The following is a 72,089-nucleotide window of genomic DNA, read 5'->3' as shown; positions in this document are numbered from 1 at the left end:
GAATGATCAAACCGTTTAGAAATTGGACAGGATCGGCTGTCGTTGATTTGGATGGGCGGATCATCAGTCTAAATGATCGAGCCGTTGAGCATTGGACAGGACCGGCTGTCGTTGATTTGGACGGGCGGATCATCAGTCTAAATGATCGAGCCATTGAGCATTGGACAGGATTGACTGTCGTTGATTTAGATGGGCAGATCATTAGTCTAAATGATCGAGCCATTGAGCATTGGACAGGACCGGCTGTCGTTGATTTGGATGGGCGGATCATCAGTCTAAATGATCGAGCCATTGTGGATTGGGTTGAATTTTGATCCCCCAAAGTGCATTCTAAGTGCCAGCAAAGTAGGACAGCGAGGCTGTGTGCTTGATGATTACCATGGCAAACGAAATAAGGAAAGTGGCGTGTGGCATTCCCCCCATACTTGCATTATCCCACAGAAGCGATTCCGGCATAGAATTTTCCTGCTTTAAATATTTGATATACAATATGCAAAAGATGTTTGCTAACAAAAGGCACAAATTGATAATGTAGATGCAAGCTAAGTGTGACTCCTAGGAGGACAACAATGCTTAAGGACTATCACTGAGCCCTTGTACTTTACTGTCTTTTGCCTTAGAGATGCACACCCAGACAGATAGACGCTTGAGCGGAACGACGTGCCCAATTGATATAGTAACGACATTGGGTCTGTGCGTCCTTTCTTCGATGCTTAGGCAGACGTGCCCCAGAGATATGCTTTGCTTAGCCTTCGGCCAACATGCTCTTGCCCTTAACGAGTTTCCAAAGCTTGTGGAATACATAAACTAGGGTAGCAATGTAAAAGCTGCATTTTTCAGTTTATTGACATGTACCATCCGCTAATATCTAATTTGCATTGACAATTGAACTGAGTCGATACATAGATATGCGCACATGCACAAACTCTCCTAGCTCGAACGAAAAGGAAGAAGAGCCCCCGGATACGACACGGACTCTTTAGACACATGGAAAAATAATGAAATTTTGGGCATTAATGAGCTGAAACTCAAATATCCCCAAACAGATGAAACTGACACTTACAAGGTCAAATAGATGTACATTGACCTGTACGAACTGACAAAACTGGGAAAAGCATCCCAAAACGATAATGGAATGAAAACCTGGAAAAATGCCACAAACACGGACGTAAGACACAAATGAAGACACATATAGACCCAGATTGAAACCGACACCCCCGTGCAGTCACATTAAGTCTACATGACTTGCACAGCATGACAAAACTTGGCAAAAATCCCCTTGAATGACATTCGAAGGCAGTAGCTAACTGTTATTGATTGTTGCTCGAATTGAAGCAACGCGCGCAGGTTTTAGACCAACGCTCATCATATTGAACGAGCGCGCATGAGTATTGAACTAGTGCGCATGACTACAAAGCTGTTGCAGCTGCTCAAACTAGACTTCGCTGAACTTAGAACAAACTGTGAGCCATTAGGCCTCGCTAGCATTTCTACTCTGGGCAGCATGCCTGGAAAAATAGGGCGGATCGATGAGCACGCTTTTCTAGCAGACGAGTGCTCAATTCAGAGTCGGCACTTGGGTTTGAAGGTCCGACACCCAAGGAACCGAACTTGAAATGTTCGCTGTGTTGTTTGATTTGAAAAAGATGAAGGCACCAGTCCGTCATAACCATATCTGGATTCGGGAGCCAGGTTACGAGAGGGGAAGGGTTTTAAGGCACCTCTCTTGCCCAATCCGGAGATCGGTCTCTACTTAGGCATTTTGTGAAAACGTTTGCGATTCTGTTCCATTAATCAAATTCTTTAGCATCTTCATATGCATCTATGTGGGATAAGGCTCGTTGGATCGTTTTGGCAATCCGGCACGGTTTACCGGAGCCCAGAGACCTCGAATGACCAACAACCTTCGACGATGATGAGTCATTCTAGCGTTTGACTGTTGCTCTGCGATTACGCGGGCAACGAGAGGTATATCTTGGCTTTAGTCCGAGGAACCTGTTACAAGCCAAAACCAGCCTTTGCATATACAAAGCACTAGAACTCTCCAAATTAGGACAGGTACCTGCAGGGTAAGATTTACTTGCATCTAACCCCATATACTGTCTACGTGTTACTGCTTTTCCTTTCGTATGCACTGTACATACATACCGTTTTGCGTAGGCGCATGTTTAGGGCGGCTTCTAGGTTGTCTCTCTTTCGAGTCTGTCTTATACTTATTAGGACGCTGCCATGGCCCGATGAAGAGTCGTGCATCTTGATGGTGCACGTTGCTAATTTTCAAAGTCCTTAGATCAGTGAGACTTTTGGAAATCAAACCTTTTTAAGTCCTTGGCTCATGCCCGATTGAAGTTTCAACTGAAAATAAGGAACCACAAAGTATAGATGTCATGACACTGCCACTACCCAGGTTGAAGTGCGAAGTCACTATACACCACGGCGTTCAAAGTTAAGGTGCCATGTCATCAATACCGAGTTGTTCCGAATTCCAAGTGGAAACTTCAAGAACGGAATAGACAAAGGCTTAGTTTGTTTTGACATCTCTTAGGATCAGTCGATCTATTCAAAGGATACACCCTCGAAAAGATTTTCGAGGATTCTGGTAGCGTCCGAACATCATGAGACAAACTCGTCTTTAATTGTAGAGTATAGGAGGACACCGACGATGATGGCAATATGTGCATTACATTCTAATTGCTCCAGGAACCTCACTGAGTTCTCGTTTACTTTGCTGTCCAAAGCTCTAGGCCATCTCACTGAAGGGAAGAGCCAAACCTACACGGAAACGTGTGCCGGGGCTATTTCATTGTCACTTTCGAATCTGAAATGGCGGCACAAATTGAGCTGGCTGAGTTGAAAAAGGCTGTAGAAGAAATGGGTCACAAACTGGACAGGCAGATGACTCTCGTCCAAGGGCTGGTTAACCTCTTTACCACTATAGCCCCACAACCGGATATGGGGCTAGCCAAAGAATCTTCTCAAGCCTACCACCCTCCAGCGGTTGGAATCAAGATGCTCGGCAAACATGTTCAAACACCTAACTGAATTTCATGAGGCTGGAACTCACCCGAAAGAGGATGCTGGATCCTTTTTCAAAGCAAATGCCGAAGAGGGAGACATCCATGGTGATGAAATCAACCTCAAAGGCAAAAGAGTGCATTCTTTTCGATGGTGTAACGCAATGCAGTTGTAAATCAAGCAAATGTTCCGCTGACCTTCGTCCCAGTCGTAAAACCCGCCAAAACCAACCTCGGAGTTTCTCTGTCTTCGAGGCACCTCTATCCGCAGTGATGGAAAACCTCGTCAAATCTGGGCATCTCAAGCCTTTGACCCCAACCTCCTTACCAAAAGTCCTATCTGTTGGCTACAACCCTAACGCCTATTGTGCTTTCCACCAAATGCCTGGCCATCTCACCAATGCCTGTTTTCGCTTGCGACATGAGATTCAAGATCTCATTGACAATGGCACGGTTCAAGTTCCACCAAAGCCCAACGTTATTTCTAACTCCTTGCCTCAACACAACTCTAACCCTTTGGTTGGTTAGATATCTATCATCTCCACTCAAATCAACCCCAACTCCACGATATTCAACCCTAGCCACTATATCGTCCTAGAAAGTCAACCCAAACCAATCGTATCCATCTCGTCCAAACCAGAGATTAACATGATGGCTGTAGGTTGGGCAACTGGGGTCTTCACTGCCAACACCTGGATTGATAGTAATGAGGAGCTTACAAAGGAGCGGACTGACGGGCTGAGATCCATTGTTCATGGGAGCACCAAGTAGGTTTGGTTGAAGAAGCTAAGGAAGCCGAACTGTTGTTGCTTGGGCTTGACGTCCTCAGGATTCTACCTCTCTGTGAGGAAGCCAAGGGTAACTATAAGAGTTGCATTTTCAAATCGCATCTATTTTGCATTGACACTTTTGAGTCTGAGTCTGACACAGTGTCTGTCAAATTGTCCAAGTCTAGTTCTGAGTCGGAGTTTGTGCCTCTTGGCCCTTCATGTCATAGCTTCTATTTTTAATTCGAGTCTTTTGCTGTGCTTGGCAACCCCGAGGGGCTTTCTTTTTTATATGCATTATCTTGCTTCTAAGTACTTCGATGACTCTTGAATAAACTGTGTCGACCCTAATGACGAAGGGATAGATTTCAATGGGATCATTCCCAAGGAAATGTGTTCCCTTGCCGAAAGGGAAGACGAAAGGCATGCTCAGCCTATTAATTGAAATAGTAGATTCAAATAAACTTGAAAGATGAGGTAGACCCTCGAATAGTTCAAATTGGTTCAACACTATCCCCAAAGGAGCATTGCGCCCGATCAGACAGACTTGAAGAATTCATCGACATCTTGGCATGGTCTCGCACGCCTAGTGTTGATCTTGAGATAAAAAAGCATTGAATCCTTTTGCTACCGGATGCCAAACCATGTAAAGCAAAGTTCAGAAGGTCCAGCGCCACATACTATGTTTGCAGGAACAGCGTTCCGCCAAGCACAAGTTAGAACGTTCAAAATTGGCCTAGAGCCAGGCGTGTCAACTGAAGCAATCTGGACCCTGTGCTATCAACGCCATTTCATTTGGGGCTACGGCCAAAGATCATCGACCTCAATGGCAACAATTCAAGACATTGGTCAGCATGGATCAATTCAAAAGCCTTTTCCCTGAGAGAAGCTCGTTGGGCTGAAAACCCCAAAGGTGGGCAGTTCCAAGCAAAAGTTAGAGAAAGCTTGCTAGACCGAGAACCTATGAAGGCGGTCTAGGCAAAAGTACATAGGCAATATTTGAAAGCTCGCTAGACCGAAAACCCGAATGGGCGGTTCTAGGCAAAAGTACATAGGCAATATTTGAAAGCTCGCTAGACCGAAAACCCGAATGGGCGGTTCTAGGCAAAAGTTAGAGCGAAAAGGAGAGGTAAAACACACGAGTGAACCTTGGCCTGAACTGCGTTTTGACCTGATTCCCAAATGGGATACGTAGGCAGTCTCTCTTTGAGACTCGGTCACAATCTATCAATTTGATCCAAGATTTTGGTACGTCACCGTGGTCAAGAAGAAGACAAGCTTCATCTGTACAGAAGGGGGGGAAAACCTTTCATCTTTCAATTTTGTTTCAAACTACTACTTCAATTTCAAAGCTGAGCAAAAGCCGTAAAAGATTTTAAGTATAAAAAATAGAACGAAATGCTAGCGAGGCCTAACGGCTCATAGTTTGTTCTAAGTTCAGCGAAGTCTAGTTTGAGCAGCTGCAACAGCTTTGTAGTCATGCGCGCTAGTTCGATACACACGCGCGCTCGTTCAATATGATGCGCGTTGGTCTCAAACCTGCGCGCGTTGCTTCAATTCGAGCAACAATCAATAGCAGTCAGCTGCTGCCTTCAAATGTCATTCAAGGGGCTTTTTGCCAAGTTTTGTCATGTTGTGCAGGTCATGTAGACTTAATGTGACTGCACGGGGGTGTCGATTTCAGTCCGGGCCTATATGTGTCTTCATTTGTGTCTTATGTCCGTTTTTGTGGCATTTTTTTAATTTTTCAATCTATTGTCGTTTTGGGATGGTTTTCCCAATTTCGTCAGTTCATACAGGTCGATGTACATCTATTTGACCTTGCAAGTGTCAGTTTCACCTATTTGGGGATATTTGAGTTTTGGCTCATTAATGCTCAAAATTTCATTATTTTTCCATGTGTCTAAAGAGTTCTTGTCGTATCCGGGGGCTCTTCTTCCTTTTCGTTTGAGCTAGGCGAGTGTAGGGAGGTATTCCCGAGAAGATACATTTAGTTGCCGAACACGTGATATTCGGGAGCACGTGGTAAGTATGACAGGACTTACCGCCGGACAGTTCGGTGAACAGCGATATGGACCAGTGATATGGGAAGTCATTGATCCATGCAATCTATTCGGCAAAATTAAGGGCCAATGATATGAGAAGTTATGGCTATAAATTGACTGTTCGGCAGTTAGAGACATTCCGATTACATTGGCCCAAGTTACATGTGAAGTAATTGGTCCAAGCAGACTGTTCGGTTATGATACAGCCGAACAGATGATGTAAAGAACCTAGCACGTGATACGAGTGATCACAGGTTTAAAGCAATGCAATCGATATCCGAATAAATGGTACGTGGGACCATAGTTTGAATATAGACAGGACGGTCATCGTGCTAAACAAGTGTTCGGCAATATGGACCAGTGACATGAGAAGTCAACGGTCCAGGAAGGTTGTATGGGCTCAAGGACCAGTTACATGTGAAGTAACTGGTCCAAACCGTCTGTTCGGCCATGAGACGGCCGAACAAAGATGGAGCTCCAATCGAGAGTAGGAGCAGAGGGAATACTCTGGAAGATTCCAGAGTATTCATGTTCCGTAAAGGAATAAGATCCCAAGAATATAGGATCTGAGAAAGATACCCAACAAGTATGGGATGATCGGCTCTTAATGGAAAAGAATCCTAAAAGGACTCTTTTCCATAAACTGATAAAGGAAACGAGACTCCTTGATATCCTGGGTCTCCTATACGAGTTAGGAATCCTATGGCAACAAGGATGCTTGGACAGCAAGCATCCATAAATCTATAAATAAGAGGTAAACCTAGAGGTAAAAGGTACGCAATACATTGCATTATTATTGCTTTCCTACTGATAATTAGGGTTGAGTTTCCTAGTACGTGATACTAACAAAGGCATCGGAGGGCCTTTGCCACGAGAGGCAAAGGTGCACTCACCCCCTGTCTATTTTGCAGAATAGGGTTCAGACGTCGAGCTAGGGTTCCGGTGAAGAGGCACGAATAAGCCGTTGCGATCCAGTTGATTCATAGTACCAATTGTTTTCATCCCCCTACAGCGAGTTTGTGCATGTGCGCATATCTATGTATCGACTCAGTTCAATTGTCAATGCAAATTAGATATTAGCGGACGGTACATGTCAATAAACTGAAAAATGCAGTTTTTACATTGCTACCCTAGTTTCTGTATTCCACAAGCTGTGGAAACTCGTTAAGGGCAAGAGCATGTCGGCCCAAGGCTAAGCAAAGCATATCTCTGGGGCACGTCTGCCTAAGCATCGAAGAAAGGACGCACAGGCCCAATGTCGTTACTATGTCAATTGGGCACGCCGTTCCGTTCAAGCGTCTATCTGTCTGGGTGTGCATCTCCAAGGCAAAAGACAGTAAAGTACTGGGGCTTAGTGATAGTCCTTAAGCATTGTTGTCCTCCTAGGAGCCGCCCTTAGCTTGCATCTACATTGTCAATTTGTGCCTTTTGTTAGCATACATCTTTTGCATATTGTATATCAAATGTTTAAAGCAGGAAAATTCTATGCTGGAATCGCTTCTGTGGGATAATGCAAGTATGGGGGGAATGCCACACGCCACTTTCCTTATTTCGTTTGCCATGGTATTCATCAAGCACACAGCCTTGCTGTCCTACTTTGCTGGCATTTAGAATGCACTTTGGGGGATCAAAATTCAACTCAATCCACAACGGCTCGATCATTTAAACTGATGATCCGCCCATCCAAATCAAAGACAGCCGGTCCTGTCCAATGCTCAACGGCTCGATCATTTAAACTGATGATCTGCCCATCCAAATCAATGACAGCCGGTCCTGTCCAATGCTCAATAGCTCGATCATTTAGACTGATTCCGCCATTCCAACTCAACGACATCCGGTCCTGTCCAATGCTCAATGGCTTGATCATTTAGACTGATGATCCGCCCATCCAAATCAACGACAGCCGGTCCTGTCCAAGGCTCAATGGCTCGAACATTTAGACTGATGATCCGCCCATCCAAATCAACGACAGCCGGTCCTGTCCAATTTTTCTCAACGGTTTGATCATTCTGCACACTGATCTTCCCGTCTCCGAATCAACGACGGTCAGCCATATCGTCCGTTTCAATCATTCAACGATGGTCAGCCGTATCATCAACAACGGTCAGCCATATCATCCGTTTCAATCATTCAACGATGGTCAGCCATATCATCAACGACGGTCAGCCATATTGTCCACCTCAGTCATTCCCGATGGTCAGCCATATCATTAACGACGGTCGGTCATATCGTCCGATTCAGTCATTCCCGATGGTCAGCCATATCATCGACGGTCAGCCATATCGTCCGACTCAGTCATTCCCGATGGTCAGCCATATCGCCTGCCTCAGTCCATTCAGCTATGACAATCAACCACGTCGTCTGTCTCAGTCCATTCAGCGATGCCTCAGTCCATTTAGCGATGAAAATCAACCACGTCGTCTGTCTCAGTTCATTCAGTGATGCCTAAGTCCATTCAGCGATGACAATCAGCCACGTCATTTGTCTCAGTCTATTCAGCGATGTCTAAGTCATTCAGCGATATTCAGCCATATCATCAACGATGATCAGAATATGGTTCGATGGTCCACCCATCCGTAACTAGTTGTTCCCCAGGAGAGTCCGCCTCGACCTGCCCCAAACGACTACCTCTAGTTTGATCTAGCTTCACGTGCACCTTCCAGTAGCCTTATTGCTCTGTCTCGGATGGTCTTTGATAAGGAGATTGGCTCTGATTCCCAACAAAAGGAATTCAACCTGCCTAACACAACCTACCCTTGTTTGTTGGAATGCTTTGTGCCAAGGATAGCTTGATCCCCAACAATGACGGCCTATCTTGTCCAATTCAACGACAACCTGCCCCGTCAAAATCTGTAGCGATAGTCTGTCCTATCCAAATTCGATCAACAAGCGGCGATTCGCTCGTCCACTTCTACTTCCATCCCCGGCAATGGACCGCCCGTCCATTCCACCAATCAGGTTCCTTAAGTTTACTTGTCTACTTTGCTAGTATGCTTTGCTCTAGATTGCCTTGATGGGTGTCTAGAATTCTTTGATGTTACTTGTACCAAGTCGATGGTGCTTCAAGTGCCGTCAAAGAGGGGCTACTGTAGACACCCCAATCTGGGCTTCCAGATTAGTTTACTTACGGTATTTGATTTCCCGATGATGAATTGGATCAAGAACACCCCGGGAATGATAAGTGTTTGAGCTTTGAGTGTTTGCAAAACCCTTGAACCTAACCCTAGCTTGAGCCACCTCAAAAAAGTCAAAAACCCTATTGGCAAGTGTTGGTTGGTTTGACACTCGCACGACAATATGACACCAGCGCGCACTGGTCAAATTGCCAGGTGGTGGTCAACAGTCAAAGTTTGACCGTTGACCCTCGCGCCAGGGTGCAACCCTCGCGTGCCGGACTGACTCCATCGCGCGCCGGAGCACAATGACTGTTCCCACCAACTTTTCTTGAGGTCGAAACTTGGCCACCAATGCAACCTAAGCCAGCCTCGTGGACTGGCTGAATCCCTCTCTTTGCAGCCCATATCTACCTCCCTCTCTCCTTATAAATACCCCCATTTGTTCATCTTTTAAAGGGTTTAAAAAAAAATTAATACATGAAGGGTTAGAATATCCATACACCAAGGGTTCAAGTTTTTCAAAGGGTTACAAAATTCCAAGCTTCCAAAGGGTTACAAAAATTCAAAAGAGCAAGCACAAAGGCTCTAGTGCTTTTCATCCAATTTCACATTCCTCAAAATACTCGAACAAACACCACAAATCCTATTTTCAACCTCAAAGCTCAAACACCTTTCAAACTCAAAAATCAGAGGTATAGCATACCTACTATTTTCTGTTTTGATCCCTGAGGGGGGCTGGTAGGGCCAAGGCTGGTAATCAATACCAGTCCTGGTTCTAAAGCTGGCAAGGTTTCAAAAATTGTTGTGGTAGGAACCAGCGCACGACGGTCCCAATCTCGCGTGCGACACTTTGTAGCTGCGCGCACAAGATCGCGTGGGGATTGGTTTCTTACTATTTTATGTCTTTTTGTTTATATAGATCACTCTGCAAGCATGATAAAAACCAAGTTATTGCTTTCCTTAGATCAAAATGTTAGTTGTAGTTAATTTGCATTTCTGTTGTTATGGAGTACGCCTGGGATCATTCTGGACCTGTCCCAGAACCCAGAAACATGCAAACCAAGCACTGGTCTGGTTGCGCTAGGGTGCGACAATCGCGCGCCAGAGCGCCTCTGACCAGTGGCTGGCCTTGCACGAGTAGCTTGGCTTTAGGCCATTATTTTGTCCCCACACTATTTATGGGGTGTTTTGTTAAATTGTAGGGCATTTCAGCCTTTAAAGTGCTTAAAATTGTGTATATTAACTGCCTATAAACTTATTGGTTTGTCCTAGGTGTGCAGTGGTCCTTCCAGAGCCCAGAGGGTTTGAGAATAAGAGCTATGGGTTTGAGCTCACTGTCGCGTGTGCGTCTTAAAGTCGCGCGCGCAGGAATGAACATCATGCAGTGACTTGTTCGGTGCATGCTGGTTTCTTCCTACGCACGTCATTCCAAAACAGGGGATTCCCAGTTTGTTTAAACTCCCACAGCAGTCTATTCTCATCCTTTACTAATCGCTCATCTATGCTGTCATTCACATCTTGCAAACATGTTACAGCTTTAATCCCCATTAAACTGTTCCCCGTCCCCTAATTGGCTAAAGAATTGATTAATCAAACAGAATCGCAAACGTTTTCGCAAATACCTAAGTAGAGACCGATCTCTGGATTGGGCGAGAGGGGTGCCTTAAAACCCTTCCCCTCTCGTAACCTGGCTCCCGAACCCAGATATGGTTATGACGGACTAGTGCCTTCACCTTTTTCAAATCAAACAGCGCAACAAGCGTTTCAAGTTCGGTTCCTTGGGTGTCGGACCTTCAAACCTAAGTGGCGACTCTGAATTGAGCGCTCGTCTGGCCAAAAAAGTGCGCTCATCGATCCGCCCTTTTTTCTGGGCACGCTGCCCACAGTCCATTCAGCGATGACAATCAGCCACATCGTCTGTCTCAGTCCCTCAACGATGATAAGCCACATCATCAACGACGATAAGTCATATCGTCCGATTAATCCTCAACAGCGGTTAATCCCTCAACGATGATCAGCCACATCGCTGAATGACTAAGACATCGCTGGTCCACCCATCCGCGACTAATCGTTCCCCAGCAGAGTCGCCACTTGGGTTTGAAGGTCCGACACCCAAGGAACCGAACTTGAAACGCTCGCTGCGTTGTTTGATATGAAAAAGGTGAAGGCACCAGTACTCCGTCATAACCATATCTGGATTCGGGAGCCAAGTTACGTGAGGGGAAGGATTTTAAGGCACCTCTCTCGCCCAATCTGGAGATTGGTCTCTACTTAGGCATTTTGCGAAAACATTTGCGATTCTGTTTGATTAATCAATTCTTTAGCCAATTAGGGCGAGGGAACAGTTTAATGGGGATTAAAGCTGTAACATGTTTGCAGGATGTGAATGATAGCATGGATGAGCAGTTAGTATAGGATGAGAACAGACTGTTGTGGGAGTTTAAACAAACTAGAAGGCCCCTATTTTGGAATGACGTGCACAAGAAGAAATCAGTATGCACTGAACAAGTCATTGCATGCTGTTCACTCTTGCGCGCAACACTATAAGACACGCGCGCGACGGTGAGCTCAAACCCACAGCTCTTATTCTTAAACCTTCTGGGCTCTGGAAGGACCAGTGCACACCCAGGACAAACCAAGCAGTTATAAGCAGTACTAAGCAATTATAATATGCAGTTTAAAGGCTGAAAAAGCCTTACAAATTAACAAAACACCCCATGAACAGTGTGGGGACAAAATAATGGCCTAAAGCCAAGTTACCCGTGTAAGGCCACTCACTGGTTAGAGGCGGACCATCGCGCGATTGTGGCGCTCCGGCGTGCGATGGAATGCGCTCCGGCGCGCGACGGTTGCTGCCTAAAGCGCGAGGATCTGAACCACACCAGTGCTTGGGTACATGTTTCTAGGTTCTGGGACTGGGACAGGTCCAGAATAATCCCAGGGGTACTCTCCATTACAACAGAAACTCACATTGGACTAAGACTAGCAATTTATACTAAGGAAAGCAGTAAATTGATTTTTTTACCATGCTTAGTAGTGATCTATATGTAAATAAACATAAAAATAGCAAGATACCAATCCCCACGCCGTCCTGCGAGCACAACCACAGAGTGTCGCGCGCGAGAGTGGGACCGTCGCGCGCTGGTTCCCACCATGACGGTTTTTGAAACCTTGCCAGCTTTAGGACCAAGACAGGTATTGATTACCAGCCTTGGCCCTGCCAGCCCCCCTCAAAGATTAGAACAGAAAACAGTAGGTATGCTATACCTAGATTGAGTTTGGAAGAGGTTGAGCTTTGAGGTTTGAAGTTGATTGGGGTGCTTGTGTTGAGTATTTTGAGGAATGTGAATTTGGATGAAAAACACAAGAGCTTATGTGCTTACTCTTTTTGAATTTTTTGTAACCCTTTGGAAGCTTGGAATTTTGTAACCCTTTGAAAACTTAAACCCTTTAAATGGATGAACAAATGGGTTATTTATAGGGAGAGAGGGAGGTAGATATGGGCTGCAAAGTGAGGGATTCAGCCAGTCCACGAGGCTGGCTGAGGTTGCATTGATGGCCAAGTTTCCACCTCAAGAAAAGTTGGTGGGAACAAGCATTGCACTCTGGCTCGCGATGGAGTCAGTCCGGCGCGCGAGGGTTGCGCCCTGGCGCGATGGTCAATGGTCAAACTTTGACTGTTGACCACCACCTGACAGTTTGACTAGCGCGCATGGGAGTCAGTCTGGCGCGCGATGGTGCGCCCCAGTGCGCGTCAGCAGGGTTTTTGGCTTTTTTGAAGTGGCTTAAGATTAAGTTAGGTTTAAAAGGGTGTTAAACACTCAAAGCTCAAGCACTTATCATTCCCGAGGTGTTCTTGATCCAATTCATCATCGGAAAATCAAAAATCGAAAGTAAACTAATCTGGAAGCCTAGATTGGGGTGTCTACAAATGGATTGGAAAAGGACTGTCTTAGGGCATGAATATATGCATATGCGATGTTGTGCACATATTTTGAATTTTATTGTCGTTGAGGAGTTGAAAGATACGAGTGAATCTATTCTGCGTGTTCATGATGTTGTGAGGTATGTGAGATCTTCAACACAAAGAATGAATACTTTCAAGAAGTGTGTGGTTCTAGGAGAAAATTAAATCGAAACAAACTGTGTGTGTCTTGATGTATGTACTTGGTGGAATTCCACTTACTTGATATTAGAAGTAGCCATCAAGTTTGAGAAGTGTAGGTTGATTGGAAGAAATGTACGTTGTTTGTTACAATTTTGAAACTTTTCTATGATGCAAGCAAGAAATTTTCAGCTTCTCTTGGGGTAAATAAGTCATTTTACAGTTTTTTAGGACTATATCATCCACCCAACTTTATCCTTTCTCATCCAAATCAACTATTTTTTATCCATCATCCATAAAAGTCACATCAATACTCTCTATTTTCTTATCCACCCTCCATATTTAATCCACCTAAAACTTATTCCGCATCCAATCGGACCCTAAAATTAACAAACGTGATGGAATACATATTAATAGTATTTTTTGTGCTAAAAATGGTTATTTCTCAAAATACTAGGGTAAAAGTAAAAAAAATTTACTTCTCCGATTTTTCTCGTCGAGACTAATCAATAACCCAAAAAAGTTTGGTGCAAAACTAACAAATGTGAAAGAAATTCAAATAAGGACAAAATTTTTAAATTTAAGTTAAGCTGAAAAGAACGCAGCCTAAAGCTTCCATTCTCAAGCTCAAGGTCAGAGTCATTAGACATTCACTCTCTTTGTGTTATTAATACTCTTTTTTTACTCCTACTTTTTAGTGTTAAAAATGTATATTTTTGTTTGACCAAACAAAAAAGGGAGTGTGGATAAAAAAAAAAAGGAAGTGTGGATATCAATTCTAATAAAGGAAGTTAACATTTTTCAAGGATAAAAAAAAACAAACTATGTTAATTTATGATTTTTTTTCCTGGATAATATTGTGAGGTGAAGAAAGGCAGGAGAATTGCGACAATAGCATCCATGTGAGTTAAGTGTTGTTCTCTTGAACTTTTTGAGTTGGCTTTTTGGCATTTTTTGGTTTTGTTCTTAATACAATAATAGCAGTACTATTAATCTGTAATCTGTTGGATTGTAACACACATAGAAAATAAAGAATTAAGAAAGAAATACGTTTTGGAAGGAAGGAAAATATATATTTTTAATTTTATTCGACGTAAGGAAGTAGCGTTCTTGAGAGGAAAATTTTTTACATATATGGGTTCTCGATAAAATTCTAAGTGATCAAAAAACAATAGTTACGATTCTTGCAAACGTATCTTCTACATATTTGTGGTGTTCATTTATTTGCTGTTGATTTTGTTTAATATTTAGTTATTTTTATAACAAAAACCATTTTAAAATTTAAAGGACAGAAGAATGACAGAATTGATGGTTGGTCAGAACTGGCGGTGGCCCTGTTGAAGAATTATTGCATTTGGTTGGGTCTACAGTACAGTACACACAAGAGGTGTGGAATCTCTTTTCCTGTGAAATTATCAAAGGCCCCAGGGTGCCTTTGGGAGGAAACCACTTCGTCGTGAAGAGTGATTTTTTTTTAGTTTTTGAGAAACCAAAGCATAACCATTCCACCAAATAATTACAGATTTAGCCAGAGCATTCGCTGCTCCAACTACTGTTCAAGCAACCTTAGTAATTACCAATACTTCTACAATGCTCCCAAGTGATATGAGAGTATAATATTCTCTAGTGATATGGGAGTATGATGCTCCTATTAAATCTGGACCATTACATTGAAAAATAGGGTAATTACAGTCTTTAGATCAAAACCACTCACAAAAAGTAAGGTGAATTTGCTAAAAATGAGATGGTTTTAAGAATTTTTGAAAAAAAAATGTAGTATTACTTGCCACATAAACAAGTTTTATATACCATTTCTTAAAGCAACACTTACTATGTTGCATGACTACATTTCCTTAAGAAATACTTACTATACAGGTTGACAACACTTACTATGTTACTGACAATACTTACCATAAAATAAAGAAAAAACAACTTAGAAGCATAATACTTCCAAACCACTCGGGAGCATCATAGCCGGAGCCAGTAATTGCATATACAAAAGGAAACATACGAGATAGATATAGGATATCCAACAAAACAGATTCGCATACATATCAACGCCATTAAAATGCGATACATTGGAAATCAATTGAAGGCAATCAGTAAGGATTTCAACCCGTTTCCTGCACATACGAGATAGATATAGGATATCCAACAAAACAGATTCGCATACATATCAACGTCATTAAAATGCGATAGATTGGAAATCAATTGAAGACAATCAGTAAGGATTTCAACCCGTTTCCAGCCTTTGCACCTAGCCCACTCCAACGCCTTGAGAACAACAATAGCCTCGACCAGGAAAGCCGAACTCGCATTGACCTTGAGCCTTCCTTCTTCTCTACTAGCAAAACCATTAGCACCCAGCGTACACCAAGCAACCACACCTCTCCAAGTGTGTGTGTGTATATATCCTTGCGCCAAGCACCATCCACGACAATTCTACAAACTGGCTCCTCCATCTCAGTCACAGACCTCTCAATTATAGACCACCCCTATGACGCACACGAGAAGCCTGCCAAACAGTGAGTGCTAGAACACAACATTTCAGCACTTTCCTTCTTTAGATACCCCTTGTAACAAACTCGCCTCCTCAAGCACCTCTAAATAACAACATCCCACTTGCCCAATTCGGTAATCCAAGTTAATTTTCCATATCAGAAGTGAAATTACTTGTGCCAACAAGCGAAAACAAAACAAAACAAAACAAAATCCAAAGGATACCAAAACAGCTGCTATGTTTACCACCCAAACTCTATTTATGATCTCCTTCAATTAACTTTGAGCTCGCCTCTGTTGGGTCGTGACCCGACCCTCAAATCCGCACCCCAAGCTCAAGCACGCAAACAACCAACCAAGCACAAACATGAGAGATTCGAGGAAAAACTCCGTAATTGTATTATTCACAAATCAAATACAATATACATGAAAAAACCTCAACTGCACACCATAAACTAGCTGCCATCACTCCTCTCTCTCTCTCTCACTCCGGTGGCTCTCCGATATTTCTCTGGGCATCTCCGAGGAGCCCCGCTCCCCCAAAGGGAAGCCTCTCTGCTCACACTCTCTCCTGCCCCCTCTCTTTGTCTAAGCCACACCCACACTGCCTTTGGTAGTCCAAACATAAAAGGGGAGAAAAATGTTGGGTTCTGATCCGACCCTCAAAGCCAAACCTTTAAGCACAAGCACGAAATAACAAACCAAGCACAAACGAGAGATCTGAGGAAAAATTCCTTGTATATATTTACACAAATATACAATTGAAAAAACCTCATCGGGATAGCCACAAATTGGCTTCCCCACTCCCTCTCTCTCTCTCTCTCTCTCTCTCTCTCTCTCTCTCTCACTCTCTCTCACTTCCTTCACTTTGGTGGCTCCCTCGAGTCCCTTTCTCTACTACTCGTCCATTCTCGTCCAAATTCCTGGCTTCCAAGCATCTCCAAACCGATCTATTACTTATAGTCAGCGCATGTGTCAATTACCAGATGAGCAATCCAACACCCAAACTGGGATACTAAGCTTGAATGTAAAGTCTCCTTGTTTGCTAGCTCATAACAGATCACCACTGAACATCCTTACTGCTTCCAAGCCTCCACGCAACCCAAACCGCCTCCAAACACGCATTTTCTTGCTCCATTAAGTAACTACACTAGCCTAGGAGCCTCCAATCCAAAAATGGAGCATGGGGTTGGATCCGGAACATCGAACCCATCTCGGAACTAGCCCAAATCGGCCGTGAACTGAACCAAACCGGCTAAAAAACCTCTTTGAACCTTCTGGTACAAACTGACCTAACCCTATGCCGCCACTGTGCTGCTGATTGGATTGCCATGTCAGCATTGACCTACTGATGTGGACAGTTGACCACTGACGTGTCATCCGTCGTGGCACCTCCATGGGACCCCTCCTGCTGACGTGGCACTGCCATGTAGCGCTGACCTGGCAGCCCATGGCGGATGACTCATCTCCGACGTGGCTCCACGTGGCATTGACCTACCCAAGTGTCATTGACCACACACTTTCTCCACGTGCTGGCGTGTGCCCAGCCCCTGATCAGCGCGTGTTCCACATGCACGCTAGTAGATCTCACTCAGGTCCACGCCCTGCCTTTCTCTATTTTTGTAACACCCACCCCAACCCACCAATTTCTGGAAAATCTCATATGTAGTACAATAATACTCCATACTCAAACCGACCTCCACCTTTAAGGATATCAAAACCATACTAGAAGCCCAAAGCGTTCCCTTTTCTCTTTCCTACTCTTTTATGAACTCACTGACTTTTCCTAATAAGAAATTGCTTACACCATGGCATGGACATCTACCCACTCTTCTCTCCTTTTTTGTCACGCCCTCGATTTTCAACATAAATAATAATCATTTACAATAAATAAAATTATTACTGAAGTACCGATAATACCCAAAAGACATATCTTTTCCCGTTCTCAAGTCACATTCAAAAGTGACAATTTTGGCTCGAAGCCCAAGTTATACAAATGCCAAAATAATATTACAATTTTCATTAATCATTGTCCTCAATTACTATTTTCATTTCAAAAGCAAATTTAATTCCTCCTTTATACCTTCGAGCCATATGGTCAACAAGCACGAGATGCACGCCAAGCCAACTTCCATGCTTTTTACCTGAAAATGATAGGTTGAGCTACACTAGACCAATAGAAAAATCTATACTCACCTATATGTAAATGCGATGAAACATGCAATAGGAGAGAATGAGTTTCAATAAAAGGACATGAGATACAAGAGGGGTTACCAAAATGAACAGACGATTAGACTTTGGGATTTCGGACATCTTAGAGATAACCCTAACCATCAACACGTCGACTAGAAGCAGCAATAAAACTCACATCAACCAAACAAATAACAACAATAGTTCAACAATCTCATAACTTTTCGAATGAATGCCACAAACCACTTCCTCATTTCATACCATTCACCATAGAGCTTTATTTCATAAAACTTTCCTTTTTGATTTCCAAAACAATTTAGAGAAAACTCAAGACCATCATAGGTCAAGTTCCACTGATTCGAGCTTGAATGCTAGAGTCCGTTGATTTGTGCCCAAATACTGGATCCGTTGATTCGCTCAAGAATACTGGAGGATTTTTAGTAAAAATCCTCTTTTCAAAATTCAAAATCCTTTTTTTAATAAAACCTTGATAGAATCAACCGTTCATTCTCTTTTTCAACAGCCACGATCCCAAGCAACAAACAATCCAAACTTCAACATAAACTTTTAAAATTAATCAAAATTCTCTTCATCCGGGAGAGACATTCACTGTGTTACCACCCCTTGCGTGACAATGAATTCTTTCCACCTGGGTTTCCGCATTACCACACCTTGCGTTGCGGGCCCTCTAGAGTCCTCGCATTACCCCACCTTGCGTTACGGGCCCTCTATTCAAATTCTCAATTCAAGCACACACACACATATAAGCCATCATTCAATGTACAAGCGAGCAACATTTCCCAAATTCACATTGTAATGCAAACTCGTAAACATGTCACATCGTACATTGATAATTACCTTAAGTTCATGTTATTTCTCTAAGTGTATCACAACATCCTTCTCTACGTACCGAAACCACAATTGACTTCTCGACACACCATCCGCTGGGTTCTAAACGAGAATCTTATAGAACGAGTGCCAAAGGAACCTAGGGAACTAAACAAGACGAAGTACGAGGATATGAGTCACAATACTACCTATCGGATCACTAGACAAGCTCATGTCTACTCACAACACACACCACTTTATCCCTTATAGCCCACGGTACTCCCATCAACCTTACTATACATCTCCTAACTAACGTCGTTGATATTATACTCTAATGAGTGCCAAGAAACAAGGTCGAATGATGGTTCATTAGGACATAAGAAATCATTCTCAAGAGTGACTTAAACGTATTCTAATTATGTAGGGAATCATAACACGGAACGAGAACAACCTTAGGAATAATCACAGACATCGACAGACTGACACACCTCAACTCAAATGGTCATAACTTTCTGTGTACTACGAGGTTTAAGGTGATTCTGGTGGCAAATGAAAGCTGACTTCAAGACCTTCGAATCGATATAAAGTTTGCATGAATCGGACCTTGAAGGAGGAAGTTACAGCCGTTTGAAGTTGGGATGAAATCCAAAAAAGCGAGCAGAATTTTCCAGAGAGGGGAGGGATTGATCCCTCCTCTAATGGGGATCGATCCCCAAGGGCAAAAATCCAGATTAAGTCCAGATTTGAATGAGGGATCGATCCCTCATGCTTGGGGATCAATCCCTAGGCGATTTTGGGCGATTTTCTGCAGATTTCGACAGCTTTTCAAATGAACAAAGGAGGACGATCAAAGCTCGATTAAAGCATGAAATCAACTCATAAACACATAAAGTGAGTAAGAAATCGCTACCTCGAAGTGTAAACACGAAGATTCATCCCAAACAAGCGAGCCCTAGTTCCGAAAGCTTGAACGAGTCGAAATACGCCTCTCCACGTTTAACCCAGCGAGATACGAACTCAAAATCGCTAGAAGAAGGTGGATTGGAGGTTGATCTTCATGGGTTTCAAGTGATTGGTGGAGTTTTGGGGTGAGAGAATGGGAGAGAGTAAGAGAGCCGAACAAAGAGAGAGAGAGAGAGAGAGAGAGCCGAAAGGTAGAGAGAGAGTGAGTGTGGGATTTTGTTCTCCTACAACACATACACACCCCTTATATACTAGCATCCAAGCCAATTACACTCACACTCCCTCAAATAATAATCCTATCACTTGGGCCCCAAATTAAATAAACTCACAATTTTCCTCATCTATCCAATACTATAGCATTTTTAAAACCTTTAAACTATTTTCGTAAAATACGGGTCTCTACACTTTCCGACATAACTCTTCATCCTCTTCATATTTTTACCAAAGTTCGTTACATATACGAGCCTAGCTATTATATATTGCCATATATGCAAGTTATGCAACACCACCTATACAAGTCTTCCAATCCAATGACTAGCTAATATATTCACACAATTTGCTCCTAGTCCCAGCCTACACGTTGCACGATACATGCACATGCATCTAAGTAGGGCTGTTCATCGGGCGGGTTTGGTCGCTAGCCGAAATCCAGATTGAAATCGAGATTGAGCCATGGGGTTGGCAATGGAGATGAAGAGGGGCAGTTCCCAAAAAAAAAATGTAGAGAAGATAAAGGGCAAAAACGTCTCATTTTGTTACATGTGGCATTTTCCATCCAATTCTAACGTAATGCAAACGGAAGTTGCATTTCCATTAGTTTGAGGGGGGTTAAGTGCCAAAAATAAAAGTTTGAGGGGGTAAAGTGTCTCCAAGACATAGTTTAAGGGGGTTAACTATAATTTATCCTAAAAAAAATCACATAAATTTGATTTCACATGGCCTTCCACAGGAAATCACCAAACCACACAAATCTGATTTTCACCTTAAAAAATTCCAACAGTCCTCAACCTCCTCCTCTCTCTGGACTTCTCCGATTTCAAAACCCATTTGCTGTCAAAACTCATTTGCTCTTCTCCGATTTCTCTCTCTCTCTCTCTCTCTCTCTCTCTCTCTCTCGGATGCACGCCCCACACACACACATCAGATTGATTCCTTCTTCATCTTGTCTGATTGTGGGGTGACCAGTTTAATATCTCTCTCTTTCTCTCTCTCTCTCTCTCTCTCTCTCTCTCTCTCTCTCTTCTCTCTCTCTCTCTCTCTCTCTCCCTCCTTGTGGACTGTGATTGTGGTGATCAGTTGGGCGTAGGGGAGGGGGGACGAGGAAGGGTGTTTTGGTAAAAAACCAGCGGGATTAGCCCTCCATAAATATATGCCCACCTCAAACCAGGGACAAATCCAAAAATATATCCTAGTAGGGCACTTGTTAATCATAATAGCGAAAGTTCTTTTTTTAATCAACCATAGTGAGATCGTATAAAATTAAAGCATGCATTACTAATTACAAAAGTTTATAATGCGTACTTAAAGTTAAATTAGATAAAAATGAGCACAAATCTCAGACAAATTTTTTTTAAGTATGCTTTAATTCCAACAAATTTTAAAATAATCAAGTTAGTTTTGTTAATGCCTTTATTTTAAAATATTTCTTCCAGACGGTTAAAAATAAAGAAAATTAAGAAAGAATAGCTCCAAATAGACAAACACTCATAAAGTCATAAGTATAAATGCACCATATGATGAAATTCAAGCATAAAACTAATTTTTTATGTGTATTTTCGGGATATATACAAGTGGGAATGTTTATACATTATCACACTTTCATAATTATGCTAACTAATACATAAATATTTTTAAAAAATATTTTAATTTCGAGTGGAGGCACGCGTTCGACAGGGGGCACGTGCCCTCGTGTGGATCCGTCCCTGCCTCAAACCCCAAGCATAAATAATCCCTCTAAGCCGGCTAAGAGGAGAGAAATATGGAGGGGGATGAGTTATGGAGGGGGAAGAAATGGTTGCCAAAGGAAGCCAAAACTATTGTAGACACCCCAATCCAAACCTCGAAGGGTCTTTGAACATTCCGATGATGAAATAAAGGAAACAATACCTTCAAAAGCTTCGATAAAGGACTTCCTTTGCCCAAAAGCCCAAACGAAAAGCCCAACCAAATAAACCCAAAAGCCCAGAACTGGACTCTTAGTACCGCACGACACATCTATACACCGCACGGCATAATGAATTTCATTAAACCGCACGAGGTTATGAGGTCAACCGCGCGGCATTTTGGATAAAGTTCTGACTGGCTCAGCTAGCTGTCGGCCACGCCCACTTGAGTCACAACTACAAGTTGGCTAAGCTGAAAAAGCACTTCTGGCCGGCCCAAAAAATACCTCCACCATTTGAATTCAAAATCCTTGGCTCTTGCCTATAAATACACCCCTCCACTCAAGGGAAATGGGCCTTGAACCCTCTTTCCCTCTCATCATGCTTTCACACCCACTCCTCATTTCCAAGTCATGAGAAAGTTTGCTCTAAAAAACATTCTATGGGCTTCTTCTTTCCAAAAGTCCATTTTTCTCCTCACCATTAAAGTGAGTCCTTTTACTCATTTTAAGGTCCCAACTACCCAACATACCCATCCACCATGCACATCCACACCTCTCTTTTCTCAACCGACCGTACAAACATCCATCCACCGTCATCTGTCCTCATTCAAGCTCAAGATCAAAGGTAAAAACCAAGTTTCCTAGGGTTAGGCTCAGTCTTGACCCTGAGGGAACTTTTCTGTAGTTAAGCTCACCTCCTTTTGGTAAAATATTAGCTTAAAAGCTATTTTCAAAAACAAAAACAGTCACTGTGTTGCGTACACCATACTGTGCGGCGTTTTGATGTGTCGCACGGTGTAGTGTATCCAAACGCACGGTCTTTTATCAGTTCTTGTTTATTTGTTAAACTGTCTAGATCATAGCCATCCTTCATCAGGCCTGTTCATATTGCTGAAATATTGTCATCAGTAGCCTTAGAATATGACCATATCTACAAGCCATGTCATATTTCTTAAACGAAGTTATTTTGCTTATCTCGAATGGTTAAACATCTCAAAAGCTTATTTTCTGTACGTGGCTTAAGGAAAAATGGTACTATTCTGAAACGGATCAGTGGCTGGATATTCTTTGGTGTCTCTAAGGAGTTACGCACGGGATATCTAGAACACCGAGCACTGCTTTGAGTATTGATAACAGTCTGACAACATAATAGGTAAACCGCACGGCATATCACAAGACCGTGCGCAGTTTTGTGATAAGCCGTGTGATAATGGTTTTGATCTGGGCAGTCTGTTGTTTAGTTACCTTCACTTCATGATATCATACTCTTATCACCCATGTACAGATGGCACCACGTGCACGCCAACGTGATATATTTTCCCATGTCCCTTCCCCGCTTATTTGTTTATTAAAGAGTTCAATTTTCCAAAAGATGTATGAAATTTTTTCCCTTTGAAAATGTCTAGTAGAGACCGGTTTTACCGAGCAAGTGAGGTGCTTTTTCAACAAAACCTTCCCCATTCGTAACGTGGCTCCCGAACTCAAAGTCTCGACGTTTTTTGCTAGATCAAAAGCCTTTTCAAACGAGTTCTCGGTTTCTCGGATCATCCATCTCAAAAATCCAAGTGGCGACTCTCGAGCGCGCGCCGGTCAGGGAGCCCACAGTGGCGACTCTGCTAGGGACATTATTAATCAAAACTTGGAAATTAATACATGAATGAACAATCTTTCAAAAGTCTGTCAAAACAGTATGCTCCATGCTGCTGAAGAACAGAATGGTAACGTAACAGGAGCTCACATCTGACCAATCCGAACTAGGACTTTTACTATTGTTCGCTTATGTAGTTCTCTCCGAGGAATTGATTAATGAGAGTGAGCCAAGCTTGAAAGACGCTTTCAAAGGGGAGCTTTCGGTATCTTTTGGAAAATGAAATTCTTTTGTCTAGTACACTCTGCACTGCACAAGCCTCGCCAGTGTATTTTGGCAATCTTGTCCGGTTCGCCGGTGACAAGCTCTCCTAGAATGCCTTGCAACCCTCGACGATGATGAGCCATCGTGTTGTTCGACCATTGTCTTGCAATACACTTGACATGGGGAGTACATCTTGGATCTAGTCCGGGGAACCCTTTTGAGAACAAAACCAGCCTTCTGCACTTGTACATAACCATGGAACCTTTCCAACTAAGATAGGAACCCATGGTTAGGACTTATGTGATATATCCTGTTTATGTGCTTTTCATTTCTGTACATACATATCATTCATGCATCATTGCATTCTGCAGGCTAGAAGGTAGGGCTCCCTTAGGATTCGATCAGTCTAGGAGACTTTAAATCCATGGAGTTTGAGATACCTCTGGTGTTTGCCATGCTCGAACGGCTCCCCTGGTCCACGACTAACCTTGAGTGTGTGCGTATTTAGATTCTGACAATCATATTGCTCTGCCTCGGATCGTCAAGGTAAGGAGATTGGCTCTGGTTTTGAAACATTCAGAATTTAACCTGCCTGACAACACCTACCCGGATTGTCAGAAATCTTCTGTGCAAACACCTTAAGTGAGGTCTGGATCACAATAGGTCTTAGGCCTAGTTTCTAGAGGGCACAAGGAAGGGTAGGCTAAGTATCCGTGATGAGTCATGAGTTTTCCCTCTTGCTTTGGTGCCAGTTCTGAAACATTGGTCGCCTACGAGAACAAACTGCACCCAATTGGTTTCGCCCCCTCCAAAGACTGGTCGCAAAGACACCCTGGAAGGCACTCAGTTGTTTGAGGTTCAGGTAGTACAGGATGAACAACTATCAACAGAAACGCCACAAGAACCGTTAGCAGAAATTCCACTTGAAAACCCCTTACCAATGGCTGACCAAGGAGATGGGGTAGAGGAGCTTAGGCAAAACATGGCCGCCTTAGATACTTAGTTTAAACAGTCCATTGCCAATGTCGATGCACAGTTGAAGGCTTCCATCGTGTCCATGAAGAACGACATAATCATGGTGATGGAGGCCATGCAAGAAATTAGTGATAAGCTTCAAACCAAACCTCCACCACAACCCAAGCAGCCGAAAGAAGAAACGCCAGCTATGGATCCTAAGATGGCCGCTCTTGTTGCCAAGATCAGCAAGCTAGAGGAGTCCGTTCAAGAAACCAGGCGACTTGGGAAAGGAGAGGTCGACATGAACAAACTATGCTTATTCCCCGAGCGCCAAATTGCCAGAAAAGTTCAAAGGTGTAGACTTTGCAAAATTCGACGGCACAGGTGATCCAAAGGCGCACCTTTAGGGGTATGTGGGATCCCTTACCATGCGAGGGATTGAAAAGGAAGCCATGGCACAGCTATTCCATGAGTCTCTGTCCGGTCCAGCCTTGCAATGGTCCCTCACCCTCGAGCCATCTAAGAAAAGGACTTGGGAAGACATTGGGACGGCCTTCATAGCTCAATATAATTTCAATGTTGATCTAAAAATGACCACGAGAGAGCTGGAGAGTACTAAGATGGGCGAGAAAGAGAGCTTTGCCGATTTTGTGAAATGCTGGAGAGCCAAGGCCGCCCAAATGCAAAACAAACAGAATCTTAAGGAACAGATACGAATCATAACAAAGAACCTGCCAAGTTCCTTTGCCCCATACATGGTTCTTTCCCAGGCTGCGCCAAATTTTGAGACTTTTTATGACTCTGGATTGGCTGTGGAAGAAGCCTTACGGGATGGTACTTTGGAAAAGAAGGAAACGGGATCGAAGTCCAAAAGAGCGTACTCTGGTAACAGCAATGTCCTCTTCGGGAATACCAATCAGGCCGGAACTTCTTTAGCCAAGCCCGTAAAAGTTAACCAGATCTCCGAAAAACCAAAATCCCAGAATCGAGCCTTTACCCAATTCAGCACCCCCAGATCTACTACTCAAGAAACTCGCAGAAGCTGGGGGTACTGAAACCTCTCCTGCCACCACAAACTATTCCACCAAACCTAAACCACAATGTTTATTGTGAATTTCATCAGATGCCTGGCCATACCACTAACAACTGCATTCGCCTTCGTCATGAGATCTAAAACCTCATCGACAATAATGTGATTGAAACCCCTCCTCCAGATAAACCAAATACCATCTCCAACCCCTTACCACAACATAATACCACTTTCCGTATTAACCAAATCACCTGAGCCCCGGATAAAACCACCCAATATTTTAACCCAACCCTTTTCATTACCCCCGATACCGAACCTAAGCCGGCTGTGAAAATTCCTGAAGAAATTGCTCTTTGCTTCCTGGGGGAATGGGAAAACACATGGGGAGATCTCATTTCTGATAGGGAGGAATTCGAAGCAGCCAGCTTCCAAAGGGATGCTAAACCACCATTCGGGCCTGCATGGGAAGTTGATTGGCAGAATGTTTATGCTGACCCCCTTGATGGGTTTCTCTATACATGATGTTCGAAGGGCAAAACGACGACTACCAGATCCCCAAGAAATTCCAGAGTGGGAATGGGATCCAACCCAGAGTGAGTATCAACTTTTAAACAAGGATGACCCGCTGGACATGTTTTCTCTACCCGCAATGTTCGCTAAGGACTACCAACCTGAGATGCCAGCCTATGGTTGGCTGGAGCCTGTCCCCGTTTACCCAAGCTTTTACAATGAACCTCCAGAACCTGAGGAGGAGGTGGCTAGTAGTGAGGTTAACCCCATGGATTACATCGTGGAAGAAGCGGAATCAGAACCCTCGGTCACCTTCCCGAAAGACGTCGATGTCGCCATGATGAACTTATGGGAAGACGAACTAGGAGCCAAACCATGGGCCAGCTCCGGAGTTATCAACATAAAAGTGGGAAATGAGGAATGGAATGTGAACAGGGCAATAATGGAAGCTGAACAATGGAAACCAAAAGATCTTTGGGAAGATTTTGGTTATCGCCGATTTAGCATCCAACTTTCAAGATACCTCCATCGGAACCAAGCGCAAGGCCCCGATCGACTTATAGAGTGAAGAATCAAAGTGCCGCCAGATCAATCACTTGACTAGGAGTGGCCGTGTCTATCAACCTCCTAACCTCCAAATTGGAGAATCCTCTAACCCCGCAGCTCCACCAGCTAAAGAGCCTTCAAACCCTATCACGACCTCGACCAAAAACACTTTCCAACCTTTTGCCCCACCAGTCAAAGAACCATCCCGTCCTGAGAAAAACCCTGAAGGGATGGTCACGCAACAACTCGAACAGACTCAAGCTAAAATGTCTGTTTGGGATGTGCTTGTTCATTCCACTCGACATCGAGAAGGACTCATCCAAGCCCTCTCCCACCTGAAAGTTTCCTCCGGTATAACCCCAGATGAGCTTGTGGCACTCATTAAAACCATACCCATCAAGCATGCTATAACCTTTACCGACCGAGATCTGCCTTCTAAAGGGACAGATCACAATAAGCCACTCCATCTCACTCTGAAATGCCATGGCAAATGGGTCCCCGTGATTTTAATTGACAATGGGTTAGCCATCAACGTTTGCCCATTCCGCGTTGCTTACTGCTTAGGGTACAAAAAGAAGGACTTCTCTCCATCAGAAGTCAAGGTCCAAGCATATGACAACACTCGTCGCGATGTGGTTGGAACCCTCATGCTCCCTATGACTTTTGGATCCTATCAAACTAAGGTGCAATTTCATGTGGTAAGTATCCTCGCTTCTTTCAACTTATTGATAGGAAGGCCCTAGCTGCATCAACCAGACATTATGGATGTTCCCTCCACTCTTCACCAGAAAATCCGTTTAGGACTTGAGACCGGAATGCTCACCATTCACAGAGACTCTGGGATCCGCGCACCTACTGAAGACAATGCCCCACTTTTGGAAATCCAGCATGGGGAAGAAGACATTGCTTTGGAAGGTTTCTCGTTGGATACTTCCAATGTTGTCTTCTCGGTCAGAATTGATGACGACTTTGTCATTAGTAATGTAGCCATAAAGATAATGAAGAAAATGTCCTACATGCCAAGTCTAGGACTGGGAAAGAACCTCCAAGGGCCTGCGAAGTTTGAGGCCCGCGAAACCCTCATTCGCACTACCGGCCTTGGTTATTCACCCTCAAATGGCAGTAAGACAAACAAGGGAGATAGACTAGAAGACTATTTTGTTAAAGAGAAAACAAAGCAGGTCTACCAAGGTCAACTAGAACCATTTTGGGATAAGGAAACTAATACTCTACTGCCAGGATTTGAGATATTTGCCAACGATGTTTGGCCAGAAAATGAGGAAGAATTTAAGGCTGAAAAGGTACCAGGGAAGCCAACTGATTGGATTGAGGTCTTCAACATGAGGAGTCTAGCGGTCCTGTTCAAGGAGGACGAGCCAATGTGTACAGTCGTGGAAGCTGAAGTGTTGATGTTGGGATAGGAGGTCCCCGAAGACCCAACTTTGCTCATCATGGATGCCGCAAGAGATTACAAGAATTGGACTTTCATACCAAGTGTGACATGCTAAGGGTCTGACGCTGAGTCCAAATCTGAGTCCGAGTCTTCTGAGTCTTCCGAGTCTGTTGAGTCGGAGTTGGTGCCTCTTGGCCCCACTCCTCATGGTCTGTACTTTGAATTTGAGTCTACCTGTGTGTATGGTGCCCCAGAGGCTTTCGCTAGCGATGAAATAAATGAATCTGATTTCGCTTACTTCCCTGACTTTAGAATAAATTGTGTCGACCCTGATGATGAAGAGATTGATTTCGATGGGGATGTCCCCAAAGAAATCCGATCCCTAATCGAAAGGGAAGAGGAAAGGCATCTCAGCCTATAAAAGAAGAAATTGTTTCAATAAATTTGAGGGACAGAGGGGATTCTCGAATGGTTCAGATTGGTTCCGTGTTGTCTGCTGAATAGTGTCAAGCTCTCACAAGTTTGTTGAAAGAATTCGAAGATGTTTTCGTGTGGTCACATGCGGACATGCCCGGAATCGATCCCGAAATTGTGGGGCATCAGATTCCCCTTTACCCTGATGCAAAACCCGTAAAGCAGAAACTGAGACGTATGAGACCTGATTGGGTGCTTAAGATAAAGGAAGAAGTCACTAAACAGATCAACGCAAGGTTTCTAATGGTAACTGAATACCCTCAATGGGTCGCAAACATTGTACCCGTCCCTAAAAGGGATGGTAGGATTAGGGTCTGTGTTGATTTCAGGGACCTCAACAAAGCAAGCTCGAAAGATGACTTCCCATTACCACACATTGATGTACTGGTTGACAACACTGCTGGACATGCCTTGCTTTCCTTCATGGATGGCTTTTCGGGGTACAACCAGATCCTAATGGCCCCAGAAGATCGGGAGAAAACCACGTTTGTCACTGAATGGGGAACCTACTGCTATCGGGTAATGCCTTTTGGACTAAAGAATGCTGGATCCACCTAGCAGTGAGCCGCCATGACCTTGTTGCATGACATGATCCACAAGGAAGTGGAGGTCTACGTTGATGACATGATTATTAAGGTCAAGGAACGAGAAGGGCACCTACCTGCGCTCAAAAAGTTCTTTGAAAGAATCAGAAAGTGCAGGATGCGCTTAACCCAGCTAAATGCACGTTTGGAGTCACAGCCAGAAAAATGCTCGGATTCATGATTACCACTCGGGGTATCGAGGTTGACTCGTCAAAAGTCAAAGCAATTCTGGAGATTGAACCACCACGCTCCGAAAAGGATGTGTGGAGTTTTCTCGGCAAGGTAAAGTTTATCAGTCGGTTCATTGTCAAACTAACTTCAACTTGTGAACCGATCTTTCGCCTGCTCAAGAAGAGTGTGCCATTCAAATGGGACGATAAGTGCCAAAAAGCTTGTGAAGCAATCCAAGCTTATTTACGAAGTTCGCTAGTGTTGACACCCCCCATGCCGGGAAAACCTTTGATCCTATACCTGTCAGTCACTCCATCATCTATGGGGTGTATGCTGGCGCAAGAAGGAGACGATGGGGTTGAAAGGGCTGTCTACTATCTGAGTAAAAAGATGGTGGGATGTGAAGAGCGTTATACTCCGTTGGAAAAAACGTACTGGGCACTCGTCTGGGCTTCTAAAAAGTTAAGACATTACATGCTAGCCTACCCAGTGAGGCTGATTTCTCGAATGGATCCTCTCAAGTACTTGTTTGAGAAACCAGCTCTCACTGGGAGGATGGCACGGTGGTTACTAATGCTAGCGGAATTCGAATTTAAGGTATGTCACTAGGAAATCCGTAAAAGGAAGAGCTGTTGCTGAATTCCAGGCCGACTGCCCAGTCGAAGAAGCGGAGATGCCGAGTTTCAATTTCCCGATGAAGACATAATGACTCTAGCTGAGGATGTTTGGAAGTTATACTTCAATGGCGCTGCGAATCAGAAAGGGTTTGGAATTGGTGTGTTGTTAATAGCACCCGACAGGTCTCACATCCCGCTCGCCTTCAAGCTAAATTTTGAGGTCACCAACAATCAAGCAGAATATGAGGCTTGCATTGTAGGTATGGAAGCAGCAATCGAAATTGGTATAGAGAAATTGGAAGTGGTGGGAGATTCCAACCTGGTAGTGTCACAGGCCAATGGCGATTGGAAAGTCAACGAAGAAAAGCTAAAGCCACACCATCAAGATCTAGAGGATCTCATCCCCCATTTCGACAAGGTGACTTTCACTCATGTACTGAGGCTCGAAAATCGATTTGCAGATGCCTTGGCAACTTTGGCATCCATGGTCGAAATCCCTCTCGGTGTGAAGCTAAGGCCAATTGTAATCGAACAAAGGGAGACACTGGTATACCAGCATGTCATGGTTGTGGATGAGCCCGATGATGGTCACCCTTGGTATTATGACATTTGGAGATTTGTGGAAAGAGGAGAATACCCCATTGAAGCAAGCAAGAATGACAAAATTGCCCTCTAGAGGATGGCAGCTCAATACATTATCTGCGTAGGAAATCTATATCGAAGGTCACCTTGCGGCATGCACAAGTTATGCATCCATGGCATAGAAGCAAGAAGGGTAATGGAGGAGATTCATGAAGGCGTGTGCGGCCCTCACATGAATGGCATAATGCTTGCCAAGAAGATCCTCAGGCAGGGATATTTCTAGTCTACCATGGAGACAGAATGTGTGGAATATGTGAGGCGTTGCCACAAGTGCCAAATTCATGCCAACCTCACGCATGTCCCGCCATCTGAACTACATCAAATGACCTCACCATGGCCTTTTTCAGTATGGGGAATCGATGTCATTGGAAGGATTGTACCAACAGCATCTAATAGTCACAAATTCATCTTGGTGGCCGTTGATTACTTCATGAAATGGGTAGAAGCTGCTTCTTGCGCCACACTGACCGCAGTTCAAGTTGCGCACTTTATCAAGCAAAACATCATCTACCGATACGGAGTCTCTCAGGCGTTCGTATCTGACAATGGGGTTCATTTCAAGAGAAGAGCCAGGGAAGTTTTGGATGAGTTCCAGATTCAAGTACACAAGTCAACCACCTATCGGGCGCAGACCAACGGAGCCGTAGAAGCGGCTAATAAAACAATCAAGGCCATCCTGGAAAAGACCATTCAATTCGCAAGAGTTTGGCATGAGCAGTTGCCATTAGCTTTATGGGGATATCGCACGTCCGTATGTACACCAACAGGGGTAACCCCTTACTCTTTGGTCTATGGTATGGAGGCTGTACTTTCCATTGAGTTGGAAGTTCCATCTCTTCGAACTATGGTTAAGTGTGAGGTCCAAGAGGCAGAATGGTTAAGCAATCGATTCGAAGAGCTCATGTTGCTTGACGAACGTCAGTTGAGGGCTCTCTATCATATTCAAGGGTATCAGAGAAGGATTGCTCATGCGTTCAACAAGAAAGTAAAGCCAAGGGACTTAGCAGAAGGTGATATGGTTTTAAAGGAAATCTGGGCACCAGTTTACGATCCGCGTGGAAAGTTCTGACCAAAGTGGTCTGGGCCATACATTATCAAGACCATCCTATCCGGAGGAGCTACGCAGCTTATTGACTTGGACGGAAACGAATTTTCAACTTTGGTCAATCTAGATCAACTCAAGCGCTATTATCCCTGAGAGAGGCTTGCTGGGCTGAAAACCGCAAGGGCGGGCAGACCCAGGAAAAAGTTAGTGCAAAAACCTGCTAGGATGAAAACCCACAAGGGCATCCTAGGCAAAAAATTAAGGCATGCAATAAATGAGCTCGCTAGACCGAAAACTCGAAAGGGCGGTACTAGGCAAAATTTAGAGCACAAAAGGAGTGTGTTAAAACCAGAGCGAACCCTAAGGATACGTAGATAACCTTACTCTGAGGCCCGGTCACGATCAATCAAAATAAAAATCCATGTTGCGAGAATTCAAAAGCACTGAATTAAAAAGAGGGAAGCCCTCCACGACTCATTTTATTACAATAACTATTTCTAATACATAAGCTGAGCATGATTTTCAAGAACAAAAAGCACAACATAATGAAGATAAGGTCCACAATTTATTCCATGGTCAGGGTAGTAGGATTGAGTCAGTTTCCCTGAGCTCCAGCCCTTGCGGCAATATCTTTCCTAAGCCACTTCCAGTAGCTCCCGCGAACTATCACAGACAGATAAGGGTGTGCATCAGCCACTTTACGAGTTCTCCAGAACCGCTGATAGTTGCAAAGAACGGAATGGCGAAACAAGGGCAGAACAACATCGATCATAACCTCTGTAGGGACCTCCCGTCTAAGGCCGAGCTGGCGCTGAATCTGGTATGGGATATAAAAAGTAAAGGCCTCCAAACCAGCAAGGAGGACCCACTGGGGGCCCATGAAGTGCACAGTCATAGGAGGGAGATCTAGCCACGAACGCCTCCACGAAACGGTCTCAACTCACAGACGCCTAAAGAAGTTGACCCACTCAGAAACTCGCCTGTTCGCGAACTCAAAACATCGGAAGGACAACAACCTAGCCTCATATGCCCAACTGCCAAGAGGAATAGTCAGCATATTTACCTTATCACAAAGCTAGATCTACAAAAGAGAGAAAAACAAGTAAGAAACCATAGGAAGCCGAACCGAGCGTGAGGTAAAATGAGAACGTGAGAAAGACTCGAAAAAAGAGAGCTGAGTGGGAAGCCAACCTATAGGAGGAGAGGGCGACCCCCGAAAGTCTCAGTCTCTCTAGAATGAACTTTATCCAAACCTATCAATGTCTCAGCCAAAACCATCGGAATTACGTCCTTTCGAGCCTCGATTTGAATGGCAATACTGACCAGAGCTGAGCTAGCATGACCAGTGGAGGGTACCAAAAGGTAGGCCGTAAGCAGGCACATGCAGAGGGCAGTCATGTGCCGAGTTTGATAAGTTATGTCCGCAAGATCACCGGGGGGAGAAAACATCTCAATAAGTCACATCACGTTGAGGCGACCATCGCTAACTAAGTAGCGGGCAGCACCGGTACTCAATCCAATGACTACGGATAAAACCTTGTGGATGCTCTCATGAACAGGAGGGATAATGACCTCCCCCGAGCCGTAGCCACCGAGATATGCACGGAACTCCTCCACGGTGGGACAAAGTTCTTGCTCACCAAAACGGAACACATGAACCTCGGGATCCCAAAGACTCGTAGCTGCCCTCAAGAGCTCGGGGTGAAGACGGATGTTGCGAAGGTACCTCATGGAGTAGAGGCCATGAGCCCGGAAGTTGAGCCAATCGACTCCTTCCATTGAAACCAGCCATGGGCGGAGCGAACCGGTGAGCGAAAGGGCCATTGGGAGGAAGAGTGAGCTTTAGAAGAATGAGAGTTGAGTGGGATAGAAAGAATTTGAAGTGGAAAGCCTAAATTTATAGGAAGGATGGAGGAAGCAACTTCAACTTTCAATGGGCCTTGGGTTTCAAAAGTGCAAATTTTCCATAAGTCTTGCATGGGAAAAGGCTTGGTCATAGCATGGAAGCACAATGTAGACATGCACTAGCTCAGAAATGCCATTACATAGGTCAAACTTCAACCATCGTGCAATCTGTCTTGGGAAACAAAAAAAATGCAGACTGTCAGAAAGACAACCACGCACGACATAATGGAGCCACGCGTGGCACATCCAAACTAGAAGATCAGCACAGTATCTCACTGATATACCACGGAATCTTATGACACAACGCACGGCGTTTTAAAGACCCGCGCGGCATACTACATCTGCATTTCTGCAGCTTTTGACAGCAGGAGCATGGAATGGTTTTGAGGTATCTCGGGGCACCAACAACCACCAGAACACACTCCAACAAGTATTTAGGACTTCAGGGATGTTTCGTTTTGAGTCAACTCTTAAAGTTCGAGGTCAAAGTACAAAAAGTCAATAAAATCCCATTCTTAAGCCATGTCGAAATGTCAAATCACCTCTCGGATCGTTTCAAGTTGTTCCCTCGAGTCTCACAAGTCAGGTTGGTCAAAAGTAACTTGGATCAAGTTTCGGTTCGGGTCCCAAGTCAAAATTTGAAGTTGTCACCTTCCAAAGTCAATTTTTTTTCTAGTTTTCTAGCATATTCCAAGCATAAGGTCAAACTTTTAGGTTACATATCAAATTTCGAAGTCTGTCATAGTCGTATTCAAACCCGTGGCAAGGGCATTTATGTAAATTCTTGGGTAAAGCATCAATTTTTCCAAGTTCGTTCAATTAATTACTTCTTCGGTTTCTACTTCTATGTCAATATATTAATCATTGCAAACCACGCATTGGACTCATTTTTATGATCCATGGCTAGTTATACATTTTGGTGAGTGTCTTAGTTATCCCATTCCCGTTGAACAGCAGTAATAAACGAAATTGAATAACAAAGACATTGAAAGAACGATTTCTATGCATAAAATCCTGGGCATTCATCAGTCGAAGTACATAGCAGAATAAGGCTTGATGCTCAAAATCCTATCTACCAAGGGTAAACAGGCACCCTACAAAAGGAAGCAAGTAGGCTCCATCAAAAGACAAAAAGCAAAAGAGGAAACTCAGTCCTCATCCTCGTCTCTGTCCTCACCCTCCTCTTCGTCCTCCTCAGAAACTTCCTCCTCCGCCTCGGAGCTGACGACTTCTTGAGTACGAGTCACCCTGGGCACAGTGCTACCAAAGGTATCCTCCAGATCAATGTCTGTAGGCTCCTCGGTCTCGTCTGAAACGGCAATAGGCTCCTCTTCGGTGCCGCCAGAGTGTCGCTGTCTCTTTGACGGACACTCCTCCCGAGAGCCAGCAGAAAAAGCCTGTTGCATAGGCATACGAACAGACTTCCTACGTAGTCCTCGAGCAGCCTCTCCTCTAGCCTGCAAAAGCACGACATCCAGCATTCGCATCATAATCATGAGTAAGGGTAATGGTAAACAACTAAGTTTTACGGGCTTACCATCGTCCCTCCAGTGCGAGTCAGTATCGATGGGGAGTGGCCCATGGCATATTGCCGCATAAGTTCCTCCAGGCCCATCATGGCCGCCGCCATCTCTTAGCGTACTCCGGAGTCACCTGCGTAATAAAAAGGATAATTAGAATGGGAAGCAACAATAGTACATTCACAAATGAAAGCATGTCATACCTGAGCAAGGAACTCTAGAGGCTCGACTGTAGGACATTGCACTTCCACCAGGCAAGGGACTCCCTGAGCGGTCACCATGTCCACCGTCCAGGAGAGCGCAGGCAACCTAGCCCTGCTCTGACCCGCGCCGTCACCACAGCCTCTACCACCTCTTGCTCAATCTCCTCTTCTTCCCCCTCTTCCTCTCCTACCACCTCGCGCCTGCCGTTGCGTCTCCCAAGCAGCATGAATCCCAAAGCCCTGCATCAAGTACTGAGCTTGGTACTCTGCATAGTCAGCACCATCCTGGAACAATGGCTCTAGCTGAGGGTTCGGTTGCATGAACCGCTCAACCTCCTCCAGCGTATACTCACTCGTCGTCAGCACAAGAGAAGGAAGCGATCCAAGGACTAAGAAAGTGTCCAGCCTTAGCGACCGTGATACCCGGTCACCCAGGTACCACTGTCAGCCATAAGGGGACTCTAAAAGCACCCTCCCTCTCGTTACCTCCCGGCTGTGGGCCACATATGGAACCTCAAAGCGATCACAGATACACCAGTATACCTACAATTAGAAGCATGCATTAGGAAATCGATCCGATTGAAATGTGTTGAGAACATGAATTAGGAAATCAAAGGACGCATGGATACCCGGTCAGGACGTAGCTCGTCCAGGTACAGCCGGTAGGCGTTCAAGTCGCCTTTCCCTTTCTTCACCCCACGATATTCCTTCGACCAACGAAGGGCTCGTGGAAGTATCATGTCATTGAGGCACGACGTCGTGGGAGGGTACATATCTAAGAGTTAGCACAAGGCATACAAAGGATGATGAAAGGCTAACTAAAAGGAAAAGCAAAGTTTCAAGATATACCTCCCAGACTCTCCAATAGCCGTCGAGGCTCTTCCCCGCTCCTCGGGAAAGAGACCCCATGAAGGCATAGCACGCCTCCAAAGCCGCCCCGCCCCAATCAAAACGAGCAATCTCCCCAATATTCCTTAGGGCCGGCAGGAACGACAAGTGTACTCGGTTGCGTCTGTTGGGAAACAGAGACGCACTGAGCATGTACAACAGAAAGCACCAGGCCATCTGCTCCTCTTGAACCCTACCCACCGGAGGCTCAGTCCAAAAGTCTAAAAGCTGGGAGTATGGCGGGTCTCCCTTCTCTGCCCTCAGCCTATACCCCAGGAGACGCCTCTGAAGCTCGGGGTCTCTCCCCACCACAACGTCGTAAGGGATAGGGTCACCTCCGACCCTTAAACCAGTGATCGCCACAAAGTCCAATGGCATCACAGTCATCTCACCGAAAGAGAAGTGGAATGAGTTTGTTGTGTCCCACCACCTTTCGACAAGTGCCCTCCCTACCTGGCAATCATTACTCGCCCTCATCAGCACACTGACAAACTCCCCGAAGCCTGCCTCCCTCACCATCTCCCTCGAGGCCTCCAAGAGTCTCTCCCAAAACTGGGGCACATCGCCGGCACCGCCGTAGCACGAGATCCTTATCTCCTGTTACAACAAGAGGAATGATGCAGTAAATGGGCGTGATATTCGAAAGCATGAAATTGAAAAGCATAGTACATTGTATTGAGATATGAATGTTAAAGCGAACCTCGTCTCAGCACAAGGACGAGTGCTGCTGTGGGTCCCTCAGGACTAAAGCCTCATCGTAAGCAGTCCTCTCAGGCCTATAGGCGTCTAGCAGCGAAGGCACCACCACGTGCCGAAGTGGCACGTAAGACTCCTCGATAAAAGGCCGGTCCCGCCCAAAGACTGCGGTCACCTTGCCCACCATGGTCCTCCATGGAACCAAAACCTCCTCCTCCTCAACCTGTGGCCCCTCGGCCGCCCCAGTCTTGAGCTCGGCCCGTAATTCCCTTTCGCAGGACTCGAGCAAAACCTCAGCCAACCCAGGAACTCCTCGCAATATCTCCACCAAGTCTGCAAGGGACGCTGTCTCCAAAAAGTCCCCAACATCTATGGGCCGCGACGACCCTGCCCCCGCGCCACTGCCTACGAACATGATCAGTTTCTCTTGCTCCTTTACCGACTCTTCCTCAACGATGGGGGCCTTCCCCAAATCGGCCCGTGGTTCTCTCACAGGAGAGGCCTCCATCTCCTCTTCTGCTCTGTCCAAACCGCCACCACCTTCGGCTTCCGTGGCCCTTTCCTCCGAACCACTGACGGCCCCCGACTGGCCCGCGGCCATGCCCTCGCCCATTGGCGCCATTGCACCCAAACTCTCCACACCTTGACCATATTCGGCCAACCCTTCATTACCACCATCACCACCGTTACCGACCACCACGGCAACCGAGGCCGTGGCCCCCTCGGCCATGGCTGCAGAAATCGAGACCCCCATGGTTTTCGAGACATCCCTGATCACCGTATCCCCCTCCGGAGGGACCGAGGCCAGTGTAACCTCGACCCTTGGTGGTTGATCACCACCGGGTACCTCCCTACCGTCCATGACTGCAATATGAGAGAGAGAACCGAGAAAGAGAGGGCGGAGAGAGAGCTGAGAGAAAGCGAGAAGAGAAAGGAAGAGAGATGATCAGGAGAGGGAGAGAGTCGAGAGAGAGAGAGAGAGAGAGTCAAAAGAGAGAGAGACAGCTGAGAGAGGGAGAGACGAAAGAGTGTGGGAAATTTTGAATGAAGTGAGGCGTATTGTATATGCCTCACCCATATATTCCTCAGAACCGGTTCGTCTAGAATTAAAACTGGACCGAGTTCACAGCTCATAAGGCCACACGGCGTTTTGGTTAAGGCGAGTGGCATAATGATCGAACATGCAGAATTCTTTGAACTGTCATGCCGTGCGCCCCTCCGTAAGCTACGCACGGCGTTCTGGGTTATTTCAACAATTCAGATTCTGAGAACAGTTCTTGATATTCGGGGCTGTGTTGTTTGGATTTGTTCGCATTCATAAAAAGAAGACAAACAGACGAATAGGTAGGATAAGGGGACTTTTCATTTCATAAAACCCAGGGTGACCCTCGGGATTTTCCATTACATTTATTCAAAAAAAAAAAACAATAGAAGAAATCCTACTGCCCATTTCCTCGTTCTTCGTTCTTCCCCGTCTTCAATCACTTCCCTCGCCGGATGCGTCATTCGCTCCATCCGAACGGTCGTCTGAACCATTCGGATTTCCTTCCGAGTCCTCCACAATCTCCTCCGACTCGTGCCCCGGTGCGAACTCATGATCATTTTTGTCATCAAGTTGGTCGAAAGCAAAGTCTTGCAAATTCGACACCGCACGACGGAGGGTACGGATGGTAATGATAAGCTCGTGATCTGTCGGTTGAGTTCCTCGATCTCCTCGCATTAAAAGGCCACCTTGGCCTCGAGGGAAACTAACCATGCTGCTAAATCGCTGTCCGCCATGCTTGAGCCTCGAGAATAACCTGTTTAGGAGATGTAGAAGGGATGTAGAGAGACTTGAGAGATTCTTCTTGGTGGTGATAGAATGAAGCACCACCACCCTTATAAAGACGTTGAAGCCGTCGAAAGGGCACGCATGTATTAATGGGCACCATTAAACCAGCCAACTGTTCTCGGAAATCGAAAAGTTGCATGGGAAATTAAAATACCGCACGGTATCCCTATAAACCGCACGACATTTTGGCACCACATGATTAAATCATTTTTCTTGGAAATTGTTTAACCCAGCAACCAAAATCCCCTTGGGAATCAAATATTCCAGCCGTTTTACAGAAAAATCCACTAGAATGTCATGCTTTGCTTAAAGGGTTCTTTAATTTTTGTCCTCCAGGACTCGTAGAATCTTTCGTCCCCTAAGGATTCACCGTATTCGCATTTTTCGTTGTAATAACCCCTGGATTTTACTATAATTTTCGCCTCCCGGAGGCTCATCTCGAATTTTTGCCTCCTGAGTGCTCGTCTCGAATTTTCGCCTCCCGATGGCTCGTCTCAAATCATCGCCTCCCGTAGGCTATTCTCAAATTTTCGCCTCCCGAGGGCTCGTCTCGAATTTTTGCCTCCCGAGGGCTCATCTTAAATCTTCGCCTCCCGAAGGCTCGTCCCGAATTTTTGCCTCCCGAGGGCTCGTCTCAAATTTTGCCCCCAAGAGCTCGTCGTGCATGTAGGGGGATGAAAACAATTGACGCTTCGGATCAACTGGATTGCAACGGCTTATTCGTGCCTCTTCACCGGAACCCTAGCTCGACGTCTGAACCCTAATCTGCAAAATAGACAGGGGGTGAGTGCACCTTTGCCTCTCGTGGCAAAGGCCCTCCGATGCTTTTGTTAGTATCACGTACTAGAAAACTCAGCCCTAATTATCAGTAGGAAAGCAATAATAATGCAGTATTGCGTACCTCTCACCTCTAGGTTTTCCTCATATTTATAGATTTATGGATGCTTGCTGTCCAAGCATCCTTATTGCCATAGGATTCCTAACTCGTATAGGAAACCCAGGATATCAAGGAGTCTCGTTTCCTTTATCAGTTTATGGAAAAGAGTCCTTTTAGGATTCTTTTCCTTTAAGAGCCGAACATCCCATACTCGTTGGGTATCTTTCTCAGATCCTATATTCTTGGGATCTTTATCCCTATATGAGACATGACTATTCTGGAATCTTCCAGAGTATTCCCTCTGCTCCTACTCTCGATTGGAGCTCTACCTTTGTTCGGCCGTCTCATGGCCGAACAGACGGCTTGGACCAACTACCTCATATGTAACTGGTCCTTGAGCCCGTACAACCTTTCTGGACCATTGACTTCTCATGTCACTGGTCCATATTGCCGAACACTTGTTTAACATGATGACTGTCCTGTCTATTTTCAAACTATGGTCCCACGTACCATTTATTTGGATATTGATTGCATTGCTTTCAACCCGTGATCACTCGTATCACGTGCTAGGTTCTTTACATCATCTGTTCGGCTGTATCATAACCGAACAGTCTATTTATAGCCATGACTTCTCATATCACTGTTCACCGAACTGCTCGGCGATAAGTCTGGTCGTATTTACCACGTGTTCCTAAACATCACGTGTTTGGCAACTAAATGTATCTGCTCGGGAATACCTCCCTACAATTGCTCCCCAGCTTCATGTATTTACCACTGTTCGGGGGTAATATATGACGCTTAGAAACAGAATTCTATCAAGACCAAACTCTTTTGATCCCGTGCAGTCATAATTTCAATACTTCATTGATGCCTTTTGGCGCCTATGTCATTATACCATTTCGGGGTAAACGACTCCACGTGGCACGTTTCATATGCCTAGCATTAACTTCGAACTGACGTTCTATGAAACGGCGTCAGAACGGTTTCTGCTTTCCGTTACTTTTTCCTGTAACGGCGTGAGAGGAGACGTTTCGTCTCCGTCTCTTACCCTTAAACCCCTGAAAGGGCTCTCTTTGGTTTTTCATCCAAAACATTCAAACTTTCAGTTTTTCTCCGTAAAGCTTTCCGCCATTGCCGCCGCCTGCAAACTCGATTGGATTCCAGGGAATCGTCACAATATTCTCGTAAGATTCTTGCTCTCATTCCCCTTCTACTTCTTAGGTTTCTATCTGAGATCTCATTCTCAGATTTGGTGGGTCATTTCTAGGGTTTCAATTCGAATTTTGCAGCTGAAAACGTTAATCATCGTCCCAGACGTACACCAAGCAACATCCGAACAGAGGACATTAACAAAGTTCTGAAATATAAAGGCGTGCCTGGTACCCGAACAGCTGGTCGGGGTCGTGACGCTGACGTACTTCTGGGATACGATCCTGCATACAGAGGTGTCATCGACAGGAGGCTCGCTCATCCTAGCACCAGCGCTGCCTTTACATCGACTGCTCCTCAGCCTAGGAGCACAAGAGCTAACGCAGGAGTAACTGTAGCTGGTCAATTGGGTGAAATCCCTATTTCCGAAGGTGTTCCATTACCTCGAGTTAGAGTTCGAAGATCCAGACAGGTCATTCCTCTTCAACCCGAACAGCCAGTATTGAATCTTGACACCAGTCAATCATCCTCTTCAGGTTATTCTCAATTTTCTCCTAACTCAAGCACCATGACACGTCAGCCTTTAAACCTCAGCTCCCTCCTCACCGTCTCTTCTCGGGGACGGGGATCTGGTCGGGTAGCTTCCACAGGGAACGCCCCCCCTGCACCCCGTCGCAACAGAGGAGGTTTGAACCGCTCCACTTCATCTCGTGAAGTGGAGACTACCATAGAGGCCAGTGATGCTCACAGAGACAAACGGCCTAGATCAGAAGACCCAACTGGTACTGCGTCTCAAGCAGATACCGAAACACATCACCCCGTTTCACCAACTACCCAAGTACTTCCTCAAACATGGACTCCTCTATTCACTAGAGGAGACCGTCCCGTTCACGTCGGGGACAGTGCTAGTTCGTCGGAAACAGCACTTGCTCTGGCCCAAGGATTGTTACTCCCTGTTGACTTACAGAAAGAGTCTTCGTCTCCCCCTGATCGGCTTGTGTCCACTGGTCTCGTCAGTGGAATCAAGGTAATAGAAACTTCTCTTCTTTAAAGCTTCATCTTTATAAGTTTTAAGAAAAAAGTTACTCACGTTCTGGTATTTGCTATAGTTTATCCAAAAAATGGTCGTACTGGGCCAAAAATTCCAGGAAGCTGAAGCCGAGAGGATCAGGCTTTTAAATGACAACACCAGGCTAATCCGAACAGTTACGAGATTAGAGAGGGAGAGAGATAAAGCTAAAGCTGATTTGTCTGAAACAAAGGGCAAGCTTGAGACCACAGAGGAGAGCCTTCATCATGTTTTGGCCGAGATGGACAGCACCAAAAAGGCATCCTTTGAAGATGGTTATCAGAAGGGTTTCGACGCCACAACATCAAGTTACGTCGAGCAGATGCCTGATATTCAAGATCAAATCTGGGTTGCCTGCTGGGAGGCATGCCTTACAAAGGCAGGAGTTGCTGAGGACTCTCCCCTATGGGTTGAGAATGATCTACCAAGTCGCCAAGTTGCAGCTCAAGCAGATGATGTTGATCAACAGATTGACAATTTTGCAGATGTTGATGAAGATATACAAGTTGAATCACAAAATGACGTGCAACCATCTGTTCAGGAAATGACCACTGAGATAGTTATCCCAGAGGTACAAACTGCTGCTGCTGTTGCTGAGGCTGCCGTCCCTCCTGAGGTTCAGAACCTAGATTAAGATAAATCATCCGGCTGGTCTTGCATGACCATAGCCTTCTTTACCCTGCGTGGTAGCAGTACTATCAATACTTTATTTTAAAACAGGTATTTGGCCCTTCGTGGCATAACTTTTTTTTGCTCGGCTTCCATGTTTGCTGCATCTGTTCGTATGCAATTTCAATCTAAGTATTTCGTACTGTTTAAGCATCGTTTATGTGCATAAGTATTCGTACTTTAAGCAAATCCTACAAACATGCTTATTTTGTATTGAGTCTAAGTTTCACGTACTTAAAAACATTTGTTTCCCAGTGTCTCGTACTGTTTTAAGTTTAGTACTTTACAAGTGTATTCATACTTGTTAAGTATCACGTACTTTCACAAAATCCCTTAAGTATCACGTATTTAGAACATCACACAAGTATTTCGTACTTGTGTTTAAGTTTCACGTACTTAATGTTTTGAAAATCTTACAAGTGTTTCATACTTGAAAATTTTACAAGTATACTTGTGTCTCAGTTTCACGTACTGAACTAAATGTGGCTTACATTTAAGTCAAGCCAATATAGGTTCTCAAGTATCACGTACTTAAAACACCATATAAGTATCTCGTACTTTGAACGTCCATACAAGTATTTCGTACTTGTATTTGTTAAAAGAAAACACACAAGTATTTTCATACTTGCTAAGTATCACGTACTTTAAGAAAATACATACAAGTGTGTTCATACTTGCATTCAAATGTATACCCAGGTTTCACATACTTGGGATTCTATACAAGTGTTTCGTACTTGTATTTGTTAAGTGCCACGTACTTAAAAATTTATAAAACTTTTAAGTTTCACATACTCAAAAGGTATACCCTGCTCCCCAATACGAATAAGGAGAACCAAACTCGTAGTTCGTATTTAAATACCACAACAGTTATTCGAAAGAAGTGATTTTATTCATAATCTGTAAAACGCAAGAGGGCGTTACTCGTACCCTTGTTTTAAAAAATAATCAAAACTAGAACAAAGGAATTATATTCGTAATTCCCACACAATCACGTAGTGTAAATCCAAAACAGGATTTAATACTTCTAAACAAAGAACTTTCGTAAATTATGAACATTCCAAGGCCTTGGAATTGGATCACCATCCAAATCTGCCAATCGATAGGCTCCTATGCCTATAATCTCAGTTACTCTATATGGGCCCTCCCAGTTGGCCCCCAGCTTGCCTTCGTTAGCCACCTTGGTGTTGCCGAGCACTTTTCGTAGCACAAGGTCCCCAACACCAAATTCTCGAGGGTGAACATGCTTGTTGTAGCTTTTCATCAGCTGTTCTTGGTAAGAAGCAAGATGTACCAAGGCTTTTTCTCTCCTCTCCTCGGCAAGGTCAAGCTCGATTTGAAGGGCCCTGTCATTGCCTCCACTCTCAACCAAAGCTGTCCTGTTGGTCGGCAGACCCACTTCCAGAGGTATAACAGCCTCTGTTCCAAATGCCAACGAATAGGGGGTCTCTCCCGTAGACCTCCTAGGCGTTGTTCGGTGAGCCCACAAAACTAACGGTAACTCATCAGGCCATTTTCCCTTTGCTTTGTCCAACCTCTTCTTTATCCCATCTAGGATAGTTTTATTGGATGCCTCTGCTTGCCCATTACTCTGAGGGTAGGCTGGGGTGGAATAAAAATTTCTTATTCCATATTGGGCACAAAAAGTCTTGAATTTCTTCTGAAATTGGGATCCATTGTCTGTAATCAATGAATAAGGAACCCCAAAACGAGTGATGATGCTTTTCCACACGAACCCTTCTATCATAGGCTCAGTGATTTTGGCCAGTGGTTCTGCCTCAATCCACTTTGTAAAATAGTCAGTTGCAACAAGCAGGAATTTTCGATTCCCAGTTGCTTTGTGCAATGGACCCACGATATCCATCCCCCATTGAGCAAAAGGCCAGGGACTTGTTAATGGCACCAGATCTTCGGCGGGTGTTCGAATCATTGGTGAGAACTTTTGACATTTCTCACAAATCTTTACATACACCTTTGCATCTTCTTGCATGTGTGGCCACCAGTAGCCTTGAGTAATTGCTCGGTGGGCAATAGATCTGCCTCCAGCATGGCTCCCACATGTTCCCTCGTGGATTTCATGAAGGAACTTCTGTACCATCTCAGGATGTACGCATAGCAAATAGGGACCCGTAAAGGATTTCCTATACAACTTACCCTCTGGGGACAGCCAAAACCTAGCAGATTTGACTCTTATCTTGTGGGCCTCCTTTTTATCAGAAGGGAGTATCTCGTCTCGTAAGAACTCCATTATTGGGTCCATCCAACTTGGTCCTTGGTTCACGTCCAAGACCAAGTCTACACTCCTCCCAATGCTCGGCTCATTGAGGTATTCTACTGCCACCCTTCTTTTAAACTCTGTTGGTACTGCTGCAGCCAACCAAGCTAAAGAGTCTGCATGAGCATTCTGTCCAGAACTTATTTGCTCAATATATACCCTCTCGAAGGTATCAAGCAAGTCTTTTGCTGCCTGCACGTAGGCTACCATCTTTTCATTCCGAGTCTCGTACTCTCCGGACAGTTGATTCACAACAAGCTGGGAATCACAATACACCCTGACCCGTTCTGCTTTAAGGGTCTTCGCACTTCTTAACCCAGCCAAGAGTGCTTCATATTCAGCCACATTATTCGATGCACTGAATCCAAGCCGAACAGAGAGTTCAATGAGAACTCCTTGAGGAGGAAAGAGGACAACTCCAATTCCAGAACCAGTATTGCACGCTGATCCATCAACGAATAACTTCCATTCTTTGGGATCCTGTTCGGCTACGGGTTGATCCTTCAAGGATGATGTCTTAGCTGCCTGTTCCTTTCTCGTAGGAGGCAAAGGAGCAACAGTGGGGGAAAACTCTGCCACAAAATCAGCCAATACCTGGCCTTTAATTGCTGTACATGGCTGATACTCGAGATCATACTGACTTAACTCTACGGACCATGTCGAGATCCGTCCCGAGAAATCTGCCTTTCGAAGCAGTGATTTTAATGGATACTCAGTATAAACCACAACCTTATGGCTTTGGAAGTAGTGTGGCAATTTCCTGGTTGCTGTCCTAATTGCCAGGACAAGTTTTTCTAAAGGCAGATATCTCGTCTCTGCATTCAACAACGTCTTGCTAACATAATAGATGGGGATTTGTTCGATCCCCAAGTCCTTCAACAAGACTGCACTTACTGCATGCTCGGAAACAGCTAAGTACAGAATTAAAGACTCACCAGGCTGTGGAGTTGACAACAGTGGGGGCTCGGCCAGGTACTTCTTCAGGTCCTGGAAAGCTTGTTCACATTCTGCTCCCCATTCAAATCCCTCCCTTTTTTTCAATAACTGAAAAAAGGGTCTGCATTTGTCGCTTGACCTGCTGATGAATCTGTTAAGTGCTGCTGCCATCCCAGTCAGCCTTTGGACTTCCTTGGTAGTTTTGGGACTCTGTAATCTTTGTAAGGCATCAATCTGATCGGGATTTGCCTCTATCCCTCTCAAAGTTACCAAATGACCCAGGAATTTTCCTGAGCCAACTCCAAACGCACACTTCGAGGCGTTGAGCTTTAATTTATACTTCCTCAGGATTTCGAACACTTCCTTTAGATCAGAAATATGCCCTCCCTTTTCTCGACTCTTTACCACCATATCATCTATGTAAACTTCCAAAGTCTTCCCGATGAGCTTCTTGAACATAATGGTTGCAAGTCTTTGGTATGTAGCCCCAGCATTCCTCAGCCCAAACGGCATGACACTGTAACAGTATAACCCTCGTGGTGTGATGAACGAAGTCTTCTCTTGATCAGGTTCGAACATAGCAATCTGATGATATCCTCGATATGCATCGAGAAAACTCATTCGCTCGTAGCCAGATGTTGCATCAACCAATTGGTCAATCCTAGGCAAAGGAAAACTGTCCTTAGGACATGCTTTGTTCAAGTCTGTGAAGTCCACGCAGACACGCCACTTTCCGTTCTTCTTCTTTACCACAACAGTGTTGGATAACCACTCTGGGTAATAGACTTCACGTATTGCCTTGGCCTCTAATAAACGATCGACCTCTTCAATCACTGCATCTACATGCTGCGCGGCAGCCCTTCGTTTTTTCTGAATGATCGGCTTGTGTTGAGGGTCAATGTTTAAATGATGACAGATCACGTCTGCATCCACCCCTGGCATTTCCTCTGGCACCCATGCAAAAACATCAATATATTCCTTTAGAAATCTTATTGACTCAGCCTTTTCGTTTGCTGATAATGATTTCCCAATCAAAAAATATCTTTCAGGATCAATCTCGTTGATCTGAATCTTCTCCAGGCACTCAACCACTTTTTCAGCCGGGCTTCTCCCAACATCCTCGATGATTGGTTGATCTGGTACTTCTAGTGTGTGAACATGGTGGACCTTCGGGGCTGTTTTGATGATGGAAATCAAGCATTGCTGTGCCACCTTCTGGTTTCCTTTAAGGACTTCAATCCCATTTGATCCTGGAAATTTCACCATCTGGTGATAAGTCGAGGAGACTGCTCTCATTTTGTGCAACCACGTCCTCCCTATAATCGCGTTATAGGAAGATGGGACATCGACTACCAAAAAGTCTGTTCTTAACACTACTGATCCAGCCCGAACAGGTAGAGTCACCCTTCCCAGGGGCCAAACTGCTCCTGCACCGAACCCAATTAGAGGTGTTGTTGATTGTTCCAAGTCCGATTGGGCCAGGCCCAGCTTCTTGAATGCATCATAGTACAACACCTCTGTACAGCTCCCCGAGTCCACTAGAATTCTTTCGATGTCGTATTCCCCAACTCGTAGGGTTACGACCAATGCATCATTGTGGGGTATTTGGACCTCCGCCAAGTCATCGTCACTGAATGCCATGCTCTCGTTGCATGCATTAGTCTCTCGCCCTCTCTTGTTTCCCAACCGCATCACGTGCTGATCATGCTTGACCTGTCTTTGCAACAGCCTCACCTCACTCCTCGTATAAGGTGCAGCCAACCCATGTATCATATGGATCACGCCTTTAGGGTGTTGCTCGTAACCCAGTTCCATGACCTTCCCTTTCTCTTTAGGGTCCTCCTGGATAAACTCCTTGAGATAGCCTCGAGAGACCAAATCATCAAGGTGCCTCTTGTATACCTCACAATCCTCGGTCATATGGCCCCAATCCTTGTGATAACTGCAGTGCTGATTCGTAGCACGTTTTGCATCTTTATCTCCACCTAGACTTGGGGGCCATTTAAAATATGGCTGATTCTTTATTCGATAAAGAATCCTGTATATTGGCTCCTTCCAAACCGTAGTGATAGAGAAGAAGGACTTGGGGTCAGGAGCTTGCTTGTCTTTGTATGGCTCTTTCTTAGCCTGTCCGTACTCCCTTCTGTCTTTGTAAGACTTGGGTTCAGGCTTATCCACCTTTTTGGCAGGTGTCTGCTGCTGTTCGGCAACCGTCCTGCCATCCTCACGGAGTATGTCATCCTCCATTCTGGCGTGTTGCTCTATCCGTTCCATCAATTTAGCCAAGGTGGCTACTGGATGTTTATTCAATGAACGGCGCAGCTCTCCCCGAACAGGAAAACCAGTTTTGAACGTAGCAATTGCATACTCTTCACTGCAACTTTCAATCTCGTTGAAAGTTTCCCAGTACTTCTTTGCATAATCCCTGATCTGCTCGTTCTCCTCCTGCTTCATGGTAGAAAGACTCTCAAAAGTCTTTGGGGCCTTTCTGCTTGTTAAAAACCGAGCAGTGAATTCCTCCGCCAACTGCCTCCATCCTCGTATGGATCGTGGGGCCAACTTATGAAACCAGGATAAAGCCACCTTGCCAAGACTGGAGGGAAACATCTTGCACAAGATGGAATCATCCCCCTCATGCATAAACATGGCCTGTTGGTAATGTTGTATGTGAGCTACGGGATCCGTATTTGTCTCGTAAAGTACGAATGCACCGTGCTTCACTCTGCTCGGCAACCTTGCTTCTTGTAGCCTCCTTGTAAAGGGGGAGGCTGCAATATTACTCAGGGCCTTGCGTGCTGCTTCTCGTGCAGTTACTGTCCCATCCTCTTGCTCCTTTGACTTATGGGCCGAGGTCTTGACCCAATCAGCATCAGGTCTCTCGTACCTGTCTCGATGATGCTTTCTCGTGTCCTCTTCCTCGGGGGTAGAACTCCGGTCTCTGCTCTTCCTTTTTCGTGAAGAAGTCCTTCTCTCCGGTGTTCGGCTTCTACTTTTTCTTCCCCTTTTTCGTGGAGAAACTTCATGACGCCCTCTAACAGGACTTCTGCTCCCGCTTCTGCTCCTTCTTCCTCGTGAAGGAGCTTTTCTGTATGGTACCACAGCATACCTATTGCCTCTAGAATTTCTTAGAGACAGGCCAGAATCCTCCGGATGATCCCTAATTCTTTCCAATTCTCTGATCTCATGCTCTCGTTTTTTAATCAGACGAGCATACTCCTCGACTTCTTGCCTCTTCCTATCAAGAACGTCGTCACTATGGTGCACACTCCTGGAGTGCGCGATCGATTCATCCCTTTGATGGGATTTACTCCTTCTCGTGGATCTCGAAGCCGTCTCTCCATCTCCTCTATTTTTGGAGTTATGATGCACGGTAAGGGGGCGGTCCTTACTCGTGTTCCTTCTGTGCCCACCCTGGGGCTTTCTCGGAGCCCCAGGTGGTGATTTGTCCCTTCCCTCATCTAACACATCTTTTGGTTCATGCGGCGTTGCTGGAGTTACTTCCACCATGGTCGTATTTCAAAAGGGAATTCTTTCGTTTCCCACAGACGGCGCCAATTGTAGGGGGATGAAAACAATTGACGCTTCGGATCAACTGGATTGCAACGGCTTATTCGTGCCTCTTCACCGGAACCCTAGCTCGACGTCTGAACCCTAATCTGCAAAATAGACAGGGGGTGAGTGCACCTTTGCCTCTCGTGGCAAAGGCCCTCCGATGCTTTTGTTAGTATCACGTACTAGAAAACTCAGCCCTAATTATCAGTAGGAAAGCAATAATAATGCAGTATTGCGTACCTCTCACCTCTAGGTTTTCCTCATATTTATAGATTTATGGATGCTTGCTGTCCAAGCATCCTTATTGCCATAGGATTCCTAACTCGTATAGGAAACCCAGGATATCAAGGAGTCTCGTTTCCTTTATCAGTTTATGGAAAAGAGTCCTTTTAGGATTCTTTTCCTTTAAGAGCCGAACATCCCATACTCGTTGGGTATCTTTCTCAGATCCTATATTCTTGGGATCTTTATCCCTATATGAGACATGACTATTCTGGAATCTTCCAGAGTATTCCCTCTGCTCCTACTCTCGATTGGAGCTCTACCTTTGTTCGGCCGTCTCATGGCCGAACAGACGGCTTGGACCAACTACCTCATATGTAACTGGTCCTTGAGCCCGTACAACCTTTCTGGACCATTGACTTCTCATGTCACTGGTCCATATTGCCGAACACTTGTTTAACATGATGACTGTCCTGTCTATTTTCAAACTATGGTCCCACGTACCATTTATTTGGATATTGATTGCATTGCTTTCAACCCGTGATCACTCGTATCACGTGCTAGGTTCTTTACATCATCTGTTCGGCTGTATCATAACCGAACAGTCTATTTATAGCCATGACTTCTCATATCACTGTTCACCGAACTGCTCGGCGATAAGTCTGGTCGTATTTACCACGTGTTCCTAAACATCACGTGTTTGGCAACTAAATGTATCTGCTCGGGAATACCTCCCTACAGTGCACACACATAGTTATTTGCATTTGTTTTTCGACACATGATACTACAAGCACTCAATCTTCTCAAGAATTGCATTGTCCCGATTGAACTACGTTGGTCTGATCCCTGCACACAGGGTACGTAGGCAGCTCCACGAGCGCGACCGCCATCATCATTTGCTTGCATTTCGATTTTCATTTGATTTTGTCTCCGTTTAAAGATCTTAGAGCAACGGATTGGGATGCCTATTCTTTAAGCGTCACTCGCACCAAGCAATGGTGTCCGAGTTACGTTAAAAAGGGATTACTGTGGACACCCCAATCCGGACCTCGGAGGGTCTTTGAACATCCCGATGATGAAATAAAGAAAACAATACCTTCAAGAGCTTCGATAAAGGACTTCCTCTGCCCAAAAGCCCAACCAAACAAGCCCAAAGGCCTAGAACTGGACTCTTAGTACTGCATGGCACATCTCTACACCGCACGGCATAATGAATTTCATTAAACCGCACAAGGTTATGAGGTCAACCAACACTGAATTTTGGATAAAGTTCTAACTGGCTCAGCTAGCTGTCGGCCACGCCCACTTGAGCCACAACTACAAGTTGGCTAAGCTGAAAAAGAACTTCTGGCCAGCCCAGAAAATACCTCCACCATTTGAATTCAAAATCCTTGGCTTTTGCCTATAAATACACCCCTCCACTCAAGAGAATGGGGCCTTGAACCCTCTTTCTCTCTCATCATGCTTTCACACTCACTTTCAAGTCTTGAGAAAGTTTGCTCTAAAAAACATTCTATGGGCTACTTCTTTTCAAAAGTCCTCCATTTTTCTCCTCACCATTAAAATGAGTCCTTTTTACTCACTTTAAGGTCCCGACATACCCATCCACCACGCACATCCACACCTCTCTTTTCTCAACCGACCGTACCAACGTCCATCCACCATCATCCGTCCTCATCCAAGCTCAAGATCAAAGGTAAAAACCAACTTTCCTTGGGTTAGGTTCAATCCTGACCCTGAGGGAACTTTTATGTAGTTAAACTCACCTCCTTTTGATAAAATATTGGCTTAAAAGCTATTTTCAAAAACAAAAACAGTCACTGTGTTGCGTACACCATACTGTGCAGCGTTTTGATGTGTCGCACAGTGTAGCGTATCCAAACGCACGGTCTTTTATCAATTCTTGTTTATTTGTTAAACTGTCTGGATCATAGCCATCCTTCATCAGGCCTGTTCATATTGCTAAAATATTGTCATCAGTAACTTCAGAATATGACCATATCTACAGGCCACGTCTTATTTCTTAAACGAAGTTATTTTGCTTATCTCGAACAGTTAAACATCTCAAAAGCTTATTTTTTGTACGTGGCTTAAGGAAAAATGGTACTATTCTGAAACGGATCAGTGGCTGGATATTCTCTGGTGTCTATAAGGAGTTACGCACGGGATATCTAGAACACCGAGCGCTGCTTTGAGTACTGATAACAGTCTAACAACAGAATAGGTAGACCGCACGGCATATCACAAGACCGTGCGCGATTTTGTGATAAGCCGTGTGATAATGGTTCTGATTTGGATAGTCTGCTGTTTAGTTACCTTCATTCCATGATATCATGCTCTTATCACCCCTATACAAATGGCACCTCGTGCACGCCAACGTGATATATTTTCCCATGTCCCTTCCCCGCTTATTTGTTTATTAAAGAGTTCCATTTTCCAAAAGATATATGAAATTTTTTCCCTTTGAAAACGTCTAGTAGAAACCGATTTTACCAGGCGAGTGGGGTGTTTTTTCAACATAACCTTCCCCATTCGTAATGTGGCTCCCGAACTCAAAGTCTTGACGTTTTTTGCTAGATCAAAAGCTTTTTCAAACGAGTTCTCGATTTCTCAGATCATCCATCTCAAAAATCCGAGTGAGGACTCCCGAGCGCGCACCAGTCGGGAAGCCCACAACTATCGAATTAGCTCCTTATCTAAGTGGATAAGTTATGGAGGACAGCTATGGCTGCATCCAATCGAACTCTTACATTAAACTTTTGTGATTTATTGATTTGTCTTGACGAGACAAATAGAAAAAGTAAATTTTTTACTCAATTATTTTTTAAAATATCCAAGAAAAAACTCAAAAATCCAAAAACAATAAATTACAAAACCAGTCATAAATAATTTTCAAAAAAAAAAAACTAAGAGGAAGGGGAAAATTTCTCTGGCATTAAATTGTACAATATTTTTCAAAAAACTATAGACTGACCTAATCATTTTCATGGAGTGTGGAGGATCCATATATTATATACCCTGTTTATGATTCTAATCCCATAGAGATTTAGTGGCCTAATTAATTGGAAGACTCGTCTTTGATCCTGAACCGAACAGCATATGGAAATTTAAAATGGTTAGCATTAACCTTAATTTACAACGATCATGGATAGTGGGAAGTACATTAATTTGTTAATGGACCTTAATTTCAAGGACTTCCAGGTTCAAAAAGCCAACAAAAAAAAAAAAACCTTTTCAACAAATGGAGTAAATTAGTAAATTAATCCCCACTCCGATGAAGTATTTCGTACGTTTTTTTCCTACTGCCAGCATACATACATCTGCTCAACTTCCGGCGGTTGGATATTTACACGCACCATAACCTGCACTCAAACATCACAAACAAAAACTATTAATAAATCTGACATGTATCTTAAAGTTCCTATAATAAAAAAATGAGTAATAAAATGGGGGGAGGGAAAAAGGCATACCTAAAGGCTCTATTTTAAACTTGGGGAAAGAAAGTGAAAATAAAAAATAAAAAAAATTTGAGGAAAAATTAATAAGAAATCGGAGAGAAAATTAAATAGTCTTACTTTAGAAATCACTAGGATCTTAATAGCGTGCTACGCACGTTTGGTCATGTTCGTTGGTCTAAATTCAATTGGGATAAATAAAATATTCATCATAATCCAACCATCCAACTATTACAATGACTCCTCCTAAGCATATTTAGATGCATCAATGGAGTACATGTTGAAGCATCAATCTTAAAATTAAGGGACAAAGTTCTGCATGGAGATAAGACCAAGATAGTATTATTTTCTCTGCAGAGATGCAAAATTCAACGGAACAAAAAAATAAACGAAACACAAGCTTTTTTATTTATTTATGAAAATGGAAGAAATCACATGCATTAGGGAGACCTTGCTATGCACAATCCATGAACAGCAGCCAGTGTAGAAGAAAATGCTTAGATAAAATAGAACAGTAAGAAATTCTATTGAAAATGTACATTGCTGTAACCTCCAAAAAATATGTCTCTGTCTGTTTAAAATGCCAAATAAGCCGCCATCTGTAAACTTAAAGAAGACCAAAACGAAAGACAAATCGAATTAATGATGCATATTGAATTGATACGAAAGACGCATAAGGACTAAGTTACCATTTACCTCTGAAAAAGTAAGGAAATCTAGACATCATTGCATTTCTGCCTGGAAACCTAAATACTTAACATTTAGTCAAACTTTATTTCGTACTTTGTCCTAGGTGGCCTCAGAATGGAAGTTCAAGAACACTTACCAGATGCGAGGTACATATTTATCAAGCCTTCAGAACATGTTGGCCACTAATAACGAGCTCGGTCTAGGTTTTCATTATGAATAATTACATCGAAGATTGATTTTGGTTCATAAGCAAATAGTACTTTGTATCCAGGATGAAGGTGGTGATCTCCCTAAAACTTTTCCCGTCCATCACAGAAGTGGCTATCCACGACAAACACTGGCCAAAGTTTGGGTGCATCTCTAAGCAGAACCCAGGGTTCAAATGCTTTTACCATAGCCTTCAAAGAATTGTTCATATGCAGGAGGCATAGACTACGCAACAAGCATTAAGTTAGTTTTACTAGAGAACTCCAAACAGGTGCACCATGATTGTGTCATTGGTTTAAAACATTTCAGCAAAAGAAATAGCAGAACAAAGAGATATAAACATCTGTCGAATCTTTTAACCCCAACGGAAAAGCCAAAAATAAATATAGGAAAAAAGGACTTTCAAAAAACCGAAACCTTAGAATTTTTTCCTTGATATTAAAAATTTAAATCGACATGGAATCTAATGTTTCCCTAACCATCAAATCGATAAGAATATATATATAAGGCCACCCAAAGCGCTCTTTCACATTGACAGAAGCTCTTAAAAGGGGTTTTCAAACAACCGCACCTCTGATAATTTTCCAAATAAGATTCCACAAATTACATACACAAGTGATTAAAAGTAATCTGTTAAATTAATATGGAATCAATTTATATACCTCTATCTTTCTTTCTCTCTCTCTCCCTCTCAAGGTAAATTAACTACATAACCACAATCGATACCAGAATAACATTAATACACAAATTAAGAAATTAAGATGACAGAAATAAAAACTTTATATACGAACCCATCCCAAACAAAACAATATGCATGCATCAATCAATGGGTCATAAAACAACCCTTATATATGATTTCGTAACGATAAAGAGAAAAAGAAAAGGTTACCCCAAGAAATTTTAAAAAGAGACCTCTGTGCAATCGTTCAAAACAAGGAACTAGTACTCTCTCTACTTCTCTTTATCGAAAGCGAATCGACAATTTCATCACGGATCTCTCACCTCTCAGTTAGGGTTTCAAAATGGCTGTTTCTCTCTCTAAGTTGGGCAAATGGAAGAAGATATACAGAACCACAATCGATACCAAAACAACATGAATGCACCAATTAATAAATTTAAAATGCAGAAATCGAAGTTTATATACGAACCCATCTTAAATTAAACAATATGGGTGCATCAATCAATGGGTCCTAAAACAATATGGGTGCATCAATCGAAGTTTATATATGAAGTTTATATACCAAATCGAAGTTGATCTCGCACCTCTCGCTTAGGGTTTTGAAATAGCGTTCTTCTGTCTCTCAATTTCGCAGAGGGAAGGAAGAGGGGAAAAGGGGGGTTAAGGTTTTTGGGGCGCACCTCTCATAAAATCATCTCCAGGAGACTCAATAAAAACCAAATCGGAACCCACCCAACAAAACCCAATCGAAAATCAAGCCAAACCACCCAAACGACAATCAGAAAACTCAATCGGAAACCCAAACAGGTAGAGCTGTTCTGTTCTGAGATCGAAACACCCAAAAGATGACGCCGACACCAAATCGAAAAACCTAAATGATTTTGCTGCCGCTGCCGCCGTCGAGTTGTTCGTTTCCACCACCGTCGCGTTCGATTTTGCAGTCGTCGCCGTCGTTGACGATGAGAAGCCGTTGACGATGACAACCCAAACAAGGCAGAGCTGTAGCGGAGAGAGAGAGTTCTTCTGAAAGAGGGGAAAAAGCGGGTAGAGAGAGAGAGGAGAGAGAAAAGTGAGATGGGGTCTCCTGTACGCCTGTTGCTATCAGGGAATGTAAAGACGAAAACAACCTTGGTCTTTTTTGGAATACCACCCAGAAAAGGACAAAAACAAACCATTTTTTTGGGACACAGATGGAATATTGGCAAAGTCCAAAAACCTCTTAAAGTAATTTGAAAATGGCGTGAACAGATCCAAACAGTAGCACATTTTTCATTGTAAAGACGATTATGCCCCCACGTTTTAGGCATGAGGCTCCAAGATGGAAGGGCTCAATTGGAAAATCAGGGGAAAAATGGCCCGCCAGGAAATTGAAATCTTCGCTCTATTACTCCGGAGGTTATGTAGTGAAAGAGAATTTTATTTTTAAATATTGATTTTCTTTTCTCTCTCTAGTCTCTCTCTCTACCTTATCCAGAGATCCAAAAATCCCCTTGTCTGGTTTTGGCCGGGGGAGGGGGCTGCCGCCTCTTCCTTCCCCTCCTCCCCCCCCCCCGGCTCTTTCCCCCGTCTCTCTCCTCTCCTTTTCCTCCTCTCTCCTCTCCTCTCTGTTTTCCTGATTCGGTCCCTCTCTGTTTGGGTTGGGTCTCGAGTGAGCTCCGGTTGTTGAGTCCCTGGCCGGAGGCTTGTGGTCTCTTTCTTCTCCGGCGCCTCCTCGGCCCCCTGTTCTGGTAGTAGTGGCCGGCAGGAGGCGGTGGTGGGGTGGCAGTGGTGGGTGGTTGGCGTGGTGGTTTTTGGGGGTTTTTCTTTTTCTTTTCCGTCTTTTTCTGCCAGATTTTTCTGGTTTTCTCCGGCTGGTTTCCCCAGTCCGGATTGGTACCGGTCGGGTTTTTCCTGATCCGGTGGGTGGTGTTGGTGGGTAATAAGGTTTTTGTGCTGTTTGCTGCTGTTTCTCGTTTTGCTGGTGTGGTGCTATGTGGTGGCTGGACGGAATCGGGGTTCGGTGCTTGTTCCGGTTGCTTGGTGGTGCTGCGGTAGTTGAAGCGGAAGTTGGTGGTGACTCAATAAGGCTCCGGGGCGTGGCCCTAGGCCATGATTTGTCGTCAGCAAAGGGAGTAATCGGCAAGGGAGGTTTTCTCGGCCATCGGCGCCGTGTTGCCGGTGATCGGAGATCCTGCCCGGGATTCGTACTTCGATCTCCGTGTCCAGAGCCTGTCGTGCCAGTGTAGGCTTGCCGGAGATGTCTCTCCACCCCTTCTGTTCGAGATCCAGTAGGATCCGGGTGGTTCCTCTCGGCAGGAGGAGGCCAGCGTGCTTGTGGATTCCATCCATGGTGGTCGTTTTGTCTTTCTTGTTTGTTTATTACTCCTGTTTCCATCGGATTGTATAGTTTATCTCTGATAGGGCTTTTTTTTTTTCTGGCCGGGGCGGCTAGTGTTTAGATGGCTGGCCCCTCGTGTCCCGACCCTCTGTGGCGGTGAGTCGTGCACAGGTCTAGACACTAGTTTTCGCAGTTTTTATAGCTGCCCCTGGGTCACCTGCGCTTAGTTTTTTTTCTTTCGGTGATGGTCTGATGTAGATTCCCTATCTCTGTTCTAGGATGGATTCGCTGCTTTCAGCCTATTTTGGCTGTTAATGATATGGGCTTTGTTTAAAAAAAAAAGAGAAATTTTTAAAACTTTTCCTTCCTTTTCATTTCTTTCTACAAGTTTCAACTACACCCTAAGTTGGGCCTTACTAATTAAGTTCAAACAAGATATAATTCAATTCATTCAGCTTATGATGTACTTTTAAAATTTCAAATTACTTAAAGATTGACTTGTATTAGGCTTGATTAGTTACATATATGAGCTGGAGGGTCGTGTGGAGAGCCCTGTGCTAGCTATGCGCCTAGGTGGTGCTGTAGTGACGGTATGTCCTTACGGACAGTAGCTATGGCTCGAACTGGACATTCCACAGCGGGTCGGGAGCCCCTACGGTCACGCCCAAGGGGGATTGTTACGCCGGTCGCCCCCTCCTACCCTTTTTAATCATAAAAAAATTAAAATTCATTTGAGATCGATCCGTCATAGAAAAAAACTAATAAGTTTGCATTGTTTAATCTGGTTAAGTTTTCAAAAGCACTAGGCTTGTCTACAATCCACGTTGGGACTGCAGAGTTGCAATTGGAGTGTCCACAACCATCGGATGGTGTTTTTAATGGTCGAGATTTTAAAAAAAAAAAACTTTTCCTCTTCCTCGGAAAAGTTTTTTAAAGTTTGGACCATGGAGTGTTCACGACCGTCGGATGGTGTTTTTAATGGTCGAGATTTAAAAAAAAAACTTTTCCTCTTTTCCGGAAAATTTTTTTATAAGTTTGGACCATCGAATTCAAAGATAAACAATTGTGATTGAACTGCGGAGACTCTCTACAATTAAATAACAAAGAATAGAATCCGCCACCTTTTCAAAAGTAAACTTACGACAACAATCTGTCGGACTCGTTTATCACCCTAATTTTATAACCAAGTATTAAACGGGGGAAAAGGAAAGTGGAGGATTCAATGAGAATACAACTTACTTGGGTCGGAGAAGGTGACAACGCCCGTGCCGGAGAAGTCACAGTTGTAACTCTGGTAGCCCTTAGCCTGGTAGTAAAAGTTCATGAGGTAGGCCGCGTGGGACCTGACTGTGTTCGGGTCGAAGCACGGCCCGCCTTCCCGAATGGGCCCGCAGTTAATTCCGTTGTTGCACACGTAGTCAATGTTGGACTGCAACGCCGCGTCGCTGGCCTCTGCTTTTGGCACGCACCACTGTTTTCCGGTCACCGGCACCGGCGCAGGCTTCACAACACCACCACCTGACTGTATGCAGTGATAAGTAATTATGACCAAAAGTTTTTAAAATATATTCAAAACAGACTATTTTCTGTATTATTTTTGTCATTTCTAAATTAAAATTAAAATTGTTTAGTACTAGTATTTTTTTACTTTTTAAATTTTCTCGTCAAGATGAATTATTAATCCACAAAAATTTGATACAAAATTAACAAAAGAGAAAAATATGAATTAAGTATTGAAAGAAATAGCCTAATAAAATAAAATTATGTCCAGCTTAGGGGCTCTTGTTGATCGATTTTGCAGATGATTGATGTTAAGTGATGCCGAGCAATAGATAAAAATGTGTCTAATATTTACCCTTTTGATATGATATGTTTTGGATATCATCTGATTTTTAATTGATGTTTTTGCAAAAATGTGGGATCTATTTGACTAATATGTACATTATTGGTTATTATAGATCTCAAATACGATACCTAAACATAGTTACAATAATTTTGTGTTGAAAATATTCAAAAATAAAAATAAAAATTGAACGGCATTCACAATCAAGGGCACATATAATGTAGGCCTAGTGGGAGCACGTTCCCCCACTAAATTCCCTTTATTTTTTGTTTCTAATTCCGTATTTTTTCTTACAAGTTTTTTATAAGTAATTCTCCTTTTAATCTTGTATATCATCTCGTTCTCAACCGTTTTTCTTTCATGAGTATCAGTTAAAAGTTGGTAGTACTAAAATTCGTTATGTTTATGTTGGAAAAACATAAACCGGCCACGCAACTCAATGGTAGCCTAGCTCAACTCAATGCTATGTTTACCTGTCCACGCATAATGCCAATGTCATAAACCGGCGAGAAATCCGGCCTAAACAACCCGAAATTCCTCTCTGCATTCGAACCGGGTTTGAGATTCTCATTAAAAAGGGCAAAAATAAACGTCTCGAACCTATGACCCGGCATCAGGGGCGTCCCGACACCCGACCCGGCCTTCTTCAAAATATTTAAGTTATGCCACCGTGCATTATCCACGGTGGTCTGGGTCATGCCCGGATCACCCGCCGATGGCCACCCCACCTCTCCAACCGCAATCTCCACGTCCAAAAAACCCAATTTCCGCATGGACGTAAACACCGCGTCCAACAACAAGTCGTACATGTTGGTGTACACTTTCCCACCTGGCCCGTCATGAATGCCATGGTTCCGGTGGAACAGGGTAAATCGGTCATTCTGGGGGGTCCAAGAGAAATACGGGTACGGGTTTACCATGAAGGGGGATTTGGATTGCCGATGGAAAAGTAGCATTGGGGCCAAGATGTTCTTGTCCCATCCGGTTCGAAACTTGGCCGAACTAGGCGGGTTGGATCTCTCTAAAATGATGAGGGAATGTGGGGTGGTGACCTTTATTTCCCCGACCCCAGCGCGTTTGAGCGCGTTGTGAATGGCTCTCATTGCGGGAACTAGGTTAGTGATCATGTTTTGGTCGCCCCAATGGAGGACTTCGTTTCCCACTAAAATATGATTGATTTTTGTCTGCGGGTAGAAGGGTTTGATATTGGATGCGACCCAACGGCGAGCGGTCCTGCGGTTGGCGAGAGCGGCTATATCACCGTTGGGGACGGTGACAGAGAGTAAGATTCCGGTGTTGGCGAATCCTCGGATGATGTCCGGGTTCATGTCAAAGATCTTGACCCGGTCGATGATGGTTTTGTCTTTTATGAACTGGGCTACTTGGGCCGGAGGAGGGAGGTTATTGGCAATGGTTCCATAGTTGACTCCAATGGAAGTCACCGCGGTGAATTGTTGAAGGAGGAGGAGGAAAATGAGGTATGGAGATAGCATCTCCATTGTGTTTGGGGTGGTTTGAGGAAGCCTAAGAGAACAATTCCAAGGAAAATATATACTCCTATGTAACAACATCATGTGGCTAAATTTAGCACATGCCCAATGGATGGACAAGGGGAAGTGAGAGAGAGATTAGCTTGGTTTTGGATGTAAATTTGCTAAAGTTGGCGCGGAGGGGTTAAAATTTCAGCATATTGTCAAACGGTTAAAGGAACATGTAGTACGTGGTTGAAAACCAACCATATTTAACGGTCAGAGGAACAAGTTACTGGCTTCGTTGAATGCAACCAAAACATTGAACAGCAAGATAGGTTAATCTCTAGAAAGAGAGATGAAGGGTTGTTAGGTTTGGATCAAAATGGAATCACCGAATCCGGACCGGAGGATTAGACTTGTGCTGATGTGATAGAGCGCGCCTGAAAAAAAAAAGACCAATATAGTTTAATCATTTGGCCAATTGTTAGGGTGTGTTTGGTAACCTTTTCAATTTTCAATTTTTTATTTTTAAGAAACTAGAAGTAGAAATAGGTTTTTGTTTTCATAAAAACAAAAACAAGAAACATGTTTGGTAATATTTGTGTTTTCCAAAAAAAAAAAAGGGAAAAACACCTGTTTGTAGTTTCCACAGTTTACAAAAATTCTAAAAAAATTTATGAAAAAAAAGAGAGTATAAACTCGTTACCAAACAAATTTTCTTCATTAGTTTTCAAAAAAATAAAAACAAAAACCAAAAACTGAAAATAAAAAGGTTAGCATACGTTCCCTTATCCTTCCTTCCATTCATATATGTTGTAGGCGACTTTTTTTAAAGACTTGTATCATTTGATGATTACCATGAGAATCGCTTTAAACATGTGAAACGTATGTCTAAACCAATGACTGAAGTTTTGTGAGTATACAAAGATTTCATTCTAAAGGGATTTTATCTGAAACTATTACTTGTCCAAGGTCCAATACTGTAATAGTTTCAATAATTTTCCCCCCACTTTGTTCGTGTCAACAAAGAATATGAAGTGCCTCAACTTTTTTTTAGGACAGATATTAAGTTAAATACCTATAATTAGAAGCACCTCTTTTGCACTATTTTGAAAACCTAAAGATTCAATTGTATGGAAATGTAAACTACAGGATTTTCCAATCTCTTTGGCCCTTTAGTTTCTCGACCTAACAGAGGATACAGCCAATTCCTTCCATTAGTTAGCACGGGTCCGTGATCCTTCCCAGTTCCCTCTCCTGTCTGGGAAGTCTTGTCTTCCTTCCCTTGGAGCTATTTTGTTCCAAGTTAGAAACAGTCCGCGTTGAGAACGCAAGTGCTGATTTTTTTTTCCCATTTTATCTTCATTGTGTGACCGATCATGGCACGTATCCTGTGTTCTGGTCCATTCCATTCTGGGAATCTAACCTCATTCAATTTGGTTCAATAGATTAGGCACTTGATGCAGAACAGTCTCTTTACATTCACAAGGAAAAGAGAGTCATAGCATAATGACACAAAAAAACACTTCCCGTAGTGTCGGCAAAACACACATACAAAAGCATTTTGGCTCGCAGTTTTAATCAATTACACTCGAATGTAAAAAATCAATCTGCCAGTAGAGGAATTGCTGGTAAGCAACCCACGCGGGCATGCTCATTTTTCTGGCTCAAGCATCAATTAACTCCTTCGAGGTGGAGATGAAACGGAGATAGAGGGGAACTGAAGTGCTGCACATTCTGTAACATTGCAACATAACAGCAAAACGTTTCTATCAGATGATTTTAAGTTGTTATTAAACAAGAAAGAAAGAAAAATCCTTCTAAAATTCCATGCTGCTTGGCACATAATTTCCAGGTGTACTAAATATCACACTCACACACCATAGCTATAGATCAAGAAGCGATTAGTTAATGGTGCGATGTTAGCAGCAACAATCAAGGGACTGATCAAATAGGCAAAAAGTAAGGAAAAGAAGAATAAAGAGACGAAGTGCGATAATGAAATTAAAAGGAATGAGACACATTGCACAGCATAAGTACACTAATACTACAGCTTTATTAATGAAGTGGGAAAATAACGTAATCGTCCAAGCAATTGTTTCTCTGCTGGAAAGAATGAAACTTGAGAAAAGGTAGAACATGAAACAAAAGAATGAAATTCCCTACACAATGAAAGGAAAGAAGAAGAAAAAACGTATAAACTCCCCACGAGATGGAAAAAGAAAAATGTTTCCACCGTGAGTATCAGCTTCCGCCCGCTATGTGAGCCTCTCTTTTCGGTTTGCACTTATTGCAAAAATTAGAAAAATAAAACAAAAATCAATTATTTTTGGACAGGACCTGTACATCTCAAAGAGCCCTGTTTGAAGAGTACCTACACCTCTCAAGCTTCAGCCTCCTGTTATTTTCCGTTTATAGGCTTCAGCACTCGCTCTACCTCAATTTCGGATTGAAGCAGAGATTGCAGCCTCTTTAAGTGTCCGCTACACTGCTTATGTGCGGACGGAAGGTTGCTTATCTTTTCATCTGGATAAAACTGTCTCTGGTACGGAGAGTGCCACTTTGCTTCCAAATAAGCAAGAGACCTCCACGGGGGAAGAGGCATTGAGTTCTGCTTGAGAGAAAATGAGGCAGCTTCAACCATTACTTGGAGGAACTGTTTCAGCTTTGTTAAGGTGCCCACATAAACGACAGGAAGGGAGTTGAGTATTTTGTCGTAGAAATTAACAGCTCTAGCTATTTCAAAGTGGCTGCGAAAGTCTATGTCAATGATGGAGCGCTCGGAGCTTCCAGAAACATTGTGATTGATCACGTCAATGTACTCATGGTCCCCTGCTTAAGCAGAGAAGTATTAGAACATTAACCTGTAAGCCAATGTCGTATTAAGTGACTTAAAAAAGTAAAGCACATTGTGTAATGAGGAAACTCGCAATACAGCATTTGCTTTGGGCAGCTGCCCGAATTATACAACCACAATATAACAGTTGGCTTGTTGCCAACTATTACTGTAGTTTAGGAAGATAAAACAAGACAATCATACACCAAAAGGTTAGCCTTCAAAAGCAGCAGGTAATAAAGGTGAGCAGCCCTTATAGCAGTAGTAAAGAGCCTACTTATAGCCTTATTTTTTCTTTACAAGCCACACTATGGGCAGCACTCCACCAAAACAGCTAATCAGATGCAATCGCAGAAAACAGAAAACCAAAAGCACCCTACACCACTATGGTTCTCCCCAGTTGTCAAGATGCCAACATAAATATTAAGGAAAAGAAAGGGGGGGGGGGGGGGGGGGGGTGGCTTTTTTTTTAAAAGATGCAAACAGTTGCTTTATCATGCCATAAAATTGGAAGCTCTTCTAGAAGAAATGAAGATAAAAAAATTATGTGAGAAAGTGTTCAAAGATGGAAACATGTTTCTTTGCTACATGCACCAATTTTGATACTAGACTGATATGGAGTCTTCTAGTTCTATGTTTTCACTGTCTAAGAAATTATCACCTAATTAGATGTAATTTTTTAATGTATTTCTCTCGGTGAAGGGTTAATTTGGAAATCTTAGAAAAGCCTGCTGAAGAAAATATAAGAATGTAATCTGATTGAATTCAGGTGTACCTCCAGGGACTTTCCCACCACCCTGCCACTTAGATGAACAAACAGCAGCATCATAACCAGAAATCCTCAGAAGCTTCACCAGAGAAAACCTGATGCAGCTTGCATTACATGGACCAGACATGACGAGGTGCAGATCCGTGTCCTTGATAGACTGCAAGAGAGAATTGACCACCGATAGCAAGTCGCTCTCATACTGATCTGCAGACAGCTTGTAATACTGCAAAAAATCAAATTATCACCTATTGTGAGCACCATGAGGAGAAAATATAACGAGTTTCTCTTCAAATAAGGGCAAAAACTTCACTGGTGAAGACAATGTAACGTGCAACTTCAGTAAACAAAAGGGAGATATTGATGAATTCCCAACGCAGAATGTTAAACTCCACATCTAATTATTACCAAAACAGAACAAAGAAAAATAACTTAATCTGTAAGCAGACATAGAAGTATGACATCATTACTCTGTTTCTATCACCAACTATACCCATTTGGTAAAATGTAGGCCATTTGGACAAATGACGCTTGCTTTGGCAAACCAGAAAAAAGAAGGCTTTATCAAAGTCAAATACGTAGAATACACTCTTCTTCATCCACCATTGTAAATTAACTCAGAGACTCAAGAATCTTTGCAAACATATCTCTTATCTCTCTTTCGAATATAATCTTGCAGATTTGTTTTATTCTATTTCCAGAATAGCATTGTCCAGAGTTGATATAATCCTGCAAGCCAAAAGATTTACAAAGTTGCAGGCATCATACCTCCACCCCAATTTCTTCAGTGAATTTGGTTATTCTTTAAACAGGTTGAAACTTGAAACATCAAACAAATGAACAATCCTGCAAAAGAAAGTGGCAAAAGCATTCTCATCCCTATGGTTCGACCATTCAAGGAAATAACTTTGCAATGTAAATCAAATTCCAATGTAGGAAGTGTCCTATATCAGGTTTATGTTGTTTAGCAATTATCCATAGCCAGATTTCAGAACCTTGGAACCTTAGAGTCCCGAATTAGTAGATAACCAAGTTGTTCAGTTGTAGAGATAGCGTAAAGCGTGGCCAGATAAACAAAGGTGTAAGCTTTCCCTCCTTATGCCTATAAAAGGAGGGTTCTCCCCGTTGTAAAAACCAAGTAAGCAAGCAAGCCAGTGTTTTCCAATAATATATCTTGTGTCTTGTGTTCTCTCTCTTTGATCCTAACCTACTTTGTGTTTGTACCCACTTCGTGTCTGTCCAATTTGGCATCAGAGCCAGATGTTGTTCATTCTAGCTTAAACCCCTTCTAGGAACTTCTTTTCCAAAACTACTTCAAATCTTTTCTAAAGAAAAATTGAAGTGTATATGCTCTGTGGTTGCCTTTTAAAGGATCCTCCACATCAGAAATTTCATTAACTATTTTGGTTAAAGAATTTTGTATCAGTGGGTTAAAAGTATCTTGAGACTTTGGCTTTTGAGCGGTGTGTCTCGGTTTATCTACCCTAGTATACTGAATTTTATTAATCAAAAATTGGTTAAAAGATTTCACATTGAAAAGGAAAAAGATTTGTTGTATGAGGAAACGAAGAACCCAGATTTTTACCTAAAAATGAATTATTTGTTTTCTACTCAATCCTCTGCCACCTCATCTCTTGTTCCTTCACGGTCTTCCACCAGTAGAAATTCCTCCACCTCTTCTTCTAATCTTGAGTACTTGTATGAATTTGAATATCTCCCTGATGATAGTAAGGTTCCCCTTACTGATCTCCCTTTCCTAAATCCCTATAATGCTTTTATTATACCACAAACCTCTGTAAAAAAGACCGTCACCCAACTCTTCTTTACAAAAAGACCAACTTCTGTAAAAGAGTATGTTCAAGCCTCCAAGTTTGAACAATGTTTCATCGCAGCTACAGAAGCTGAACAACTTTTACCCTTGGAAATCCCAGTTGATTTGCCTCGCCTTTGGCAACAACAAGGATTTACTCATCTTCACTTTGGAGCAATCATACTGGCTGTCACTTTCCATGGCAGAAAAGGTTTACCTGTTATTTCCAGACTTGCTCTGGTAGACACCAGGTTTATTTAGTATCAGCACACATGTATTGCTACAGTTCAGACCACCTTAAACGCTGGAACTGTGGTTTTTACCTTTTACCCCAATTTCAACATGTCACTAGCAGATCTTCATCTGCTAACAGCGCTGAAGGTGCAAGTTCAAATTGGTGGTGCCTCCCAAATTTCTACAACATATACAGCAACCCTTCACTACCAAATGGCCTATCACCTTCAAAACCATGCCCTAGACATGTCATTACCTTCCTCCACAGATGAAGCCCTTTTTCTAACTATCAACGCACCTCACCAAGCTTTATGTGTCCATGTTCCACGTCAGATTTCCTGTCCTGAGCTTCTCAAGCTTCTCCCAGAGTCTTGGGTTACAGCTTATGAGAAAAACCAACAAAAGCCCATACCAGTTCAATCCTCAAATCCAACTTTCATCTCAAAACCTGATGGTACAGTGGAGATTTCATTCCCCAAAGAAGTCTCTGCCTCATCCTCTACCCATCCTGTCATTTTTCCCTCAAGAATTGACATGTTTGTAGATGGTTCTAGCCCTGGCCCTCCAATTAAATATTTTCAACCCAATGTCCTTCCAATCTTCTATTTCAAAAATCCAGAAACAGGTCATTGTTATTTTGATGCCTGTGACTGTGATGAGTGTCTAGAAGATGATGAAGACTTTGAAGATCCATGTCCACTATGTTCTCATTTACCTCCCACTCCTTGTAAATCTCCACCTCCTCCTCAACCTCCATCTGATGATGGTTCTTCGAGTCAACCCAATGGGTGTTTCATGTTCACCACATCCTCTCCTTGGACTGAAGCAGATTTTCCTCCTTTGGAGTTTCATAATTCTCAAGAAAGAACGACCTACCGTCGTAAAATTCTAGACTCCACTACCATTCTCCTTGATGGTAGCACCAAAGCAGTGTCAACAGCGGAAGCAACAATAAATTGGCAGTCAGCAAATTCTCTGGCTCAAAACAAAATTCTCCAGAGAATTGTTAACTCTTAGCAAAATTTGAAAAATGTTGTTTATAAGAATTTATCCTCTTTGGAACTTTTTATCAAAGATTTGTAGCAGAAGATTCAAAATGTTCACCAAGAACTTCTCCAGATGGCATATGCCAACCAAGCATTTTCAGCAGTTTTTTACCAAAAAGATGCTGAAATGAAGCATCTAAATAATCAGCTTCATTCACTTCAAGCTCAGCAGTATTCTCAGCAAAAAAGCCCATTTGACATGTTCCCCTCTTCCTCTCAAGAATGTTTTTCTGGATATCCTCAAATGTCTCAACCATTACTGATAAACCCTACCTCAGGATTTGGTCAGTCCAATATCTTTGGTAGCTCATCAGCTTTTCTTCCTCCACCAAAATGACCATCTCCGCCAAAACTTCCATTCCTAAAGCCCTAGATAAAACCTATCCGACCTCCAACAATTTCGTCTCCACCATCTACATCTACCTCTACTCCAACTACCTCCACTCCTTCTAAACCATCTGATCAAAATTCAAAATCACCCCAATTAATGGTTCAGTCAACTTCTAGCCCTTCCAAAAATCCAATCTCGACTCTCCTACATACTTTAGCCACTATACCATAAACCCCATCTCCTGAACCAACCATTGAGTTTGATTCGGATACTGAATCCATTGACTCTATGCCAATTCCTCATGTTTTCATGATGAACCCAGAAAATTCTCCAGAGGAACATGTTGAAGATCCTATTATTGAAGGTCCTGAGTTTGATACACCTCCAGAAATTCCAACCTTTGATTCCTTCTCACATTCCAATATCCATACTCAAGGTTTCTCCTTTGATAACATTCCCCCATCCAAATGGTTGGATAAGCTTTATGAGATCCATGTTTGGTGCACTGCTGCTATGCTTTCTCCAAATGCTACACTGAATATTGTCATTACTAAGTGTATAGCAAAATTCCTTGGTCGTCTTTGTCAATGGTACATGGCTCTTGGTGAATAACGACAGCTGCAGCTTAAACAACTGTCAACCCTTGATCAATTCATCTCAGTCCTGCATACTGAGTTTCTTGGAGACCATAACAACACAAAGGAGTTTGTTCGAAAGGAATATCTTAGCATGAAGTGTTGTTCATTCAAAAGAAAAGATCTGGAGATTCATTATGATCGTATGTCTCAAAGATTTTTTCTTCTCAACGGCATGGATGATGTCAACCTCAAGCAAGCTTTTCTCAATTCCCTTCCTGAACCATTGAGAAATGAGACAAGGTTACTTCAAACAAAAGCATTGACGCTGAATGCAACATCTCTTGGCGGTATTTACCAGCACTCCTTGATTGCATTGGAAAAACTGTGCAATCACCAGAAATTCCTTAGAACTCTAGAAGAACAGAGAAAACTTCTTAGCAAAGCATGTGACCGGCAAGACCTATCTATAAAGTGTAAAGACAAGAAGTGCATTTGCCGTCCTTCATACCAGAAGTCCAAACATTTTCAGAAATGGAAGTTCCAGTCTCCTGGCAAGTTTTCAAAGTTTTCAAAATCTGGCAAGTTCTCATGCCAGAAAAAATGGAAATTTTTCAACAAGAAAAAGGTCAGAGGGTAGAGAAAGTCTGATCTCTGCTACATATGCAGAAAGAAATGGCACTATGCCAAACAGTGTCCAAATAAAGCAGCAAGGGACAAAATGGTGAACTCTTTGGCTCTCATTGATGATGATCTTGAAGATGCCAATGTTGAATCACTATTTTCCATTGATGATGAAGCAACAGCTGAAGCAGTCCTTACATTTACCCTATGATGCACCGACACGGACACGGACACGGACACCGAAACCGACACCGGGACACGGGAATTCTAAAAAAATGGGGACACGGACACGGCGGGGGACACGCCACGTGTATATTTATTTATTTATTTATATATAAATAATTAATTAATTATAGTTTAGCACCCAGAAATTTTAAAAATAATAATAATTTGGCCCCAAATTTTTTATAAAAAAATTACAGTTTGACCCCCAATTTTTTCAAAAATTACAGTTTGGCCCCCAAAATTTTTTAAAAAATTGCAGTTTGGCCCCCGCCGTGTCCCCAGCGGTGTCCCCTTCAAAATTTAATATTAAAATATGGGACACGCCACGTGGCGTGTCCCAGACGTATCTCCGCGGTGTCCCCGTGTCCTGACACTGCGATTCTTCAACCTTTAGAGGTGTCGGTGCTTCATAGCATTTACCTTTGATGACTCTTCATCAGAATCAGAATCAGATAATTCTTCTGATGATTCTGATTCATTCCCCTATGAAATCCAAACATTTGAGTTCTCAAACATCATCGTGGCTTAATCCTTAGCCAAGGTCAAAATCTTACTTGGAAAGTATGAGAAACCAATACCAGTTATCGCTTTCTTTGATACTAGTGCAGCAGCCTCCATTCTCAACCCAGCAATCCTCCCCAAATCCTACTGGTGATCGTGTTTCAGACCCTTTACAGCAGCCAATGGAGAAACTTTTGTCATCACTCTGATCAGTAATCCTATTATTATCCAACTTTTCCCTCGATACACCATAAAACACCAAGTCTATGGTTCTGATCTCCCAAGGAAAGATTTTTTGTTAGGCTTCGATATTCTCCAAAATCTCAGCAAAGTCTCATGGCTCAAAAAAGGCTTGAAATACAAAAACTACCTGTTACCCTGGACCACCCAACCAAATCTCTTTGACATAGAAAATTTCTCCTCCATCAAATAAGCCATAATCCTAACTTCTTGTGCTGAATCCCATTCTCTGTTCCTCACCAAATGCTCCAACCCACTCTGAAAAAACCCAAATTTCTTCATTTCTCTTCCCTTTAAGAAAAATGAAGACATCAACCCCACCAAAGCTACCCATCATGGAATGAACCCAAAACACTACCAGCTTGCTCTCCAAAAGCTCCAACAACTTCAGTCAAAAGATTTGATTGAGCCCACAACCTCTCAGTGGCCATGTGAAGCATTTTATGTAAATAAAAGGACAGAGCAGATAAGAGGAAAGCTTCGCTTGGTTATCAATTATCATCCCCTAAATAATTTTTTGCAAGATAACAAATTTCCTCTTCCTCGGAGAAGTGTTCTTTTTGCAAACTTGCCTAAAGCTCAAATTTTCTCAAAATTTGACTTGAAAGCAGGTTTCTGGCAGCTGGGCATCCATCCAGATGATCATCCCAAAACTGGTTTTTGCATTCCAGATCATCACTTTAGTGGTTAGTCATGCCTTTTGAATTAAAAACAGCTCCATCATTATTTCAAAAGGCCATGATTCGGATATTTTCCCCCATTCTGTCCTCAACACTAGTCTACATTGATGATATTCTACTCTTTTCTCCAGATATTGAGTCTCATGCTTACTACAAACTTTCCATTCCCTAGTCCAAACCCATGGTATCATGCTCTCAGAGAAAAAAATGCTTCTTGCTCAACCAGAACTTGATTTTTTAGGGATGCATATCTCTAAAGGTCAATATGCCCTCCAACCTCATATAGCCTCTCAACTTGACCATTTTCCAGATGAAAATCTCACAATCAAACAAGTATAACAGTTTCTTGGAATTGTTAACTATATGGCTAATTTCATTCCCAGCCTTGTCCAATACCGTACTCCTCTTTGGTCAGTCCATTGTAACAAAGCTGTAAAAGACCTCAAAGCTATAGCCAAAACTCTTCCTCCATTAACCATACCTTCAGATGGGAAAAGAGTTCTTCAGACAGATGCCTCTGATCTATATTGGGGAGCAATTCTTTTGGAAGAAAATTCAGAACAAAAGCGCAAAATTTGTGGATACAAAAGTGGTGCATTCTCTCCAGCAGAACTTCATTACCACTCTACTTACAAAGAAATTCTGGCAATTAAAAGGTGCATTGAGAAGTTTGAATTTCATCTAATCGATCATTTTCTAATTGAGACTGATATGATGAGTTTCCCCAGCATACTCAAGTTCAAATAGAAGCACCATCTAAAGGCACAGTTGCTCAGATGGGCAAATTGGTTTGTACTGCTGTGTAGCTTTTAGTTAGTCAATAAAGTTAGTTGTCCATATATGTATGTGTAAGACGTAATAGATTCTGCCAGAAATGTTTGTACCAATAATTGGTGTATTGGTACCATGTAAATAGTAAAGTAGTATTATTGGTGAAGTTTCAGATGTGAACAGTAAAAGAAGAATAACCACTATTCTTCTACATCCAACGACCATTAACTAGATCCCTACTTCTGCAACCGCGCTGAAATTAATCAAAGTGACAAGGTTTAGAAAGACTCACAAAAATTACCATGTTAAACTTAGTTCCAATTCTGGATTTTCTCTACAAAGCTACACAAAATGAGACATGACCACTCAAGTTCCCATATAACACAGACTTCTTGGCGAAGATTATACATGACTAAAAATATTTCCCTTTTTCCCTCTTTAGCCCTGTAACTTGTATTGCAGGGAGTTCATTTCAGTTAGACGATTGGTTTCCGGCAGATAGTACATTTCCAAATCATTTTCCACATCACAGATAAAGAGAACTGTAAGCAGTTTTCAAATGGCGAAACCATGCAGGCCTGTATATTTCTCTCCAAGGTAAACCGATAAATTTATCTCCAAAGAAACCCATAAAAGCAGGGGTTTTGAATCAAAATAATGTAAAAATATTAACTATTTATAAAATTTGCAATTTTCAAACTAAATATGAAATAAGCAAATCGCACTCTGAACATGCGATTTTACATCTTGCCTTCTAAGAAGGCGAATTCTTCAAGTACACGTGGACATTTGTGCGTCCGATGTGCTCATAATGCGATTATGGTCAACAACAAATGTGCAAGTTGAAAACGCAATTTTGAGCAGAATTCAGAAATTGCATATTCAAAACACAAGCCTAGATTTATAACAATTTCTCCCCAGTAACAAAAATTTTACATGCATGGGAAAAAACTCCTTTTTTCTTTTTCTTTTTCTTATTCGATATCAATATGAATACAGAAAAAATAGAATTTCAAATATATATGAACATAATTACAATCACAATTGTTTTGGGAATATTAGTTTTTTTTATTCATCACCTTGGTTTTATATTTATGCTAAGAATCTTATATATATTTACAAAACACGAACTTCAAATGGTTAAACTTATCCAAGTAAAAAGAAAAATAAAATATAGACTAGATTACCAAGATGAGTATTTTTTTTTCTTTCAATAGTAATCCATTAAGTTGATTTGCTATCATGACAGAAATTTTTGTCTATTGCCTTTACACAGGATCATCCATTGTTGGGAGCGAAGCTGATGGAGCACTATTTGAGGGATTAAATAAAGGTAGATCCGTCAATAAAGATGGTTCTACTAAAGAGTCATCTTAGCAAACAGTCCCATCATTACAAAGCCTTATTATCCTAAGTTTGGGCTACAAAAACTAAGGCAATTGCGGCTGTGTTGGGAGCCCAAGCTGATGGGTGTGACACAAGACACTAATCCAGGTTCTCCGATTTCATGGAAAGATTTTCCATTTGATTATGGACCGGGGGTGAT

At 43.2% G+C, this 72,089-nt stretch overlaps 4 protein-coding genes across 5 annotated transcripts in view; 2 read left to right on the top strand and 2 right to left on the bottom strand.

Annotated features, from left to right (window-relative positions):
* The first annotated feature begins 26,756 nt into the window (after window positions 1-26,756).
* Window positions 26,757-28,951, top strand: LOC131321189 (uncharacterized). The gene is made up of 4 exons (XM_058352193.1): window positions 26,757-27,224; window positions 27,315-27,909; window positions 28,036-28,280; window positions 28,424-28,951. The coding sequence occupies exons 1-4, from the start codon at window positions 26,757-26,759 to the stop codon at window positions 28,949-28,951; spliced, it is 1,836 nt and encodes a 611-aa protein (XP_058208176.1).
* A 902-nt stretch (window positions 28,952-29,853) lies between these two features.
* On the top strand, window positions 29,854-30,441 carry LOC131321188 (uncharacterized). Its single transcript, XM_058352192.1, has one exon. It carries the CDS (start codon window positions 29,854-29,856, stop codon window positions 30,439-30,441), a length of 588 nt encoding a protein of 195 aa, XP_058208175.1.
* Window positions 30,442-52,273: 21,832 nt separating this feature from the next.
* LOC131319492 (glucan endo-1,3-beta-glucosidase-like) lies at window positions 52,274-59,979 on the bottom strand. The gene is made up of 3 exons (XM_058349753.1): window positions 58,906-59,979; window positions 57,829-58,111; window positions 52,274-52,603 (listed from the first exon to the last, which is right to left on the bottom strand). Exons 1-3 carry the CDS (start codon window positions 59,929-59,931, stop codon window positions 52,566-52,568), a joined length of 1,347 nt encoding a protein of 448 aa, XP_058205736.1. The 5' UTR covers window positions 59,932-59,979; the 3' UTR covers window positions 52,274-52,565.
* Window positions 59,980-61,331: 1,352 nt separating this feature from the next.
* The window catches only part of LOC131319498 (uncharacterized), a 12,051-nt gene continuing 1,293 nt past the window's right edge, over window positions 61,332-72,089 (bottom strand). Inside the window, exons 2-4 of one of the 2 annotated variants that reach the window (XR_009197979.1) lie at window positions 63,516-63,732; window positions 62,245-62,736; window positions 61,332-61,641 (exon numbers count right to left, since the gene is read on the bottom strand). Coding sequence is in view for 1 of the 2 variants with exons in the window: in XM_058349758.1 (XP_058205741.1) it covers window positions 62,306-62,736; window positions 63,516-63,732 (648 nt within the window). In the remaining variant the exon portion in view is untranslated. Of the gene's footprint in view, window positions 61,642-61,938; window positions 62,737-63,515; window positions 63,733-72,089 lie in introns of those variants that run through there. The other variant, XM_058349758.1, reaches the window with a different exon arrangement.

This window comes from Rhododendron vialii, chromosome 3a, assembly GCF_030253575.1.
Source record: "Rhododendron vialii isolate Sample 1 chromosome 3a, ASM3025357v1".
Taxonomy (NCBI): Eukaryota; Viridiplantae; Streptophyta; class Magnoliopsida; order Ericales; family Ericaceae; genus Rhododendron; species Rhododendron vialii.
Note: the sequence above shows the minus strand (reverse complement) of the source record. Positions and strands in the feature narration are given on the sequence as shown.

What these genes read in the sequence shown, in the direction of transcription:
- LOC131321189 (XM_058352193.1), top strand. Translation starts at nt 26,757, where the DNA reads ATGGTCACGCAACAACTCGAACAGACTCAAGCTAAAATGTCTGTTTGG. An exon ending in CAAGGAGGACGAGCCAATGT is followed by an intron (nt 27,910 to 28,035) that starts GTACAGTCGTGG and finishes TGACATGCTAAG; the next exon opens with GGTCTGACGCTGAGTCCAAA. An exon ending in AGATTGATTTCGATGGGGAT is followed by an intron (nt 28,281 to 28,423) that starts GTCCCCAAAGAA and finishes TCTGCTGAATAG; the next exon opens with TGTCAAGCTCTCACAAGTTT.
- LOC131321188 (XM_058352192.1), top strand. Translation starts at nt 29,854, where the DNA reads ATGACTCTAGCTGAGGATGTTTGGAAGTTATACTTCAATGGCGCTGCG.
- LOC131319492 (XM_058349753.1), bottom strand. Translation starts at nt 59,931, where the DNA reads ATGGAGATGCTATCTCCATACCTCATTTTCCTCCTCCTCCTTCAACAA. An exon ending in TTGGCATTATGCGTGGACAG is followed by an intron (nt 58,112 to 58,905) that starts GTAAACATAGCA and finishes CACTGCATACAG; the next exon opens with TCAGGTGGTGGTGTTGTGAA. An exon ending in TGTCACCTTCTCCGACCCAA is followed by an intron (nt 52,604 to 57,828) that starts GTAAGTTGTATT and finishes GTTTGAGTGCAG; the next exon opens with GTTATGGTGCGTGTAAATAT.